General features: G+C 35.0%; 1 protein-coding gene across 1 annotated transcript; it reads left to right on the top strand.

Moving 5' to 3' along the window:
• Positions 1 to 14,922: 14,922 nt before the first annotated feature.
• TNFRSF11B (TNF receptor superfamily member 11b) lies at positions 14,923 to 60,751 on the top strand. Its single transcript, XM_012541791.2, has 5 exons — positions 14,923 to 15,141; positions 48,382 to 48,751; positions 54,191 to 54,382; positions 56,034 to 56,258; positions 59,548 to 60,751. Exons 1-5 carry the CDS (start codon positions 15,112 to 15,114, stop codon positions 59,934 to 59,936), a joined length of 1,206 nt encoding a protein of 401 aa, XP_012397245.1. The 5' UTR covers positions 14,923 to 15,111; the 3' UTR covers positions 59,937 to 60,751.
• Positions 60,752 to 72,089: the final 11,338 nt, after the last annotated feature.

Genomic DNA, 72,089 nt, shown 5'->3' with positions numbered 1-72,089 from the left:
TCACCTCATCAATTCCACTGAGTTAACACTTTGTTGTTAGGATATACTGTATATACTGTTGATGTATATACTGTCGATGGCATGCTCATATGCAATTAGGTTGGCAAATCAGTGAGGTAGCTTGTCTTTGATGTATATTAAAAGAGGCAACAAGTGGGGTACAGATATATGTAAAAAGAAGAAAAGGGCTTATGTATTTCATTTGTATAATTGTGTAGCACTTTCACTTTTTTTTTTTTCTGAGGCAATGGGGGTTAAGCAACTTGCCCAGTGTCACACAGTTAGGAAGTGTTTTAAACTCAGGTCCTCCTGACTTCAGGGCTGATGCTCTATCCACTGAACCACCTAGCTGCCCCCTGTGCAACATTTTCAATAATTCCAAATTTATCCCTTTCATAAAAGCTTATAGTTTTTATTCTGATGTTGTTTTTATTCTGATATTTTCCTGGTGATAGTACATGGCTGATATCGATAGGAACCAATAATTTCCAAAGAATAAAACAATTGTGAGTGATCTAAGAAGCAAATGCTAAATTACATAATTGTTATAAGTAGGTTGCACTTATTATCAAGGTGAGAATCAATTGAGGTAATAGATATAAAGTGCTTTGGAAATCTTAAGGTGTTATATAAACATAAACCACAATTATTAAGAAACAGAGTGATATAATAGATGGGGAAGTGACTTCTATACTAGGAAGACCAGGGTTCAAATAGTCACTGATACATATTGTGTGACCTTGGACAAACCTTCAATATCCTAGGATTATGTCATAGAAAAGGTATTAACCTATAATGGTACAATTTTCCTATAATGGGTTCCCTTTATGCTTATGAAATCACAAGTCCAGTCTGATAATTATTCATAATATAATATTTAGTATTATCAGGATCAGATATCACATTATGATATTTATTTATATCGTTGACAATTATTAATTAGAGATATTTCAAAATAAGAACTTATTTTAAAGATATCATCTATGGCAAGAATGACTAGACAAAGGAAATGGGCTAATCAGGTTGTGAGGGCTAACAGAGGGATAGCTTGAATGCTACAGTAGTATGCATAAAATGATAAGCAAAGGAAGGAACAAATTGTGCCAACAATAGTAATTAGTATTTACATAACACTATAAAGTTTGCAAAATGCTTTACAAATATTTTCCCATTTTATCTTCAATAACCCAGTGGGATAATTGCTATGATTCCAATTTTCCAGATAAGGAAACTGAGACAGAGTGGTTAAGCAAGTGAATAGTGTATAGTCACGCAATTATTAAATATCTGAGGCAGAATTAGAACTCAGTTATGTTCCTGACCCCTAGTGCACTGATTCTATTCCACTGTTCCACCTAGAGTCTATGTGAAATATTTCTGGGATCACAACAAAAGTTCTGATAAATGTTTAATTTAACAACAAGTTCAGGGGAAAATGTAAGCAGAGAGCTTTTAAGTTTAGTCTGTATTGTTAATATCTCCTCCTGCCCCTATCACTTTCTTAAATCTAAACCATTATATGAACAGATACTTTTCAGATGAAGAAATTGAAACCATTTCTAGTCATATGAAAATGTGCTCTAAATTACTAATGATCACAGAAATGCAAGTTAAGACAACTCTAAAGTACCTCTACACACCTCTCAGATTGACTAAGATGATAGGAAAATGTAATGTCATCAATTGTTGGTGGGGATGTGGGAAAACTGGGACCAAATTGTTGGTGGAACTATGAACTGATTCTAGAGATCATTTTGGAACTATGGTCAAAGGGCTATCAACTGTACATACCCTTTGATCCAGCAGTGTTTCTACTGGACTTATATCCCAAGTAGACCTTAAAGGAGAGAAAGGGACTCACATGTGCAAAAATGTTTGTGGCAGCCCTTTTTTGTAGTGGTAAAAAACTGGAAACTGAGTGAATGCCCATCAGTTGGGGAATGGCTGAATAAGTTGTGGTATATAAATATATGGAAGATTATTGTTCTATAAGAAAAATCAGCAGAATGATTTCAGAGAGGTCTGGAGAGACTTACAAGAACTGATGCTAAGTGAAGTGAGCAGAACTAGATAACTGTATATGGCAACATCAAAATTATACAATGATCAATTCTGATGATGGTTCTTCTCAACAATAAGATTATTCAGGCCTGTTCCAATGATCTTGTGATGATAAGAGCCATCTATTTTCAGAGAGAGGACTGTGGGAACTGACTGTGGATCACAGCATAGCATTTTCACTTCTTTTATTGTTGTTTGATTGAATTTTATTTTCTTTCTCATTTTTCTTCCCTTTTGATCAGATTTTTCTTGTGCAGCAAGATAACTGTATAAATATTATGCCTATATTCAATTTACATAATTTTTACCATGTTTAACATATATTGGATTACTTGACATATGGGAGATGGGGAGGGGAAGGAGAGAAAAATTGGAACACATGATTTTGCAAGGGTCAATGTTGGAAAATTATCCTTGCATATGTTTTGAAAATAAAAAGCTTCAATAAAAAAAAACACAAAAGAAAAAATCTAAACCATAAACAAAATCATAAATCAACTCACAATTTGACCATCTCCCAATTTCCCAGATACAAATGTTCATTCTAAAATTTAATAATTACTTCTCACAAGCTAGTCCAAGCTAGCCCCAGTACCATCCTGGCTTGGGAGATGAACAAGAGCACAGAATGCAAAAGTTTGGATAAGCTGTGTTGTTTTCTGGTAGAGGAATTCATCACAAATTAAGCAGATATCTTGGTTTGAACCGGTTCAAATACCTGTTGACACTGATCATAATAACTGGAAGATGGCTCATTCTTCACTTCACCCTGGGCTACGTGAAGGAATTTTTTATTACTGGAGAACTATTTATAAATCACATTAAAATATAGAGTTTATGCCTTTGACCCAGAAGTGCCACTACTGGGTCTATATCCCAAAAAAGGAGGGATAACAGCTCTTTTTGTGTAAAAAAAAGAATTGCAGAATGAGTAGATACCCATCAATTGAGGAACGGCTAATAAGTTGTGATATATGAAGGAAATGGAATGTTATTGTTCTATAAAAAATGATGAGCAAGCTGATTTTAGAAAGACCTGGAAAGATTTACACAAACTGATGCTGAGTGAAACAAACAGAACCAGGAAAATATTGTACACAATAATCAAAAATGTGCAATGATCAGTTATGAAAGACTTGGTTCTTGTCAGTGGTTCAGTGATCCAAGGCAATCCCAATAGGTATTGGATAGAAAATGCCATCTGCATTCCTGAAAAAGATCACATGCTATGTTCATTTCTTTTTTCTGTTTTTTTTCTCTCCCATGGTTTTTCCCTTTTCTTCTGATTTTTCTCTTCCAATATGATTCATAAAGCAATATGTATTAAAATAAATTAATTTTTAAAAAAATATAGAGTTTATGATAGAAGAGAGAAGATGGATCATGTCTCCTTTCCACCAGTGTCAGTGACTATATCTACCTGTTGAATCAAGAGGAGGGAAGCTGAAAAGAGTTTTCTTTAGTTGCAGTTTGTCAGGACGCTGATTGACATCTCATTCAGTCAGTGAGAGTACAATATTCTCTTACTCCTTTCTTCTGATTGAACTTAAGAAGAAGGTTCCAAGCAACAGGAGGATACAAAGTGTCCATACAGTTACCCTGGAAATACTGGAGTGTTAATAATAGCAGAAATGAATCAGTTTAGGATCTTTCCTCATCACTACATAAATAACTGAATGGAAGAACCAGGGAATTAGAACCATTGATGTAGAGCTAAAAAGATTCCAACTGAGGCCCAGGTTAATTGAAATGGAGAAATGTCCCCAAATTCCCCATGGTTCTTATAGTTCTTTCCCATAAAGACTTAATATTTTAACAGAATAACACAAAATCCCCTTTGTAACATTTCCCACAGTGTCTCATCCCCTTCCTTCCCTCTGTGAGACTTCTGCTTTTCCAATGGTTGTGATAACAGCCTCCCTTTGAACTGGGCTTTCTTCAAATAAAAACAGCAATACAATAGAGTCCACATAGCCAAGGAGATGAATTAATGCTGCCACTTTTTGCTGTTTTCACTTATAAATATAATTCAGAAGTAATTAATACTTACTTCCCTTCTGGACTATCTGACCACTATCAAGCAGAGTTTGAGGCCATGGAAAATAATACTAAAGATTAAGGAATCAGGCAGAGCTTGAGATAACACTGACCGATTCACTTCAGGGTAGGACTGATATAAAACAATTAAGTGGCTTTCACCAGAAATCTGACCTCATTTCTTGGAGATCATCCAGTGTATGACCAATGAGCCTGAACTACATTTACTGTGTAATATTTGGTAGTATCTTCAGCATCTTGTTCAATAAAAGAATGAATTTAAGAACTTGCTTCTTGTGAGATACTGTATTAAGCAGAAGGCCTTAAAGGAATTTACTTTTTAATGGAGAAAGAAAGTTGAATCCCTAAGCATATATTAAACTCCAATCAAGTGCTAGGTATTCTGTGAAGACAATAAATAAAGGAAAGGGGGGAGGAAAGGGAGGAAGAGATACAGACAAAGACGTGCATTGTTTGGGAATGGGTAGGATGTGGTATAATGCCCTGGTTTTAGGCCAAACAAAGCACAAGTCTTCCTATCATAGCCCAAGATCCTAGGGACAGAGTCCAAGTTCTGGTGGTGATACATGAAGATGACTAAAATGCAACTAGTATGGCTCAAAAATGGCCAACACATAATAGATTCTTAATAAATACTTTTTTACAGTTTGATTGAAAGGACCATAGGACCATCTTAGAATGTAAGGATGAATTATTTAGCCATATATTATCTAATATTGCTTTTTAAATGGTTTGTGCATTTTCTCCTAGTACTAGTAGAATGAAGTCATCTCTGATACAATTCCTCATCTCCTCTTCTCTATACCTCAAAAATTTCTATAACTTCACATATTCTTTTTCTTAGCTCCAATCTCATAGGATGTGGTCCTTTTCAGAACAAATTCTCAAGGAATCTGCCCCCATTAATCATCCCCTAACTCTTTCATCAGGTACCTAAATATTATAGTGGATAGAATAGTGGGTCTCGAGTCAGGAAAACTTATTTTCCTGAGTTCAAATCTGGCTAAACAAAAGTTAAATGACTTGCTCAGATCACAAAACTGCTAAGTGCCTGAGATAGTTATGAATTCAGGCCTTCTTGACTCCAGGCTCAGGGCTCTATTGACTGTCCCACCAGCTGCTTCCATTTGGAACAAAGAAAGAAGAATGAAGTTCTTGATTATAATTATGTATTCAAACACTGAAGAGAGTTCCAAAAGAGCTTCTCTGTGCCTGTCCTGTAACAAGCACTCCTATAATCCTTTCATTTCTTTTATTTTGTGTAACAGAGTTTTGGAGCATACTTTGATAACCTAACATGAAAGCAGTCATGTTGGAGACACCAAAGCCCAGCTTCTGAGAGAAGGCATTTTCTGATCCTCTAACACATGGATAGGAATGGTCCCTTTCTATTGGCCACATATTCTGAACAGGCTGCATCTATAAAAACTACTAGCCTAGAATGCTCTTCTCTCTCTCTCTCTCTCTCTCTCTCTCTCTCTCTCTCTCTCTCTCCTTTTTCTTCTTTCTCTCCCCCTTCTTATTCTTTCTCTCTTTCTTGGTATCTATAAAGATGGAAGGTCCTGTTTAACCACAGCCTGGAAAGCATGAATTTAACTCTCCTCCTCTTTTCCCCTTTAGACCCTGTAGTTCTGAAAATCAAACTTGGGATTTGAATTTGTTTTATTTGTCCACTTCAATTCTACATCCAGGTAAAATCATTCCTAGATATGGAATCAGTACATGGTAAGCTTGGAAGCACAATTCCAAGGCCAGATGTTGCAGCTAGTATAGAAAGGAAACTGTAATAAGTCAGAGAACCTGGGACTAGAGAGAGACATGGGTTGAACTTAGAACATGTCTGGTGGAACTAAAGGGTAAACCCAATCCCCTCTGATCTCCAGTGACTGAGGTGAATAATATGCCCCCAGGTGTTGGGAGAGGAGTTTGTGAGTTTCTATGCATTATCACTTCTATGCCTATCACTAATGTGTGTATTTGTGTGTCCTTAATATTTTCTTGAATTCTGAGACACATTTTCAACTACCTAATAGATATTGCCACCTGGATATTTGACTATCAGCTCAAATCACACATGTCCAAAACTGAACTTCCCCTCCAGTCTTTCTCCTTTTTAACTTATCTGTGTTCTTTCAATGTACCAACATTCTCCCAGTCACCTAAGTTTAAAATATCCATTTCATCTTTTATACTTCTCTATTTTTCACTTCCCCCATTTCTCACCAGTGGCCAAGTCCAATCTTTTAAGGAAATACATAATTACTACACCTTCCTAAATTCTAATTCTCCTTTATAGGTTGTTTTATCCAATTAATATATAAGCCCCTGGCTGCTTGTATTTATATACTCAGCATGAAGCACAATGCCTGGCACAGACTACACTAAATGTTTGCTCTTTTTGGTCTATCTATTTCCTTAGTGTCAAATTCTCAATTTCTCTCTCCATTCAGACTACCAGCTTAATTATCATGCCTTAATCACTATATGTATACAACTATTGTAATTGTTTCCTAATATATCTCCCTAACTTTGTTCTTTCCTACCAAAAGTCATAGCTTCATACAAATAATCTTTCTAAAGCAAAGTTTTCAGCATGTCTTTCCTCTTCTCAAAAATGTTCTAGGGTTTTGTTTTAGTATAAAGTATAAAATCCTTAATCAACTATAAAAATATGGAAAATTGGACTCCAAACTCTCTTTCCAGACTTATTGCATACTAGCTTTCAGGTACTATGCTCAACTGAATTTTGCTGCCAATTGTTCCTTGAATTCAATAACCCATATTCTATTCTGCTCATATCTATAAGCCATTCCATCTTCAGAAAGACACTTCTTTTCCATCTCTGCCTTTCACAATCCTGTCATTTATTCAAAATGAAGTTTATGATCTACTGTGATATTTTGCTTGATCCTGACAAATGTTCCATCCTTCCTCAAATTTTCCAAAAATACTTTGTGACCAATAAAACTCAGTTTACATTATAGCTATCTGTGTACAAGTTTATAATCCACAAGGAAAATGCTAGGAACTATGACTTTATCTTTGTATTTCTGGCATGAATAGTATCTGGAATACAGCCTTAATAAATGTGTGATGAATGAATTTTCTCATGGGCTTCAATGGTCTATGTGCATGAGCAGGGGTGGAGATCTTTAGGTGACTATCCCATGTGAGTGAATTGAAGTCAGCAGTCTGTGATGACTCTTAGCTCATAGACTTGTCTCTGAGACATCACAATATGAGACATTCTGTCTTTACTAGAGAAGAAGTGGGAGTAGGACATTGAAAGCAGGCAAGAGTGACAAAATCATATTGACCTATTGGGATGATTCAGTAATAGAAACTCCACCTGCCAAACCAGAGTCATCTGCCTAGAGTTTTGAGCTGTTCTGTCAAGGAGACAGACTTTTAAAGAGCAAACCCATTTATAGATTTGGTTAGTATAATGATGCATGGAAAGGAAAAACAGACTTGTCCCAGTTTTTTATTACATAACATTGTAAAATACAGACTAGAAATCCTGAATGAGAATGAGGAAAAGATGAAATCTGAAAAATGACTATTACTAACCAAGTAAACAATTCACTAAAGTTGAGTAAGAAAAAAATCCAGATTATCCTACGTCACTTTTTGCATACTTCACTTTGTAAAGATATTCTGTAAGCTAGGTGACTTTAATGTACCATACTAATGGGGGTTATGTTTTAGAAGGCATCTTTTCTAACCTGCCCTGAGGTCCAGTTTCCTGACTGGTAAGTCCCTAGCCTGGACAACATTTCATGAAAGGTATTAACCATATTCACCTTCTCTCTAGGTTGAACTCAGTCTTTGGAATTTACCTCCTCATGAGTGGCCTTGCTCCCTCCCCCAAATGTATTCTGATCTCCCTTTCTTCTCCCATTCTAGCTTATCTTTATGTGACATGTGTCTTCTGCATCAGAGTGAGATCTTGTTGAGGTTTTATTTGCTTGTATTTGTATCCCCAGAAGTTAGCATAGTGACCGACACATAATTAATGCTTAATAACACTCCAAGATTCTATCTATTTCTATCCCTTTATCTATGTTGTTAGTTTCAGTTATATTGTTATGTTCAATTAGTTCATTTAGTTTCTAATTGTCATTTCACTTATGTCCAATTCTTTATGACCCCATTTCGGGTTTTCTTGGCAAAGATATTAAAGTGGTTTGCTATTTCCTTCTCTAACTCCTTTTATAGATGAAGAAACTGAAGCAAACAGAATTAATTGACTTGCCCAGGATCACATAGCCAGTAAATGTCTGATTTCAGGCCTGGTACTCTCTGTACTGCACCACCTAGCTTCCTCTATCTATTTATATTATCATCTAACTATTCATCCATGAGTCAATCTACTCTGTGGTATGCCCCCAATCCCCAAAATTACCATGGTTTTAAAAAGATATGAATATTCTTTTGTTTCCCCTGGAATTATTCTTAACTGGAGTTGAACACATAAAACTAATTTCTAAATGAAAAAGCCACAACATATATAAATGACCTACCCACAAGATTAGATTAATACTAGGTTTGAAAGGGGGTTAACCATTTTACTATATATCCTCCTCCTCTTCTTCCTCCTCTTCCTCCTCCTCCTCCTCCTTCTCTTCCTCTTCCTCTTCTTCCTCCTCCTCCTCTTCCTCCTCTTCCTCCTCCTCCTCTTCTTCCTCCTACCACTGGTTACATAACTAATTTGATCTTCATTATAACCTCATGACTAGGGACTATTATTATCCCCATTTTGTGGATGAGGATAATAATAATTATTCCCCATTTTACTGATGAGACAACTAGAGCTCAAAGGTAATGTGACTTGCTAAGGGTCACATATCTAGTAAGTATCTGAAGTAAGTATCTAGTAAGTATCTCCTTCAATTGAACACATTCTTGTGCCATATAGTTTCTACAGCATTCATTACTGAAACACCAAACACATCAGAATTCCCAAAAAGAGAGGCTCTATTTTTTCAATTTAGAAGTTGTTTGAATTATGAAGACAAGCCCTAGAGTCTAGAATGGGAGAGAACTAGAGCATTAGATGCCATGCTGTAATAAGCAGCAATTCAAAAGTACATTAATTCAAATGATTGTGCAAAACCAAATTGCAACAATTCTTGTTCAAGCCATAATCTCACTCTGGATCTCATGTGTGACCCTTGTATAAAGTCCACAGTTCTTTATGTTTCTTATGTTAGTCAGCCTTAATTACATTGTAGACAATTGACTATTTTAAAGATATATCTTATTGGTAAAGTTTGTTTTTATATTAGCTAGATTAACCATCTTTACCCTTTCCTCATTTCCTCCCAGAGAGCCATCCCTTAAAGCAAAGAATTTATTTAAAAAGAAAAAAAGGAAAAGAGAAAAAATTGAATAAAATTGATTAATACTTTAAAAATATCCAAAATTGAAGCGATGGAGCAAACATGGCTACCCCAAACTCCTCCAAATACCTTTAAATTATAACTCTAAACAAATTTTAGAGTTTTAGAACCATTTCCAAAAGACATAGTGAAACAATTTTCCAGCCAAGAACAAATGAGAAGGTTAGCAGTAAAGGTCTGTTGCATCCAGGAGAGAGTGGAGTACAGTCTAGTCCTCCAGTATAGTCCTTGCTCCAGAAAACCAGGAACCAGTCTTGAGAGCCAACGAATCAGCAGCTTTGATGGTGTTTTGAGACCTTTAAGCCCACAGACTTCAAAGATGATTTAGAAAGTCAACAAGAAAGATTTGTTGCACCTGGTGAGAGTGGAGCACAGTACTACACAGGCCACATAAGCACAGCCCCAGCAAACCAGAAGCAGGCCCTGGTAGCCATTGAATCAACAGCAAGAGCAGCTGCAGCTTCCAGAGCTCTCAGCCCACGGATAGTAAGGGGATTAAACAACTAGTCAGAAGGAGATTACAGGGGTTTCTTTGCTACCACTGAACAGGACTCTGCTGCTCAGCAAATATTTTTTTCTGAGGCAACTGAGATTAATTGACTTGCCCAGGGTCACACAACTAGGAAATGTTAAGTGTTTGAGATCACATTTGAACTCATGTCCTACTGATTTCAGGACTGGTGCTCTATGCACTGCACCACCTAGCTTCCCCCCACTCTGCAAATATTGAAACTTATTGTAACTGGGAAAAAATAAAATACTAAATTAAAAAACATTAAATATACATATAGTAACCCACAATCATTGGACCCAGCCTCTCTGCAAAGAGTGTCATATATCTTTTTTCTGTGGCAGGTTTGCTTTTTATAATTTGCAAAATTCAGATTTAATTGTTTTGTGGTTAGTGGGCTTTGGATTTGGGGTTTTTTGTTTGTTTGTTTTTTTATTGTAGTATTGCATATATTGTTTTCCTAACTTTTCTTATTTCATTTTGCATCAGGTTATGGAGATTTTCCCCCCATGCTCATTGCTTCTTCGAGCATGTAGTATCCAATTGCATATTGTATCACAATTTGTATAGCCTTTCCCCAAATGATAGATAGACATCTACTTTGTTTCCAATATTTTACAACCACAAAAAGTATTGCTACAAATATTTTGGTATGTATGGAGCTTTTCAGGGCTACTAGGTGATGCAATGAATAGAACCTCAGGACTGGAGTCAGGAAGACTAATCTTCCAGTTAAATCTGGTCTTAGACACTTACTATGTGATGCTGGGCAAATCAGTTAGCCTTGCTTTCCTCAGTTTCCCCATCTGTAAATGAGCTGAAGTAAATGGCAAATCACTCGATTATCTTTACTAAGAAAACTCTAAATGTGGTCATAAAGAGTCCAAAATGACTATACAGCAATGGAGGCTTTCTTTTTGTTAAAAACATCTTACAGAATATAGTATCCAATAGCATATTGTCTATTCCTAGCAGTGGGACCTCTGGGTCAAAGGCTTATGAATATTTTAATCAATTTGATTTAAATCATTCCAAATTGCTTCCAGAATAATTGTATCAATCCATGCTTGTACACAATAATTCAATAATATGTCTGCTTATAATTTAACCTAACCTCCAACACTGACTATTCCTGTTTGTTATCTTTGCCAAATTTCTGATTTTGAAATGAAATTTCAGAGTAGTTTTGAGTTGAATTTCTCTTATACTTAGTGATGTGTAGCATTTCACAACTCATTATGCTAATAGTTTGAAATTCTTCTTTTGACAAGTTTATTCATGTCCTTTAACCATTTCGCTATTGGTGGTCTGACAATCAACAATTAATTCCTAGGCAAAATCTTCTTCTTCTTGTGTTTAATAATGAAGCATAATTAAATGACCTAAATGATTTCAGGGTTTATGAAGTATTTTCTTCTCAAGAACTCTCTAAGTTAGGCAATAAAAATATGTTTATCTTCCTTTTTCAGCTAAAAATAAGTCCTCAGAATAATTTATTTTATTTTTCTTTGTAAATATACCAGACCAGATTTGAATTCAGAACTGTTGACTCCAAGTCCAGTACCAGAGCCACATTTGTATCAAGTTTTGTTTTGGTGAGACAATTGGAGTTGTGACTTGCCCAGTATCACATATTTAGGACTTCTTAAATGTCTGAAGCTGGATCTGAGCCCAGGTCCTCCCAACTCCAGAGCTAGTGCTCTATCCATGATTCCATCTAGTTGCCCCATTTCTATTAAGTTTTGACATCATAAAACTATCACATATAGGAGAATTGAACTTTTGACATTAAAAAAAAGTATTCTTTTTTTTTAAAACAAAAGTAAATTTTAAAAAATAATGAACACCACCAACTTATCCCTTGTGACACCAGAACTGGGATATCCTTTAAGATAATGGTGTCAAACCCATATGGACAATATATCCCTGTGGACAATATATTGACTTAGAAAAACCATAAATTAACATTATTTATGTTGTATTGTATTTTTATGTATTTTCTTAAACATTTCCAATTATACTATAGTCTGCTTCCTGCCTATACTGAGTTTTGCAAGACTTTTGGGTATTGTGGGCCCCAAGTTTAATACCTTTGTTTCAAGGTCACCTTAGTACAATGAGGTACCAGATGGGAAGATAACTTTTCTCAATATAAAATAATTCCCTGATCTCTGAATGTTTTCAATGAATCATAAAAGATTTTTTCTGTGCCAAGCATTGGACTACATTCTGATTGCCTTTGAATTTTTAAAAAGTCTACCATACAAGGACAGAAAAAAAGGCAGAAAAGATGAGTGTCGAAGCAGTGGATATTGCATTAGAGTCTGGGTTTGTCACTGAATCCTGGGATGGCCACATACCATCTGAGCAAACAGATGTCTCCTGGGTAAGTCACTTAATTGCTCTAAGTTTTGGTTTACTCATCTGTAAAATTAAGGGTTAGACTAAATGGCCTCCAAAGTCAGTTCTGCTTCTAAATCTATGATCCTTTAATCCCAATGAAAGGATAGGGGAGACATGGCTATACAATGGTTCATGTGAATAACACTTAGATGTTTTAATGGATTATAAACTTAATGAGTCATCTCCTGCATGCTGTATCTCCATGCAGTGGGGTAGCACAAGATTTTAAGTCATAGGACACATTTGAATCGTAACTCTGTCACTTGCTATTAATTTCTCTGGACCTTTGTGTTGTCATCTCTAAAATGAAAGGTCTCTAAGGTTCTTCCCAGCTGAAACCCCCCCCCCCCAAGCAAAAGATTAGAATTGCAGGCATTGTGGTATATTGAGAAATGCATCAGCTTTAGCATCAGAAAGACTGAATTCTATCCAGTCTTAGTCACCTGAGGCTGGAGAAGTCCCTCTACTTCATAGGGCCCCATTTCTCCCTTTTGTAAAATGAATTTGAACTAAATGATGTCTGTGGATCATTAACACTCTGAAATACTATGAAATTTTTGGCCTGACTATCCAGGCATTCTCAATGCCCATATTCCAGGAATTTTAGTATAGAAAAAGGAGATTGATCAGAATTCTTGGTTGCTTACATGTATAAGCTATTTTTTCCCCTCTCAAAGCATCCAGGTGAATAGCTACTTAAAATATCCCAGGAATGTTGACTTGGCAGTATAATTGTTATTAAAAAGCACCAACTGGAATAAAGATACAGATCTCAGCTTCAGGACAAAATAAATTTGAAACAACCATAATAAGTGACAAGATTAATACATACAAACAAGGAATTATTTTTATTCCTCAGACTCATCCCCTCTATTATGGTCTGTTTTCTCTTTTCCAGATTTCTTATATAAAGTTACCAGAAGCAAATATTAAGTACAAAGCTTTTCAGACACTTCATGTGTGCAGCAGGCTTTAAGGATGCTTTTCTTTTCTCTAGTGGCCAGTATCTATTTTATTTAATATAATTGAACTCTTATACTTAGGAATATTGCTTCCCAAATGCACAGGCTTCCCGTTTTCCTGTTAGCTCTATCAAACAACCTCACCCAGTCAGAAGATATAGAATGTACAGATCTACACTGCTTGGGAAGAACAATGGAAACCAGTCTTTTGAGACTTCTTTTACACCTTTGTTTGGGTGCTGTGTCAGCAGCAGAGAGAAAACAAACTATATAACTTAGATGATAAAAATTAGTCCCATGGACTTTTTTGAAATCTGACTTTGAGAGGCAATATTGATATAGTGGAAGTTTCAGAACAACCTCAGTTAAAACTTGCTTCACATACTTATCAGCAATGTGACCCTTGCCAAATCAACCTTAGTTTCCTTATCTGTAAAATGGGAGAGATGAATAACTTCAGAGACCAGCTACTCCAATCTCAACATTTTGCAAATGAGGAAGCTTGATTCCAAAGAGGTCAAAACATCTTGGTCAAGTAATAGAAATAGCAAACATTATGGGGAGGATAGGAATATGAGTCCCTGGTTCTAGGTCAGATTCTGTGTGACCTAGGACAAACAGTTAACTTTTCTCTGGGCCCAGTTTCCTCATTTGTAAAATGAGAAGGTTCGATTAGATGGGGGCTTTTTAACCTGAACCTTTTCTGAAGTCAGGTGAATCCTATTGAGTTCTTTTCACAATGTTGTTGAATGCATAAAATAAAATATACGGGATAACAAAGTTATCAGTTTGTCCACTTTTCATCAGTTTAATTCATTACACCAAGGTTATAATTATATATACTTTTCACTATACCTGGCTGACGCCTGGAACCTCACTTTCCTTATCTGTAAAAGTAGAAGTGTTGGACTAGATCATCTTTTGAATCCCTTCTAGCTCCGAGTCTACGAACTGTATCATGCAGTAAGCTGAAAAAGGTGATGGGGAGTAAAAACGGGCTGGGGAGAGAACCTTGCTACTTTCCCTCCACAGTTCCCATCTAGGACTTTACGACTAACCCAAGTCAGCAGCAGTTCAGCGCTCCATCAGCGCTCCGCGTCTTTGTTGAATTCCCGGGCCTCAGAGGTAGAAATTAAATCTGGAGGGGATTGGAGGAACCCAAAGCGAATCGCGGGGTGGGTGGGATCTCTGTGAAGCGCATGCAATAGGAAAACACTCTGGGCGCGCCCGCCTTTAAGTCCAGCTGCCAGACTTGCTCCGGAAAAGGACTGGGACGGCTCAGCTTGTCCCCAGACAGCTGCCGCCCCATGTGTACAGCCCAGGCAGTGGCTTTATTTCTTTTTCTCCCCCCCCCCCCTTCTCCCCACTGGCCCCCGCCCCTGTGCAGACTTTCTTTCCACACCCTTCTAGGTCACTCTCTGAGCTTTGGCATTGAAAGAGTTAACCACTTCCCCCTTCCCCCAAACTTTCCTTTCCCTTCCCCCCTTACCCCTCCCTCCCAGGTTCCTAAAAAAAGAAAGGCTCAAAGTTTGGTCACGGGCAGGGAGTGAGAGATCAAAGCCGAGGCAATACTTCCTGTTGTAGGAGGCTCTGTATATAAGTGCCTGGGTAATGTTGGGGAGATGTCAGCCCAGTCTAGGAGACGCTAGCGAGCTAGCGCTCCCTCCCTCCTCTGTCTGCCTTCCCAGCTCCCGGGGTTTCCCTAGAGACCACAATGAACAAGTTCCTCTGCTGCACGCTTGTGGTAAGTCCGGCAAGTGAGGGAGATCCAGGCTTTAGCAGCCTGCTATTCAGGAGACTGCGTGTCCCCTTCCCTGCACTAGCCTTTCCGGGCCTTTGGGCAGAGGGGCTTGGGTCAGTCTTGTACATTGAATTTGCAGGTTCACAGAGCCAGAATCATGGGACCGTCGATTTCCTTCTCATATTCTCCATGACACCGAACTGGGAAATACATAAAATGAAAAAGTTGCTTCCCCAGGGATCTTTAATCTGGGAGCTCATAAATTTATTCTTTAATAGTTTGATAATTGCATTTCAATATATTGGTTTTCTATGTAATCTTACATATTTTATCAAATGCATTTGAAATCTTGATTCTAAGGAATCCACAGGTGTCATCAGATTGCCGTGACACAAAATAGTTTAAGAACCTTGGTAAGAGGACAAGAGAAAGACATCAAAGACTTTTAAAGTGGTTTTCACATGTTAGTTTTTTAACCCCAAATCTTCCTTTCTCTTGTCTTTCTTTTGGGCAATCAGGTTCTTATGGGCTTCTTATGTTACAGTCGTACCTATACCTTTCCCCTCATGAATATGATTAAAAAGGACTTGGGTATCTTCTATTAATCTTTACCTACACCTGCTATAGCTTTTTTTGTGCCATGGTAAGATTCAAGAGAGGTAGCAAGAAGTTGAAGGTAAGATTTTGTAGTGGAAAACTGGCTTCTCGAAGCCTTGAAAACTGCCTTTGAATCACATCTTATGTAAGGCACTTCATCTTAATTTTCCTATCTGTGTAATGAGGATATCAAACTTGTGCTGGCTAACCTGCTGAGTTATTCTAAGCAATTAAAAAAATACAAACGCATTCCATAAATGTCTGTATTAGAACAATTATTTTTAGAGATTATTATTAGACAATAGCTTGAATGTTTGCATCAATAAATGTACTATTCATCCATTTTATTCAAACTGTTTCATATATTGTACCACAAGGAAGATTGTGCAAACAGACTGGTATACAGTGGGGGAGCTGTTAAGTCTCAACTCTGCCTTACTACTTTTGGATTCTAGGGGCAAATCTCTAGCCCTCAGTTACCTCAACTATAAAGTAATGGTGTTAGATTAGGTGATTCTTAGCTACCTTTTCAACTTTAAATCTATGAGCTTGTGATGATAAGATATTTAATAACTGAAATTGATCTAATAGTGAAAATTTTCATTTAAAAAAAGGGAAAAAATTAGCCATAAAATATTGAGGAAAGTATTTCATTGTGTTAAGTACACTTTGATCTATTTATTGTTAAGTGCTATATAACATTATACAGGATTCGATTTTCACTTCTAGCATGAATCCTTCTGTAGCTTTTAATAAATTTTTCCAAATCATGATAACAGCCCTCATAAATAGAGAATTATACAACCACTGGCTTGGTCTTATACTTCCCTGAAGTTTGACATCCACATAGATATGAAGTAGACCTTCACTACTACTACATAAAGCTGCAAAAACAAATATTTAAACCACAGGAGGGTTTTGGACTTGTTGGGATGGCTACATAAATTACAACCTCTAGCCCACAAAGAGTGAATGGCTGCTTATGTAGGCTTCCAGGAAGTTTCTGGGATATGAAAATATAAATAAATAATAAAATTATGAAAGAAAGTCAAATTGGTCATCAGACTGTAAATAATTATTTAATACTTATCTAGTGCCAGTTGAGTGTTATTTCTATGTATCTCAACCTAGTATAAGTACTCTAGTAGTAAAGTCCTGTCCCTTAACTCATATTACAGTCTACAGACTTTTAGGTATATAACACTAAAATAATGGGCACTATAGTAATGGGGAGGTTAAGTACAGACACAGTTATAAACATCCATACATAATATGTTGTTTTAAATGATAAATTGTGTGATCAAGATAAAAGAAATTATATCATTCTGAATGTAGATAGCATTCCAGATTGGAACATTTTTCATTTCCCTTTTATTTTTCTGAAGTTCAATTTATCATTTTGTTGAAAATAAAAACAGCAATATCTACTTTGTGCTTACACATTTCCTTTTATTCATTCCTGGGTGTAACAAATAGTTCTTAAGTGTTCTCTATGAGAAAAGCACTGGCAGGTGAAGTGAGAAGGGATACAAAGCCATATAAAATGACATTCATTCTATTAAAAACTATATAATCTAACAGAATTGACTGGCTAAGTGATTTGCCTAATTAGGATAGTTTATTGGACTTGAAGCTTGGAAGTTCAGAATTCAAATCAGGACATGTTACTTGCCAGCTAGATGACATTGGGTAAGCCACAACTTCTCTCAGCTCTAATTTCCTCATCTGTAAAATGGGGATACTAACAGTATATACCTCATATGCCTTTAGGGTTGTAACTACTAAAGAGTTAATATTTATAGATTTACTGGTCAGTTAAGTTTCACAGTGGATGGAGTGCAAGGTCGGAAGTCAGGAAGAGTCATCTTCCTGAGTTCAAATCTGGCCTCAGATACTTATTAGCTGTATAACTCTAGGCAAGTCACTTAACTCTGCCTCAGTTTCATCATCTGAGCTAGAGAAGGAAATGGTAAATCACTCCAGAAAACTCTAAATAGGGTCATGAAAAATTGTACACAAACTGAATAACAAAAATGAAATTGAGCTTTAATACCATGGATTAGTTGAGTCAGAGATTAAATTAAAAACAGTAAACATTTATTAAATGTCTACTATGTTCAAGGCACTTTGGGTACAGAAAGAAAGAAAATGAACATAACTTTGAAAAATACAATTTTGTAGGGTAACATTTTTTATTTTAGCAATGCTGAAGATCTCTATCATGATACATATATGGAAACAGAAATCACCTGATGAATTTCACAGAGATTATCATTCAAACTGCACAGAAGAGGCATAAGGTATGCTCAGGGTAGAATTTAGGCAGGGGGTGGGGAGGGGCTTGGAGCAAATGGCATGAGTAAAGGTAAGATGTGGAAAAGATACACACTTGAGAAAGACTTAAGATGCCATTGCACCCTATCCCCTCCCTCATTTTGCAGATCAGGAAACAGAAGCTCCTAGTGACTTGTCAGATCATAAACGTAATCAGTGTCACAGCTGGAAATCAAATCTAGTTCCTTTAAATCCCAGTATAGATCTTATTTTACTGAACTCTTTTGGCTTTAGTTCAGGTTGCACATAAAAGAGTGATGGCAAAGAGCTAATATGGCTTCCTTGCAGGACTAATCATTAGTAAAGATTGACTTCCCTGAATATATTACAAACAATTCCAGATCATGTCCTACCAACATGGTTGAACATGAAATGGATGGTTTAATTTGTGGTATCCTAATCCTGGCCTGAGTTTGAGCTAGTTGATGGGAGGTAAAAGACTGGACCTTAACTAGACACTAATAGCATCCATTGAATCCTCAGAATTAACCTTTGTGTTTGTCTCATAAATTTATGATCATAGGGTTTTTATTGTGAGCTGTTTTCTCTAGGTTGCCTCTTTAATATAGGTTGTAATGATGGTGTCACCCTTTGGGGATTTTTGGTTTATTTTTTATGGTTGGATTCATTTATTTGCTTATCTTTTTTTTTTTTTTTTTAGAGAGAGAAAGAACATAGAAGTGTGTGGAGAATTGTACACAAAGTACATGTAAAAACAGATTATGTACCTGCCTAGCAACCTTCTAGGCATTTGTTCATTATAGTACAGACTTTAAATTCACTAGTTCAGCTAAAACCATAGCAGCCAAATATCATTAGCTGAAGAATTAAACTTTCTTGCCAAGATGTTCAACCCAGTTAGTGCTAGCAAGCAGTTATACCAAAGACATCAGCTAATATTCTGGAAGTTGTACAGCTATTTAGCCTGCTTGGTTTTGCTTTCAGCTACTCTTAACCCCCTGCCTGCTTTGCTCCCTTGCTGAAAGCATTCTAAAGAATACATTAATTTTTTTAGCATCTCATTATCCGATAGCAATTTATCAAATCATAGAATCTCTGTTTTTGGAAGTATAGCAAAGGTCATCAAAGTCTCTTTTTTGCATTCAAAATAACCTTATATAGATAATGAGCTTAATGATATATCAGGAACTTCCCAACAGAAACTGAACAGAAAGCTAACATGTATACAGTGTTTTAATGTTTGCAAAGAAAATATATAATTTTTCATTTGATGCTCCCAACAATTCTGAGAAGAAAATGCTGTTATAATCATTCTCTTTTTACATATGGGGAAACTGAGGCTAACTTAGACTTGGCCAGGACACAGAACCATTGGGAATCAAATTTACATCTCCTTGCTCAACGACAAGCCCTCTCCACAACCCCAAATTATGTATCAATACCCAAGGTAAGGGAAAGATTCATTGAGTTAGGAATAGGTATTGATTCCTACACCAGAACTCATCATCATACTGTACTTTTCCTCAGCTAGCTAGTCAATATTTAAATAAAAAAGAAAGTGTATGTATATATGTATACAACACAAACATATACAAGCATGCACACATATATACACCTACAATATCTAGGCATATGTGTGTATGTAATTATATATTATTACATATACATGGTTATGAATATGGGTATGTATTATATCATTGAAGCATGCGTTTAAGTTTAGGTTAACCTAGGTTTCACCTGGTCATACTGGATAGCACCTTATACCTTTTCAATGCAGCCTAAATGATAAGCCTCCACACTTGTGTGAAATTTCTGCTGTTTCCATATGTACATCAGCATGATAGGCTTCTTCAGCATTGTTAAAGTGAAAATTTATGCTATAGGCCATATCTTTCAAATGTTAAGCTCAGTCTCTTTCTTTTTGCATCCGAAGTGTCTTCCACATAATTTCTGCTTCCACAGAATATACACTTAATAAACGTTTACTGTTTTTAATTTAACTTCTCTGACCCTCCAGCCCATACTATAATGTTCTATATTATAATTCCTGAGGAAAAAACTCACTGAATTTTTCTATGAGTTACAAAAGAGTGAGAATTTTCATTAATAGAGGAAGTTTTGTTAGTGGGAGCTTCCTACATGTATGAAATCAAAAGTCTGATGGGAAAGAAATTTGTACAGAGTTCTAGAGAAGACAAAGAGAAATAAGGCAAGCTCTTTAAATAGTGTTGAGGAAGGCCTAGAAACAACTGGAGAGCAGTGACTTAGTTGCCTCATCATAAGGAAAATAAATCATAACTTCCACAGTATGATGTGAGGGCTTTTTCTTTCAAATGAGAAAATAGAGAAGTGACTTATTTCAGGTCTCATAATGAGTCTTTGGCAAACTTCAAAAGAAATGATTACTAATTAGCTGTGCATCTATGAGCAAGTCACATTCCCTCCTCTCTGGGTCTCAATTTCCTCATTTGCAAAATCAGGAGGTTGGACCCAATGACCATAAGGGCCTTTTTTTTTTTTTTTTTAGCTCTAACATCCTTCAGTTCCCTACCTCAAACACCATCTCTTAGGTCTTTCTTGTCAAAAGATAGCACCAGTGATTCTGGTGACTCCTGACTTCACTCCTACTGTCAATCTAGCCCTGTTTTTAATTACCTTCCCTTTGGAAGGTCAGTTGAGAGAGGCTTCCAGGGTCACCATCTGGTCTAAGTAATACTATTTCCTTCCTCCAGGGAATAGTTCCATATGAGAAATGTCAATCTTATGGAATTAATAAAGTAAGAAATGGATTCAGTATATAGTACCTGGAGACTCAATTATGGAATTCTGTGGTACCCTTAGGTTGTGGCACTGCCAATTACAGAGTCCTTGTGTTGACAGGTCAGTCAGAAAAAAAATAGTTGCATTCCCGAAAAGTTGCCTGTTTAGGTACAGATCCAAATATTGAACTCTATTTCCCATTGACTTTCATTTTTTAAAAAAATTAGAAACATCTTCCTAAAAAAGAAATTATAATTTAACTTAAGCAGAGCATTACTCAAACATCATTGATAATGTTTTACTTCATTGGCAACTTTTCAAGAATCACTCTTGCCACATATAGAGAGAGATATAGACTTCTTTACTATAAATTTATAGCTAAAGAGAGGATGGTCCTTAATAAATGATAATGGTGATGATGATAAAGTTCATATTATATTATATTATATAGCACTTTCTTCACACCAACTTTGTAAGGGAACTTTATGACTCACATTTATGTAATTAATCATTTAAAATTTACTCAGGCTGCTTATAATAACTCTGTGAGGTAGGGTGGTAAAAGTAATGTTTTCCCCATCTAATGAGTTAAGAGTTTGAGGTTCTGAAAACTTGTGACTCACTAAGTAGTCAACAAGCATTATTTATACACCTACTATGTGCCAGACTTTATGTTAAGTGCTGAAGATAGAAAGAGATCTCTTCCCTCAAGGAGTTCACATTTTAATGGGGAAAACCTATGTAAGGTTATATACTTAGTCCCCTATACAGGACTCAAGAGTCAAGTCTTTAGTACTATAAGATCAGGGCTTACTCCTCTGTCCCACACTAGCTATTTTAATACCCAGACTAATGGATTATCAATGAGGAAACCAGTATCTTATCCCCATTTCCTCTATATATTATATACAGTCAAACAAAATCATCATATATGTATTATGTATGTGTGCTCATAAATGTGTGTATAAATATCCATACACACATATTCATGCATATACATATGCAGATATGTAGAGTTAAACTAGATAATCTATATTTATCCTGTGATCTAAACCCCATTCTTTAAACTTGCCCCTCTGGAAAGATGAAGACAATGGAAGTCTATATCTGAACAATACTCATGGTTACACCAAACCACTCTCCTCTCTGGTCCCTTGGTTTTCACCAAAAAATGAGAAATGGAGCTAATGTATTGCCGTTGCTGTTGCTGCACAATGATGTTGTAAGGATCCATTAAGGCCTTGGAAATGGCTTTCAAGGCAATATAACTCCAATGTCAGTTAGATTGGATTAAAACATAATGGCCCACAACTGTTAAGAGCTAGTTGCACTGACAATACCAGCAACATCTGTGAACTATCTATGAAAAAAAATGAAGCTAGATATGGTCAACTTGAAATAGATATGACTAGGGTATTTTTACATGACCTGTAATTAGCTTTTGGAACTGGCTAACAATATTTTTGGGGGCAAGAAGCACCAAAAACCTAAAAAAGGAGTTAGACATTTCTTTAGGAAAATAATTTCTGTACAAAGCATTAGTAAACTAATGAGCTCCTTTTATTTCATGCTTGAACTCTAAGGATTTATGTTTTAGAGTGTTAACTTATGAACAAGCATGCTCAAGTATTTTAATTTTTTTATATAACATTTTGCAAGGTTACATAACTGGTGGACTGTAGCTTCCTTCTTCCATCCTAACCTAATCAAACTCTTAGAAGCCCCTGAATTACCTGGATTATAAGTGTGTATATATAATACTAGAGGAAATGAGCCCATTATCAGAATAAGGGTATTGTCATTCGTCTAAAAAACTTCACATGCTACTGAGGTAAGCTTATCAAGTTTCTTTAAAAGAAGTTTTTTGAAATTCATTTTTCCAAAAATAATAATTGTCATGACTTTTAATGAGTTTCAAATATTCAGATGATCTTATTTTATTTTTAAAATTAAATAAATTTTATTTTTATTTTAAAAGTAAAGAAACAATTTCATTTGGATTCACATTGTACAATGGTAACATTTTCTATAAGATCTTCTCAAATATTGACATGGTGAAATTTGTATAAGATTTCCAAAGTAGGAAAACAGATGACAAGATACATTTAAAATTAAAAACAGACATTTTCCCCTTTTGCTGTCTTAATAAAGTCAATTTTGTTCTCTGGAGTCTGATCCAAAACCTCAAAATCTTTGCCATAAAATATTACTTTCTTGCTCTGAAAATGCTTTCTTTTATTCTCAAAGTCCTAGCATAACACATTCTTGAAAGAATTTTAAAGTTTTTTTATTCAATAAGAAAAAGATCTATGGAAGACTTGGATTTTAGTTCTAGTTTTGCTACCAACTAGCCATGGGTACTTGGATGATAAGTCACTTGTTCAGTTTTCTCTTTTGTAAAAGGAAGGGATTAGAATAAGTGCTTCTAATGTCGAAACAACATTTAAGATTCAATTATCTTAATTTTAAAAGGTAAAGATATATATTATGTTTACTATGAAACTTTTGGTAAAAGACCAAAGTGATGAATGAGATTTGTTTTTCTTTTAACAATCCTCTGCTAAGAGCACAGAAAATGAAATAGGTTTTGTTTCATTTGGCATTATTTCTGCCAACTGTAGAAGTCAGAGTAAAAAATTCTGATCCAACTTTTGGTGGAAAACTTTTGAAATTTTGGTCATACTTGGTATTACCCAGCATGGTTTATTATTATCACATCTTATTTGCTAAAAATCTAAAATTTGTTATTTTGAATTAAGGCCATTATTTTATGTTTTACAATAATACATTACAGAATAATACATGAATAATAGATAAGAGTAGATAAGAGTGCTAGATCTGAAGTCAGGAAGATCCTACTTCAGACTTAACGATCTGTGTGATGCTGGGTAAGTCATTTGACCTCTATCTGCCTCAGCTTCTTCATCACTAAAATAGAAATTATAATAGCATTTACCTCCTAAGGTTGTTGTGAGGATAAAACAAGACAACATCTGTAAATGCTTTGCATATTTTAAAGTGCTGTTTCTATAATTGCTATATCATGGGCCTAAATTTAGATTTGGAAGAGGTTCTTGATATTAGTTCTTGCTTAAGGTCACACAGGTAGCAAATTTAATCAGGATTTGAACCAGTTTTTTGACTCTAAATCCAATACTCTTTATGGTGGAATGCATTCTTTGTTGTTTTAGTCTTCTTGTAGTATAGAATTGAGATTTTAGCCAGTAAGGAACTCAAAATGTCAAAAGACTCTTCACTAATGAAGTTCTCCAATTCCTAGACAATGGAGCCTCATAGAGGTTCAACTGAGGCAATAGGATAAGAGAGTTGCCTTTATTCCCACAGAGAGTATCTATCTATCAGTCAATTTATTAAGTGCTTTCTATGAGCCTGACACTGTCCTAAGTGCTGGGATACAAAAGAAGCAAAGGAATTCTGTCATTTCTGTCTTTAAAGCAAATCCTCTATTCACCCTGGCACATGGGTAATATGATAATATTATATATATATATATATATGCATATATATACTCCTTTCTTGAGTGCATATATATTTAAAGTGTATATATATATATATATATATATATATATATATACTTGAACAACTTCACTTTGCTTTTTAGGCGTTATCATTAAATGTTCAGATAAGCAAGATGTTAGGACAAGTGAGCATATTGATTAGATATTCTTCAAAGGTATGTGTGATCCTGGATCAGTTTCTTTTTCTTTGATTTCTATAGGAGAAAAAAATTCAGCCAATAAAGACTAAGAGGAAGATATGAGTCTTGTTTTATGGTTACTGACAATGCTTGATAAATGATCTGTGATGGGTGTCAGAGATTACAAATTAAACAATAAGTAATTTAAACCTGCAATTTAGGTACATAAAATTAGCTTTAACCTCCTTTCCCATGAAGTATATTACCAGAGCTCATAACAAAAAATTGTGCTTCTATCCTCCTCTATTATTTACTCTCTAAGTGAGAAATGAAAAATTCCAAATCCTGAAGTCAATCCAATTTGGCAAGCATCAAGTGAAAATCTATTATTTACTATGCAATGTGCTAGGAACTGAGTTATGTAACCCAAGTCCCAAAGCCTATGGGAATCGCTCCTTATTGGAAGAAATCAATGCCCTGAACCAATATGAAGGGCAGAGTGAAGTTAAGAGCTAGAGGCAAGAGAACGCATCAGTTCTTTGAATCTCTTCAGTTTTGTGGAATCTTTTGAGACTTTTGGAGCTTTGTCAGTCCTTTTGGTGCTTCTGAATTTCACCTTCTAGAGAGACTAATAGAGAGATATAAAACTATCTAGAGAGATATAATAGAGACTATAGTTTTTCTAGTGTTGACTTCTTCCCCACTTACTGTTCTCAAAGGGACTGGAGGGTGGGAGACCTATAGAAAGATAGGAAAATACAAACTATTTGCAAAATCCATACAAAATAACTGTGTTATAAAATTCTAATGGGTTGCTACATGGTACAGTGAATAGAATATACAAGCCTAGAGTCAGGAAGACTCATCTTGTTGAATTAAAATCTGGTATCAGACACTTACTAGCTGTGTAACCCTAGAGAAATCACTTAGCCCTGTTTGTCTCAGTTTCCTCATCTGTAAAATGAGTTGGAGAAGGAAGTGGTAAATTTGTTAAGAAAAAACCCACATGGAGTCACAAAGACTTGGACATAACTGAAACAACTGGAAAATAAGAAACTGCTAACAACAACAGGGTGAGAAAAACTTCTTTTAGGAGATATTTGTGCCTTGAATGGTTCTAGGGATTGTATGAGACAGCAGTGAAGAGGCATCCCAGACATTAGAATAGTTAATGCACTAATGCATAGAGAATATTAAGCCATTTTTGCTGAAATGATGAGAACAAATGACTTGAAATAAGTCTAGAAAATTAATTTGGGGCAATATTGTAAACAGTCTTAAGTGTCAGAGGCAGGTAAGTGACATAATAGATTGAATCCTGGAGTCAGAAAAACTTGAATTCAAATCCAGCATAAGAAATTTCCTGTATAAACCTTGATGCTTTACTTAAAACTTCAGTTTACTATTAGAGTGAGCAATGATACATATTTCCCAGAGCTGTTATGAGGATAAAAAATAAATAATATTTGTATGGTACTTTCAAGCTCTTAAAATATAGATTATTATTATTTTTATTCTAGTGGCCATAAGAAGCCATTGAAGCTTCTTTACATGCTCCACCTTGTGTTTTAATAATATGAATTTGGAAATTGCATGTGTGATAAAATGGAGTAGAGTAGAATGATAGCATGTGAGAAGTTGTGAGGGCCAAACACAAGTTGGTAGGCATGGAAGTTGAGATAAGGAGATAGATGCAAGGAATTTTGGGGAAAAATCTAATCAGCAAGACTTAAGAAGTGATTGGGTATGAGTGATGTAGGAGAAGGAAATATCTAGGATACTGCTGTGAACCTAGATAATTGAAAAGGCTTTTGATAGAAAAAGGAGACAAAAAAGAAAAATTGGGGGGGCGGGGAAAGATAATGAGTTCTTTGGGGGGATATTTTAAGTTTGAAGTTTTTATGGTATATGTAGGCATTTTGTAGTATGGCACCGAAGTTCCAGAGAAATATTAGGAATGAATAGATAGATTTGGAAGTATTTCAGATAAAGATGGTAATTGAATATGTGAAATCCAATGAAATCACCAAGAAACCAGAAGAGAACCATGGGATATGCCTATGCAAGACATGAGAAAACTGGATGATACTCTAGTAATTGAAAGGAAAACAGAGAATTGTAAAATCTACAAGCTCAACAAATAATCTGCTAAATAAATCCAGATGTATAGAATTATAATAATAATAGCTAGTATTTATATAGCATGTAATAGTTTACAAAGACTTTACATATTATTTCATTCCATATTGGGAGGAAGGTGCTGTTATTATTTCTATTTAACTGAAAGATTCATCAAACATTCTAAAACTCAATTAATGAATTAAAAAAAAGCATTCGTTAATCACCTAGTATGTGCTAGACACTGTGCTAAGCACAGAGAATACAAAGATAAAAATAAACAGCCTCTTCCCTCCTAGATAGTATAAGTAGATAGAGCACTGGTACGGGAGTCAAGAAAAACTGGATTCCAATCCATCTCAGACACTTACTAGCTGTGACCCTGGGCAAATCACTTAACCCCATTTGCCTCAGTTTTCCTATCTGGAAAATGAACTGGAGAAGGGAAATAGCAAACCATTTGTTATCTCTGACAAGAAAACGCTAAAAGGGCTCATGAAAAGTTGGGCATAACTAAAATAACAACTCCTTCAAGGAGCTTACATTCTATCAAGGGAGACTACAAAGACAGGCTCTTCTCTCTGAGTGACCTTATGGACTGGATGTTTACACTAAGCCCAGAGGTGGAAGCCACAGGAGAGGCAAAACAAATGGATGAGAGCTACTATTCATCTTTACTGTCTTGTCTCCCCTCATCAATGTGAGTTTCCAACCACAATGTGAGGATACCAGATGGAGGTAGTAATTTTCTGGCCGCATGGTCTTTAAAATAGGAACTTCACTGTTTTCCAAAAATCCACTCATGATGAGCATTCTCATGGATTCTAGTGGCCTTATTGGTTATTAAGGAACCTTTGCTTTCTCCTATAATCCCCTTTCCTTATTTCTTTTTAACTTGATATAGTAGAAAGAGAATTGCATTTGAAACTAGAAAACCAAATTTCATCTCTGCTATGCTCTTTATGGTCTTTGTGATAATCACTTGGGCAAGTCATCTCCCCTCTGTAAGCCTCAGTTTCCTCATCTGTAAAATGAGTAAAGTGGACACCTCATTTAAAGTGCTACAGGAATAGCTCTTTGTATTCCCTGTTTGGGACTCATGCCTAACCTGTTCGAATTTCTTATTTATTTTAGGATAGCTTAAATGACACCTACATGAGCCTTTCTTGGCCTCTGCTAATTGCTAGGACCTTCCCTATCAAAGTTTGTATAGTGGTTGGATAAGTGGATAAGATAGCAGCTAAACTTCCTAACAATTCTCAAATTCACTTGTTATTTGATGGAAGTCTGCTTGTATCTACTCTCTCTCTCTCTCTCTCTCTCTCTCTCTCTCTCTCTCTCTCTCCTCTCACTCTCTGTAGCTTTCTCTCTCTCTCTCTCTCTCTCTCTCTCTCTCTCTCTGTAGCTTTCTCTCTCTTTCTAGATATAGATAGGTTGATGTACATATATCTATATCTGTCATCTATCTATGTATCTATATATCTATGTATCTGTGTATCTACCTATGTATCTATCTATCCGAATGTATGTATCTGTTGTTTCAGAATGTGTGTTTCCTAAAGAAAAGGACTATTTCAATTTCTGGAGTCTAGTAGGCACTTAGGAAATATTAGTGGGTTAATAGATCACCCTTGATATCCCATGAGTCATTTTGATAACTTCTGTTTGTTCTTCCCAACCTGGTTACATGGACAGATATTCTTTTATCCAATTCCCTCTTCTTCACTGGAGCTAACGTGTCCAGTGTTGGGATCCATTGAGTAAAAGAAAGTTCACTGAATTTTTGTCAAATTTGTCCTTTTATTTTCATCAGCTAGAAATGGAAAATGAGAAATATAGTTATTCTTCTGACTCAGTTGATCAATATCAACTGTCATTTGTACTTTCAGATGTTACTGATGGCATGGTCATCCAAGACATATAAGTCCCAGCTGCATTTGTATGAAAATATCAATCAAAGGTCTATACCATTTTATCTACATGGCCAAATGGTAAAGTGCTAAGGTTAATATGACAAGGCTTCTTTTAGGCTTATTTTAAATACAGTGACCAGTTCTATTTATGAGTCCTTCATAGTATAAATGCTTAATATATATTTCCATCCCTCTTTACTCAGTCCCAAACACATTCCACTTATCTTCTTTCATCTGGCATACAATGCTTATCTCTTTGGGAAGAAACTTAAAAACTTTTATGTTCAAACCTAATTCACCTTAGCCTGATAAATGAGGTATTACAGAACAGCTAAAAGTAGGTCAAGCTGTATTTCCTCCAAGATGCTCTAAGGCTGAAGCAGGCAGCAGTTAAAGGAAGGAAACACCCTTGCAGCATTTTATTAGGATATGAGACATTATCATCATGGCCTGATATCCTTATCCCTATTCTTGACAATCTTGAAAAGCTGGATAAGTTGTGCCATTAATAAAATAAAAAAGAAGAGGAAGAGAAGGAGAAGAAAAAAGAGGAGAGAGAAGAGGGAAAAGAAGCTATGCTTTACAGCTACAAGGTTTTTTCTCACAACAATCCCATGAGATGAATAGCTCATATATTTTATAATAATTTTATAAATAAGGAAATTAAGAATTATAGCATTTAATTGACCTACCACCAATAAGTGGCAAAGCAAACACTCAGAATCACAGAATATCTGGGTTGGGAAGAGCCATAAATGTTATCTAGTATAACACATATTGGAATAGATATTCCCCTTTATAGTATCCCTGAAAAGTAATCATCCAATTTTCTCTTGAAAACTTCCACTGATGAAGACCTAGCTTCATTCTACTTTTGCATAGATCTATCTGATAGGTTTTTATATCAATCCTAAATCTATTTCACCATGATTTTTACCCATTCCTCCTAGTTAAATGCCCAAGGATCAAGGAAAATATGTCTAATTCCTCTTCTACACAAAGCCCTTTTAATACTTGTATATTGCCATTGTCCTCCATTCCTACCTTGAATCCTCTTTTCTTGAAGACTAGACATTCCTTAGTGCAGTCATTGAATAGTCATTTATTAAATGCCTAAAATGTCCCCAGCATCATGCAAGAGGTTCCCTACCCTCAAGGAGCTTACATACTCTACGTACTTCATCACTCAAATTCCAGTATATTCTCTTCTACCATTTAGAATGCTGCTGGGCCTGTATCTATGATTATTCCTTCCTTTTATTCAGTTCAATGAAATAAGAATTGATTGTGTACCAGGTACTGAAGATACAACCTAGTACTTAGAATGCTAGACTTCGAGTCAAGAAAACCTTCATTTAAATCTCTCCTAGACACTTACTGTGTGACTCTGGGCAAGTCACTTGATCTCTTTCTGCCTCAGATTCCTCATCTAAAATGGAAAAAAAAAATTGGAGATATAAAAATTATAGAAGATAACCTTACTGACCAGAATAATTTTAAAGTTCAAATGAGATAATATTCAAAAAGTATTTGGAAAAGATTAAAGTAAGTGCCAATTATCATATCATTAACATCATTAATAGAATTAGTATTATATTGGAGTCAATGGGTGGAACTAAAAAATAGCAATAATAATATATTTGGGAGACAACAGAGAGAGAGGCAGAATTGGTATCAGAATTTATAGCTTCAGTTTCTTGTTATATCTTTAACCAGACCTTTCCCTCCTTTATTCTCTTTATTGTCATCTGCTTTTTTAAGCCATGGAATGAGTATATACATTAATAGGAAAAGTGGTTAATCAAGTAAAGTTTAATCAGTGGTGTTGCTAAAGAAGATAGCAAATGGAGCTATATAATGCTAAAGTCATGGGGACCAAGGCCAAGTTTTCCAATGGATTTACTCAAAATGAGCTATAATTACCAAAACTGTATTGAGGCTAACTGAGCTCCATGTATTTAGCTTTGGAAATCTGCAATATATTCTGCAGAACAGCAAAAATTGATAAGGAGACATATCAAGAAACAAGAGCCAAAATAACAAGTGACGGTTTCAAGTTGGGCCCTTTGATAAGCTGGGGCTTTCTTATTGAATAAGAAACTTGCGTGCGTGTGTGTGTGTGTGTGTGTGTGTGTGCACATATAAACAAAAGTGTGTGTATATATATGCAGATATAATATATACATGTATGTCTATATGTACGTATGCACATGTATATGTATATTTACATTTGTCATTTAGAAATATACTCATTGGAATATAACATTTAGAAATGTCTTTCATATAAGGAATTATGTGCAAATACATTTATATACATATAGATAGATACATACATAGACAGACAGGCAGACACAAAATATGTATAGACATCTAGGTAGCATAGTGAATAAAGCAGGTCCTGGAGTCAGGAAAATTAATTTTTTTTTGAGTTCTAAGCTGTGTGATACTGAGCAAATCATTTAACTCTGTTTGCCTCAGTTTTTCCCAAATGTAAAGTGAGATGGAGAACAAAATGGCAAAGCACTTCAGTACCTTTGCCAAGAAAACCCCGGATGAGATCACAAAGAGTTATAATTGACTGGACAACAACAGTAGTAGTTACCAACTCTCTGTATGAATATATGTAAGAACATACACATAGGTATATATATATATATATATATATATATATATATATATAAACACAGACACATATATATATACACAGACACACACTTATTTGTGATGTTTCCAAGTGCTGTTTTCCATTCTATCATTCCTAATTCATACACACACACACATATACTATTCCAAAACTTTTAGTGTTTAAAGCATAAAATAGTGCTAAAACATTTAGGACACTTTGTATTTTCACATATAAATATTTACAATATAGATATACTTGTGTGCATTCTTGTGTATAAAATATTTCTAAGTGATTTTTCCTTAATATTTACACAATTTATAAAAATTATCTGAAATAATACATCCAAAGATTTGTATATACAGTATGACTTTTTATTACCAAAAACATTAATTGGAAAAGCTATGTATTAATGGAAGAAACTTTTGAAAGGAAAAGCACACATTCAGAACATTTTTTTTAACTTTAAGGCCATTTCTCAGCCTCACTGCAACTTTATGTGTACAAAATAGGGCAGTAATTCACATAATAAATCATAGTGCTTGCATTTCTTTCCCCCTATTGACCTTGTGAAAACTGTTTCCATGAGAACAGTTCCTTTATAGATGAACAGATTTAATTTATTTGCCCCTCCATTATCACTTAATGCTCTGGGGTTGGTAGGGGGGGAGGAGTGCAGAACAGTGTTGATTTTTTTTTTTTGAAAAATGATTAAGAAGGAGGAACTAAAGAGTGATTATAGAATTGACAGAAATTAATAACAATATTATTTAATAATTCCCATTTAAATCTGAGTGGCCATGTGGGGCAATGGGCAGCAAGCCAGCTTCAGAAAGAAGAATCTGGGCTCACTCTCAATTTTAATAAATACTGCCTTTATAAAAAGAAACCAGGTGAGTCAGCCTCTCTAGGTTAGAATTGATTACAAGTTGCACAAAAAGTGCTAATCTACTTTGGTAGAGGGAGGTACTTTAGCTAGAAATTCCCCAAATAAATTAAATCACCAGTCCATTCCCTATCTCCTATTTGTATTTAGGGGTTTTGTTTTTCATAGTAGCTCTATAAGAGAGATATCATAAATAGTATTTTATAAAAGAGAAAATTGAGATGCAACGTTTTGCCCACAATCATATACTTTTAATCATTGCGTTAGGAGTGAAAGGGACTTGGATGCCATATGATCCAACTATGCCTGAATGAGAATCCCCATGTAGAATAGTACCCCCAACAAATAGTATCCCGCCTTTGCTTAAAAATCTCTAGTGAAGGGAAACAGGAAGCAACAAAGAGGTCTTGACAGTAACAATACCAATCGTATATCAAGCTGTGTTGAGACCTTTAGAATTATGTTCTCACTTAATCCTCACATCTACCCTGGTGGTAGGTATTATTTTATCCCCATTTTACAGATGAGGAAACTGAAACAAAAAGATGATAAATGACTCACCGCAGATCATACAACTAGGATGTGCATGAGGCCAGATTTAATCCAAGTCCTCTTGACCCCAGGCCCAGTTCTCTATCCATCATGCTACCGACCTGCTCCATGGAGGTAGTGATATATAATGCCTAACAGGACAAATTGTTTGTATCTAATTCATAAGACAAACAAACCTATGGCTTTTTATACATCTTTAACAGTTCAAAAAAATTGAAAGAGATTTGGTTTTAGTGCCTTAGAAAGTTTCATGATTTTGTAGCCATGCAATTCACTTGTACCTATGGCAGGCATTTACCATTTTAAAATTAAATTATCACAACAATGAAAATGCCTTTTATAGTACACATAATGAAATAATACCCAAAACCAGATTAGAGACTCCCTTGCTTGGAGACAATTAAAGCTAGTCAATCATGGGTAGAGTTATCTTTTAGATATATTTCTTTTTAAAGGAAAGGGACCTTTAGAGAATCCTTCCAGGGCTATTCACTTGCCTCTAAGCACAAAAATTGTTATTATTTCTGACTTGGTGTCTAGGATATATGTCACATACCGTAGGAACTTACTAAATGCACATCAAATAGAACTGAAGTGAATTGATTAATTAGTATTATTTAATTAATCATTAATTATTAAATTTAATCTACCCCTTAAAAAAAACCCTAAAAAATATAGCAATACTATATATCTCTGGAAAATCTCATGCTTTAACAAATGTTTTCACATATATAATCTCATTTGATACTGTAAAGTAGGGAGAATACTGAGTACAATGACCATTTTGGACCATGTTGAGAATTGAAGGAGTCATGGACTCATGATTTCATTTGTGTGGAGAACTTCTGCAATGGTAACTCTCTACTCCAATGTAGATCTTATGCCAGAGGTTCTTGAACTGAGGTATAGACTTGGTTTTTTTTTTAATATTGATGACTATATTTCAATATAACTAACTTCTTTTGTCATTCTATGTATTTTGTTTTATGCATTTAAAGACATTATTTTGAGAAGGCATCCACAGACTTCACTGGACTAACAAAGGGTTCATGGAAAAAAAATAGGAATCTACCTTAGAGAGATAACTGGGAGAACTGAGAGATTTGGTAGTTTTTCAAGAACTCAAATGGAATATCAAAGGGAAGAGCTTGAGTCCGGGTCTTCATGATGCCTAAGAGTTTGGAGATGGATGAAACAGCAAAAGCTAAACTTGTGTAGTCCTCTTGTTGTAGTGGAGGAAATAGGGGCCCAGTGAGATTAAGTAACTAATCCAAGGGCATAGAGTGAGTGACAGTGATAAGATTTGAATCTGCATTCTTGGACTCCAGAGCTAGTTTCTTTCCATTGTACCATGTTGATTATAAAGCTATATCTCTAAACATTCTGCCACCATGCTGCCTCTGAATACCATTTTACAGATGGGAAAACTAGGAGGAGGAGCAACTTAAAACTCTCCAAGGTTCTTTTTTGTTTTTAAAATATTAGTTCTTTGGATATCTTTTTAATTTAGTTTTTTCAATTAATAAAATTTTATTTTCTCTTCCTCATACCTCCACCACCACACTCCACTGGAAGAAAAAAAGAAAAGCAAAATCCTTGCAACAAATCCACTCAATTAAACAAAAATCTTTTATTAGACAAATCCCAAAATGAATGCCTCATTTAGCCTCCCTAGTACATCACACCTCTCTCTAGAGGTAAAAGGAGTGGTTGGCCTTTTCAAGGGTCAGAGTTGGTAAGTCTTTCAAAGGAAAAACTTTTCCATTGTCACAGGCACACACATTTCTGACAAATGGAACTTTCAGCAATGCACCACAGTGAATAGCCTTAGTATATTCTGTTTTGGCTTCAATGAGTTTCAGCTATACATATCCTCACAGACTGACCAGAAAGATAGTTAACTCTGGATCATCCTCAAGAATTTCCCTGTGGCAGAGATCATGACGAAGGAACACCAAAGGAACTCCCAAACACAGTAGTTATTTCAGGAGTTGTGTGGGCTCCTTTTAATGAACTTTCTAAAAGTAGAAACCCACTAGCCCATTCATGACTTCACATCCTGGAGTAAAAGCCCTAGAGCAGAGGACTTGTATTTCTTAAGACAAAAATATTCTCAATGGAAGGTGATGTTTCTTTTTCTTGTTCTTCAGGACAAAATTCCATTTCTTCAGGAGAAGCCATCTTATGTTTTTCTATTTTCCTATTTGTTAGAAAACTGTTATCTTGATAACGTTTAACAGAAATTGTTGTCAAAGTAGATAAAAATATTTTGACCACTGTTTCTTACCATTTAGAGATTTAGAAAAGCTTCTGACATTGTATTTTGGGGGATCTTGACAATTCCGTAAAGGACACTCTTGTCCTTCAGTAGTTAGAGTAAACTTGCTGTAATTTAAACTCCCTACTACTAAGGGGCAGAGGTTGGTATGAAACCAATTAGGTTTCAATATAAATATGGTGAACCAGAGGATGGAACAAGCAACAAATAGCAAAAAATAATGTATTAGGTGCTTTCAATATCTGCTTATATGGCAAGCATTATCAAAATACTAGAGATGCAAATATAAGCAAAAAGAAAAGCAATTCTAGTCCTTAGGGAATTTATATTCTAATGGAGATGATGACATATAAAGGAATGAAAAAAGATCCAGAGGAATTAGAGAAACTACACTCACTGAGGCTTGAAGTAAAGTCCAGAGAGTCAGAAGTATAGCTGGAAAGGGAAGGAACCATTGATGCATTGTTGGTGGAATTGTGAACAAATCCAACCATTCTGGAGAGCAGTTTGGAATTATGCTCAAAAAGTTATCAAACTGTGCATACCCTTTGATCCAGCAGTGCTACTACTGGGCTTATATCCCAAAGAGATCATAAAGAAGGGAAAGGGACCAGTATGTGCACGAATGTTTGTGGCAGCCCTCTTTGTAGTGGCTAGAAACTGGAAACTGAGTAGATGCCCATCAGTTGGAGAATGGCTGAATAAATTGTGGTATATGAATATTATGGAATATTATTGTTCTGTAAGAAATGACCAACAGGATGATTTCAGAAAGGCCTGGAGAGACTTACACAAACTGATGCTGAGTGAAATGAGCAGGACCAGGAGATCATTATATACTTCAACAACAATACTATATGATGACCAGTTCTGATGGACCTGGCCATCCTCAGCAATGAGATCAACCAAATCATTTCCAATGGAGCAGTAATGAACTGAACCAGCTACGCCCAGCGAAAGAACTCTGGTTGATGACTAAAAACCATTACATTGAATTCCCAATCCCTATATTTTTGCCCACCTGCATTTTTGATTCCTTCATAAGCTAATTGTACAATATTTCAGAGTCTGATTCTTTTTGGACAGCAAAATAACAGTTTGGTCATGTATACTTATTGTGTATCTAATTTATATTCTAATATATTTAACATCTACTGGTCATCCTGCCATCTGGGGGAGGGGGTGGGGGTTAAGAGGTGAAAAATTGGAACAAGAGGTTTGGCAATTGTTAATGCTGTAAAGTTACCCATAAATATAACCTGTAAATAAAAGGCTATTAAATTTAAAAAAAATGGAGCTCATCAAAAGGAAATTGTCAATGGGAAGTAAGAGTGTTGCTCTCAGGTGCAAGTTAGAAAAATGTTCTAAATCAAAACTTTTGTGTTCATCAGTATTGGGATAGCTCCATGCATGGCCTTTGCATTTGCATCCTAGATGAAATAGAATTTATTCAATATTTACAATAAGTAAATGAAGTAAAGGAAAGATGATGATAGATAAATGAAAATTTTAAACAAGAAGTTGCAATAAATTTTCTAGTGGGTTTGGCAATAACTCCAATGTAAAATGCTTTGAAATGTTTCCCTAGGATTTGAGTCCTAATAGCATATTTATCTAATGCCATGACAATTTTTCTAAGCTGTTTTCAAAATATCATTTTATCTTCGAAGTATCTTATAAGGTAGTTAATGCAGGTCTCAATAAAATCTTTTACAGAGATATTAAATGACTTAATTATGCTCATGTAGTAAATGAATATCCAAACTGCAGCTGGAACCCAATCCCTTTAACTCTCAGTGACTTTTTCATTGTACCATGTAGACTGGTAAAAATATAGCCTAGTATGTAGCCCTACTGCTTGAGTATTGTCAGAAGTCAACTAACATCTGAAAGGTCCACTATGACTTTGCCCAAAAGCCTTTTTTTCTACAAGTCTCAGAATAAGCCTTTACACTAAAATTTGGAAATGGTACCAGAATTTTGTGCTATAATCTGAGACATCCCTGTTCTCTCACTGGGATAAAGTGGCCTTATTCATTCTATATTTGTCATGGCATCATAGATTTAAAGCTTGGTTGCTCACTCATTTCAGTTATACCCAACTCTTTATGATCCTATTTGGAGTTTTCTTGGCAAAGACATTGGAATGGTTTGCTATGTCCTTTTTGGACATTAGTACATTTTACACGTGAATTAACTGAAGCAAATAGGCTTAAGTGAGTTGCCCATATCTATAGATACAGAATTCTTAACCTTCTCCTTCCCCCTTTTCTCTGCATAAAATGGATCCCTTTGGCAATCTGGTAAAACCTATGGACTTCTTCGCAGATTAATATTTTAAATGTATAAAATATATAGGATTGCAAAAATAAGCTAATTATATTGAAATACAGATATTAAAAAAGTTCATGGACCTCAGGATAGAAGTCCCTACACTAAATGGTCACTAAGGTCCCTTCCAGTTTTTATTCTATGATTTTTTGATTGAGTGATCAATCATTGTCTACTCAATCAGCAAATACCTTAAGGATTTAAAATAATTGATCAATAAATAACTGTCAGGGATCCAAATGGCAGGATATTGCAATAATTCAAGCATTTGAAATGAACGCTATCACTAGGATGGTAACAGTGTCAAGGGGAAAGAAGGATATATATATATATATATATATATATATATATATATATATATTTGAGAGAAGTTATGAAGATAAAATAGACATAACCTGGCAACACATTAGATGTATGGGGAAGAGGTAAATGAAAATGAGGAGAGCTAGTTGCAACTCTGGGGTACTGAGAGCATGGTGATGCCTTTGACAAGAAGAGTGGGGATTTGGGAAAACTTAATGACTTTAGTTTTGGACTTTTTTGAATTTAAGATGCCTACAGGATATCCAGTTGAGGTCTTAACCATCCTTTTAACTAAGAATAAATATAGCCTTTAGTTAAATTCAACAAGTAAGGAACTGTGCTAGGTATGAGAATACAGAGATAAAGATGAAATAGTCCCTGTCCTGAAGGAGCTTACATTCTTCTACATAAAAAAGTACTTATCTTCTAGATAAGTACAAAACATATACAAGCCATATGTATTCAAAGAAATTTCATAGTATAAGAGTATTAATATTTGCAAGGAAGGGTATCAGCAAACACTGTGTGTAGCAGGTAGCCCCTGAACTAAGTCTTGAAGGGAACCAGCTATTCTGAAAGGTAAAAGTGAAGAGCTAGACCATTTCAATCATGGAAGACACCTCAGCACTAGACCACCTTGACTGAAACATGGGCCTGTGTGAGGGAGAATGATATTAGAAACATCTGGAAAAAATAAGTAGAAGCCATTTGAAGGGTTTTAAATGCCAATTAGAGGAGTTTGGCTTATTTTGGATTTTTTTTTTTGTCTTTTGGTTTGGTTTGGTTTGGTTTTGCTGTGGGCTGTAGAGAGTTGCTGAAGTTTATTGAGTTGAAGAATGACAATGTCCATTGTGCACTTTCAGATTTTTTTAAAAAGAATTAGTAATGATATAATAAGGTAAAGAGTTAAGAAACATATTCTTCAGCAGTTAGAAATAATGAAAAGGCAGAAAAGATAGATTGTTCCAGGTATTCAGAGGTTATTCCTTTTAATTTGACAAACAATAATCAAGTATATGCTACATGTAAAATATTCTGTGCTACATAGTAGGCTGGGGTAGGAGAGATGTAGATAAAAACAAATAAAATATGGTTTCTGCCATTTTGGAATTTACAAAATTGAAGGCAGTATGTTATAGTTATAGTAGAAAAAGCACTGGTTGGTTCATAGGATCTTTATCCAGATCTCATTTCTGGTACCTACTGCCTGTGTTCCTCAGGATATGTCAATAAAATTCCCTCAACCTCAATTTCCTCAACTGAAAATTGAGGTAGATCTGACTATATAGCCTCTTAAATCCCTTCCATTATGAAATTGCGGTCCTATGATCTCATCTAATTAGGAGGATTTCTGGGAACATATTTGATACTAATATTCTCATTTAAGCCTCAAATCTGGTTTTAAAAGCAATGTATAAATGAAAAGTACACAGATTATCTGTTTCATAGCATCATTTTAATTGCATTTCTAGGGAAGCCATTAAATCATCTTGTGTCAATTTCCAATGTATAAATTGTATTAGAACAAAAGTGACTTCAGTGTTTGAGCTTAGTGCTTCTGTGAAGAGGAAGAGAAAAATCCTAGAAGGGGACTTGAAAGAGAGCAATAGAAAATTGAGATAAAAGGCTGTATTAATCTTTTTTTCCATCATGTTTTAGACTCTCACTGGTTCTATTCATCAGAAATTTTGTGTGGTTATCTCAGCTAACCAGAGATAGAGACTCAAATGTGTAATTTCAACCACACAATGTTCTGTCTTTTTACTAAAGTGGAAATTTTTAAAATCAAGGACAGAAACTCAATTTATAATATATCTAACACTAACTGATATTTTTAAAACATGTAGGTGTATCCTGACCAACAACACTAATTGGTGACAAATAAACATTAGGTAGGTTGAATTGGGCCTGTGAAAACATGGCATTAAATACAGAAAAAGAATACAGGGGGGCAGCTTATTTCATTCAGGTAGTTAAATTATTTTATATTATCTGTGCCCAATTCCTCCTTAATGTTGCTCTCTGCTGGTACATTGAAATATGGAAGTAGCCATTGATGTTCAAAAGCTAGACTAGCACTGTATGAGCAATATTTGTGTGTGTGAGTGTGTGTGTGTGTGTGTGTGTGTGTGTGTGTATTCATGTAAATAGATAGATAGACCCATGTCTCACAGGTCTATCCATCCTTTTATCTATCTATCATCTGTTGTTATCACTATATCTATAATTATAATGACCTCAGCTCCATGCAGATCCACTTCTAATTCTGCAGCCATGTAGCAGGGTAGAAGAAAAAAAGGAGACACCTTCTTTTTTTATATCACCTCATTAAGACACAGGGAAGCAAGGAACAGCAAAAATCTTGAAGTTTGAAGATTTATCAGCAAGAAACTTAACCAAGCAAAGTCATCCAGAGGACATTTAAAGATTAAACTAGAAGGACAATACAGAAATGAAAAAAGATAGAAAAGATCTGCAAATATTTTTATAATGAAATAAAATATATCTATTCATGATTAAGAACAGTGGAACCATCACATTTGGACTCTAACAATACAGTACTGTATGTGCTTATTGAGGAGATAGAAATGAAATTGAAATGAACAAAGAAAGGAAAAGCATCTGATACACAGAGGAGGCCTGTGCCAAATGTGATATAATTTCTGGGGTATATTGAGGAATGACTTTTCAAGATAGAAAAAGGAAATGAAGATATCAAAAATGATAAGTTTGGGAGCTTATTACTAGGTTCTACCTCCCTGCTAAAAGAGCAATTGAAAAAACATCACCAATCAGCAATCTCTGTACTTTTCTAATATGTATAATTTTTAGTAGAATAAGCTACATATGCATCAAAAACATTTCCAACAAGAATATTAGAAGAGAAAACAAAGCTTTTCACTTATGTAAGACAGCCTAAGTCTTTCACATTTCAACATTAGGAGTACAATGTAGGAGTACTCCTAATTAGAAAATATATAAAAAAAAGACGTCATTGTGCTTACCATTTGTTGACTTGACAAATTGTTGTCCAGTCTTGAAAAATTATTTTACCATAAATTATAAACTGATTAAATACATGGAAGAGATCAAAGTAGTCTAATAAATGACTTCAATTAGGAACAATTTCATAGTGAAAATTCGAGTTATCTGGGTATTGAAGATGAGTGAAAATATCAACTGTTAAAGATGATCTAATAAAAGGCACCAGAAGTTATGAGAGAAGCTACCTGTGGAGATATAAATTTGGGAATCATCTGAATAGAGGTTGTAATTGAAGTCATGGGAAAGGATGAGTGAATGAGCTTCCCAAGGCAAAGAGAGAAACAAAGATAGTATAGAACAAGAGTCCATACTTAGGTGGGAGAAGAAAGGGAAACTACTAAAGGAGAACAAAATCAGTCAAGACAAGGAAATGAAGGTAGAAGTTTATCAAGGAAGGCAAAAGAAGAAAGCATCAAGAAGAAAGACCTAGTCAATAGTCTTAAAGAGTATTAAATGGAAAAAGACCAAGGAAAATTAGTCTGAAAAGAGGACAACAGACTTGGTAAATAGATTCTCATTCCCTTAGAGAGAGAAGTTATAATTGAGTAGTGAGCATGGAAACCAGATCAAAAGAGAGTAGGTAAGAAGTGGGTAGTGAGAAATGGAAGAAGTGAGTATAGACTGCTTTTTCTAAGAGCTTAACAGTGAATGGGGAAGAGAGAAATGTTATCTTATGCTGGGCAAATTAACAAACAGTAAGTGGGATTGTGGTACTTTGGTACATTATAGCAAAATTTGGATAGATTATATTAATGGCAAGATTGTAAAGTGGTATCAGCCAGTGGAGTAATTTGCAGATTATCCTTTATAGGTAATTCCATATAACTGTCTTAAAAAAACTGTTCTCTAATATGATTTCAAACTAACAAAGTTATAATCATTTTACTATAATCATGGACTTTTCTCAACTTTTCAGTAGAAGAGGTTGATTGACACCTAACTTCCCTATATGGTTTCAGGAGTAACCAGTCCTTAACAATGTTGAATTACATAGGATAAATCCTTGTAATAACAAGTTTTATAGAACCTACAGTCAATGACAGATTGTACTTAAATAATACCATATGGTGAAGACCACAGAGATATCCAGCAGTATCTGGTAATTGTTAGGAAGGGTAAGGACAACAAAAAATAAGGCCCCATCTGCTTTCAACCCCTTCTTCTTTAAAGGAAAAAGAAATGGGGAAAGTATAACTTCTAACTACTTTCAGCTTCCAATGTAATAGAAAGGCAGTAGGATAAAAAATACTTCATATCCATTTTGTGTTTTGAGATTTCCTTAGCTCTCTTTCTTTCTTTTTTTTAATAGCTTTTTATTTACAAGTTATATGCATGGGTAACTTTACAGCATTGACAATTGCCAAACCTCTTGTTCCAATCTTAGCTCTCTTTCAATGGAGTCAAGTAAGTTATTTCAGAGAAGTGGAAGTGAAGTGTTAGGAAGAAGCAATGAGAATTCTGGTTTGGTCAAAAAATCTAATAACTAATTCCAGACTTTAGGAAGTCCTTATAATTGTCTCCATTATTAATTTTTTTCTGTGATGGACTGTCTTAAACTCAGAATAGCACTTAGAGGCAGCTAGGTTGTCCCATGGTGCAAATAGCACTGGGCCTGGAGTCAGAAAGACCCGAGTTCAAATTTTGTCTCAAATACTTGTTAACTCTCTGACACTTGGCAAATCATTTAAATTCTCTCTGTTTCAGTTTTATCAACTGTAAAAGGGGACAACATCACCTGCCATCTAGGATTGTGGTGATAATTGTAAAGTGCTTAGTATGGTGCCTGGCACGTGGTAAGCACTTAATTAAGTGCTCTTTCCTTCCCTCTGTATTCAGCTGCAAGTTTTTAAGTTGCAACCAGAATTGACTGATTTTGGCACCCTCTGTGTCTAGACTGCCTTTTTTAGGAGGCTTAGAATGCATTTAAAAGTCACAAAAGGGTCACTAAAATGTCTAATACATGTCTAATTGACCAATTATCAAATTGTTATTTGTATGCCCAGGACTCAATCATTTTGCTAAACAAAGGGCCCTTAAACTTTTTTTTAAGCTGATCTCAATTGGGATCACTGGATTATTTATAAAAGAATCTTTGGGAGTAACAGAGAAAAAGAGGGTACAGCCCTCTATTCCCATGTGGGGTAGGGCAGTATGGGAGAGAAGGAAAGGAAGGAGCTGGTGAAGAATGGATCCTACTGTACAGAAGATACCTGCTGTAGAGTATTTTAGAATTATAAAGTAGCTTCAAGGGACTTTAGATTTTAAAATGGAATAATTTAATAAAGAGAATAGTTTAATTTAATAAAATAGAATAAAGATAGAATAAATTTTTTAACTTTCCCAACTTCAGTGAGCCCAAAAGAACTACTCCGAGTAAAGGCAACCCTTAGAATCAGAAAGGGTAGTTGTGAGTAGCTCATAAAGCCTTTCCAAAGATTACAGTTGGTTCTAAAAGATCCTGATCAAGTCAGAATTTTAGTTGCTTCCTCTTCACCCTTCACTTTTAATGCTTTGAATTATCTTCTCCTGAATCAATTGAAAATTCTAAGACAATCCCAGAACTCTCCTTTCTTCTACCCTTTCTCTCCTCTTTCTTCCTTCCTCCTTGCTTCTCTTGCTCCCTTGCTCCCTTCTTCTCTCCCTTCTTCCTTTCCTTTTTGTCTTTCTTCCTCTCTCCCTCCTCCTTTCCTTTCTTTCTTTCTTTTTATTTTTTCCTTCCTTCCTTCCTTCCTTCCTTCCTTCCTTCCTTCCTTCCTTCCTTCCTTCCTTCCTTCCTTCCTTCCTTCCTTCCTTCCTTCTTTCCTGTCTTACTTTCTTCCTTTTACTTGCTAGCCTTTAAATTAGATAGGAAACCCATTTTGGAAAAAAAAATGCAAAAACAGAAAAACCTAGGCTATTCCAATTGCTGTTTTACTAACCACATGCCACATTCCTGGTCACACTTCACTTTCACATTGATACATAATGTTTAGAGTTGGGTAGGGATTATGTTACAGTGACACCTTGACATGGTACTTTTTTTCCTTTCCTCTAGTTTAACAACTTAAACAAGGTTCACTTGTGATTTACAAATCACTCCACAGAAATGAGAATTATTATTATTTTCTTTTGCTTCTTTGCTAAATTTTTAACTGACTTACCCCAAAATCAATTAGAACTGGGAATGTCAATCTTTCAAACCTAGTTTTAGTACTCTGACCCAAGTTAGAGAGTATAGATAATTCTTTATATAATACTATTCCTTAATGAAATGGCAATAGTTTTTCAAAAATGAATTCTCTAATGGCCAAGGTTATTTATGTTCAAGAAGAGAGAATGCAATTAAGATACAGAAGGAAATTATGTTGTATCAGAGGTCATGTTACAAGATTTAAGTAATGCCTGAGGGATGATCAAGTTCTCTTTAGGTCAGTCCCCTGTTTTATCAATTAGTTTATGTTGTCCTTTCCTCAACTTTCAATATTCAAATAATATAGATCATAACTTCCCAGACTTAGTGATTAATAGTCACTGTACCAACAAGCATTTGTTAAAGATCTACTATATAACAATGACTATAAAAAACCCTACTCACAAGGAACTTACATTATAAAGATGTTACCTACATAAGAAATGTCAACAGGTAACACAGCGTCACAAAACTTATGTGAAAAGAGAGAAGTGGACATCATATGGAACCACAAGATTTCACAAGTCACACTGAAGTTTGCATTTTTAGGACAGCAGGACAAAGGAAGGAAGAGATACCAGGAAGGAGTGTGGCATGGGAGGGGACAGGTGCAGTAAAGAAAAGGACAAAAGTTCTCCCAAAGGGGAGGAGCAAGGAGGACATTCTTTTCTCTTAGGAAGAATTAAGTTATGAAGATAGAATGGTCTGCTTATCTGCAAAGGACCCCAGATATAGCACTAATATCACAGCCTGGCATAGCCTGGCTGTGCCTGTCCTTCCCAAGAAGACACAAGGCATCCAGCTTGGAGTGCAAACTACAAATTATGTCAGCTTGGGGGTGGGGAAGGGCTTTGTCCTTGACACATTCAGGGCTGCTTACATGCTCTATATCTGGTATTTCTGGAAAATATAGCAACTCAAAAAGACAAGTTCAGGGTTCTCCTTAACAGTGCAAAACTACACACACACACACACACACACACACACACACACACACACACAAATATATAAAGTAAATTTCATCCCCTTTTAGAACTTAGAGTAACCTCAACACCTTAAGGGAGGAACAGAGGCAAAGAAGGAGGGGCGGGAAAGACTATTAAACATTTTCTAGTTTACTATATATCAAGCACTTTGCTCTGAGGATACTAATAGAGGCAAGCAAGAAAATGCCTGTCTGAAGAAGCTTATATTCTAATGTGGGAAAGAAACTCATAGAGAGAAACTGGAAAGGGGTGAGAATAATAATATGTGGGGTAGGATGGCATATAAATAGACTGAAAGTGTGATGAAGGAAAAAATCTAGGCAAGAATGGGCAGAGCCTTTCCAAGTATGACAACTTTTCATCTTTTTGGAATTTTGAAGTTTGTGGTCTTCTAGAAAGATGAGAATGAAGTTGGAAACATCTGCATGTCAAATGTTTATGAGCATGCTTATAATTTCGTCCCATACTGAAGGCAGTACATCTTCTCTCTTTTTGGATAGATGTCACATTGTAATGTCAGTGAGATTTTGAGATTCAGCAAACCAGTATATGAGGCTGGAAAAAATAATGATATATTCTTGCCTTTTGCTTCCCTGAAATTTAAAAGCAGTTAATGTCTGTATCCTTTAACCAAAACATCTTCTATCATTTAAATAAATAACAATACCAGTGCTTCCTTGAAGATCTTTTAAAATTTATTAAGGAAAAAATGTTGCCTGATTAAAAACTGGGTTTTCAGTTTATTTTTTTATATACACTGTCATAACCATAAGGCTGACTGGTTTGAATTGTAGTTGTTATTCACAGGAAGTTGCACATAAACCTATCATCATCTTCCTCCCACCCCACTCCCGCCCAACTTATGTCAGACAGTCCCCAACTCCTGAGCAAACTCATTCTCTCCCAGCTCAACAGTTTCCATTAATGTCATCATTAAGTTATGCACTGCTACTACTTGCAGTCATTAGACTGTGAGCAACTTGAGAAAAGGAACTGTGTTTTGTTTTTCTTGGGAGCACCAGCCTTTAGCTCATTCTCTGGAACATAGCAGGTGCTTAATAAATACTTGTTGACTTGAATCAGTTATGAGACATTCCATCTCTCACCTCCATGTCTTTAAAAATGGTCACTCCCTCTCTACAACTGACTCTTAAAATCCCTAGCTTCTGTCAAACAATCTGGGTCTTTTATAGGAAACCTTTGCAAGTCCATCAGTTGTTAATGCTTTCTCTTCTTGAATTTATTTTGTATATGCTTGAAATTTACTTATCTGTGCAGACATTACTCTTCCCCTGTCTCTGTCTCCATATCTCCGTCCCTGCCTTTCTTTCTTTGTTCCTCTCTGTGTCTCTCTATCTCTCTCTGTTTCTGTGTCTTTGTCTCTCTCTCTCTTTGTGTGTGGGTCTGTTTCTCTGTATTTCTCTGTTATCTCTCCATCATCTTTTCTTCCTCTTCCAATTCTCTCCACCCTGGTAGAAAGTAGAAAGTAAGCCTCATGAGATCATAACTCATTTTTTTTGTCTTTATATCTCCATTGTCTAGTATAATGTCTAGTGCACATACTTGGCTCTTAACAAATATCTTCTGATTGTTGTAGAGTCTCATCTCCTCCTCCCCATCGTTGGAGATGATGATTTTGTGCATGGTTCTGACTGCATAAACATACATTTCTTCCCTGACTCTAACTTTCTTCCCCATTCCTAAATTCACCTGCCACATTGTTTGTACAAACTGCAAATACTAATTTACTTATTTGCTTTAGTTGCAGTCACAGAGCTGTTGGCCATAGGAATTAGAAGGAGCCTTAAACAATCATCTAAGTCAAACCCCTTATTTTGTAGATAAGAAAATGAAGAACTAAAAGAACAATTGACCTGTCCAAGGCAAATCCAGACTAGAAGCAAGTTTCCATCATAATGTTCTAAATTCTGCTGTTTTCTCCATGTTCATTACATGTTGGGTAAAGTCAATGTTTGGCATGCTACATGGTAATCTCTTGAGGCAGGAGTTCTCTACCAGCTTTATGTCATAATCCTCTTTGGAAGCTTGCTGAAACCTATGGACTCCTCAAAATAATGTCTTTAAATACATAAAACAAAATGCATGGGGGTTAAAAAAAGTCATCTACATTTAAATACTATATCATGTATATATATATATATATATATATATATATATATATATATATATGACCTAAGTCCACAGACCCCAAAACTTTTCTGAAGGATAGGTATATTTACAGTATTTGGTTGGCTGATTCTTCTATCAGAGTGCTACTCTGATTTTTTCCTAACCCTTATGACACATAAGTTGCATATCAAGCACTTCAAGATTTGTAACATGCTTTGTAATTGTTAAATTGTCTAATCTTCATAATAACCCTATAAGGTAGATGTTGTTACTAACTCCATTTTATGGATGAGAAAATTGATGCTGAGGAAAGTTAAATGGCTTTTCCAACACTGGTTGGTAGGTAGTATTCAAAGCAGAATTTAAACAAAAATTTCTGATTTCCTAGTTCAGTATGCAGTTACTTAGTTACCTCATCATGCTATGGAGGTGATCTTTGGTTATCAAAAATGCTAGTTTAGAAAAAGGCTTTGGAAGGCTGGATGAGTTCTAAGTACAAGCCTAGCAATGAAATAATATCTCTTGTTGGAGAACAAACATCCCACTTTGGAAAAGCCCATCAATAAATGATTGGTCACCAAGTGATCAAACTGTAAAGGCACAGAAACTCATAGAGACCATCAAGTAAGGAAATGCAACATTATAGTCATGAAGAAGTAATGTGGTGGTGTGGGGAAAAGCATTGGTTTTGGAGCCAGATAACTTGGGTTTAAATTTATTAATCTTATTTTATGTGAGCCACTTAATCTCTGTGAGCCTGTGATATATAAAAAGTGCAAGAGATATAGTTTCTGAGTAAATAATTATATTATTAATCATGCTAGTATATAATTAACAAAAGAGTCAGTGACATTCTTGAGGGCCAAAGACCCCTTTAGAACTCACTCAGCACTTATATGCCCTTGGAAAAGCTTTCTCCTGAGCAATCAGCTCTGATTGGTTAGAAAGTCACGAGAGTATGAATATTTTGAGAGATGAGCTTATTCTAATGAGGATCTGGGGAATGTGTCTCTGATTACTCACTCTTGATCAAAGAGAATTATTGATATCAATATCAGTCCATGTAGGGTAATCTAGACATAGAAGGGAATCTGCTTCTACCCATACCAGTGTGAATAGAACACAATAGGGAAGAATCCATTAATTTACCTAAACTAAAATTTCTTTACCTTTTCAACAGATCTGAGTTTTCCAATTAGGTCAGTTTTGCTCAAGATTTCATCTCATTATGAACCCTTTACTTTAAAGACTGCCTTAATAATCTACAGGGACTGATTTCTACATGAGGAAAGGAAGGGAAAAATAACCTCCATCATAATTCAGTAATTGACTATTAATATAGGAGAGAAATGATCATTTCTTTAAACCTCACTTCCTTATCTGAAAAATGAAAGGATTGTCTTCTGAACTCCCTATTCATATATACAGGTCATAGTCATACATAAGGTCACATATATGACCTTAAGGAGATTTCAGATCCTTGAAGTATGGAGCTAAGCACTAGGCTGAGGTGGGGAAATTTGAGCCAAAATGGTATTGACCCAGAAGAAAAATCAAACTTTGATGCTTAACTACATTTATTTCCTTCCCTTACGCTAGTTCTTGGACATCTCAGTTAAGTGGACCACACAGGAAACCTTTCCTCCAAAATACCTTCATTATGACCCTGAAACATCTCGTCAGCTGCTGTGTGACCAATGTCCCCCAGGCACTTACCTGAAACAACATTGTACAACAAGAAGAAAGACCCAGTGTGAACCCTGTCCCCATCACTACTATACCAATAGCTGGCATTTTAACGAGGAGTGTCTATACTGCAGTGGAATGTGCAAAGAGTTGCAATATGTGAAACAGGAGTGTAACAGCACTCACAACCGTGTATGCGAATGTGTGGAAGGACGGTATCTGGATCTGGAGTTTTGTCTACGACATACCAGCTGTCCCCCAGGATTTGGTGTAGTACAAGCAGGTAGGTGGCTGATTTCCATCCCCAGCAAAATTAATTAATGTTGTACATAGTATGGGAGAATCACCAGTGAAAGATAAAGAAACAAACTTGTTCTGATGACATTACAGCATAGCAAACTGCAAAAACAATGGATGGCAGGAGCTTCTTGGGCTATACCTCTGCCATGGATTGTTGCCAAAAGAGCAGTTCTCTAAGGAATCCTGTGGTACTAAAATGCAATTTAGTGACAAGTCTCAAATGTAGCAAATTGCCCTCTAATGAGAAACATGATGAATTGCCCTTTTTTCAAAGGAGCCCACTCTGGGTTACACTGTTTATACCTGATAAATACTCCGTTTTTTATTTGAAAGCTGGCTGCTTCAAGCTACAGTGCTTTTTGACAAACATCAGAAATGTTAATTGATACCAAGAGAGTAATTATACCAATATTAATGAGGCACTAGAGCTGTAACAATGCACAGTTATAATAAATTATGTCAAAAAAATGAGAGCCGTTTGGGAGTGCATATTTTTATTATTAAAAAGAAAGCTGGTTCTTCCTTTGGCAGGGAATTCAAACATGTAGTGTGTGTCTGAAAAGGATAAAGGCTAGAGCAATGTATCTTCAATACTTTTATTTTTCTTTTTAGATGAAACAATTTGTTAAACTCAAGCATAAATGCTTATCTATAAACAAAGTATTTCTTTTCTTTGAAAAATCAAATCAATCTGAAAAACAATGTGGTGTAATGGTTAGAGAAGTGCCCTTACAGACATAAAGAGCTAGCTTCATCTGACACACTTTGGCTAGATTCCCCAGGCAAGTTATGGAACTTTTCAGTGCTCTAGACCAGTGGCATCAACCTCAAGTAGAAATGGAGACTACTCAATTGTATGTAAGGATCCTTGCAGGCCACATAATTGACTTAGAAAGCCACATATTAACATTATCCATGTTTTATCATATTTTAATTTATTTTGTTAATTTATCTACCCCTTCACACATCCCTCCCACCTCTGTTCTCCACCTACTCAGTACTTAGGAGTGTTGCTGATGGCATGATCTACTGAACAATGTTTGATACCTCTGCTATATGCATTTCTGTAAGATTAAAAATTACAAAGATATCCACTTGTATTGGTAGAGGGGATTTCCTCACCTTGGAATTTTCTACATTAATTAAAGCACAGGTTCTAACCCTATTTCTTTTATCCTTCATTTCGAGAACATCTGTTTGGAACAGATACCATGGAATCCTTGAACAAGTTAATTTTTTGCTTACTACATTTATGAAATTCCAACATAGCTCATACATACTTGAAAATTTGGAATATTTCAGAGAATCATAGTATTTTAGAATTAAGTTTAGCCTTCAGAAATTATCTAGTCCAACTAAGATCAATAAAATTTAATGGAGATATGCCTAAGATCACATCACTAGTAAGTGAAAATGAGAGACAGATGATATTCAACCAAGTAGCTCCAATGTATAGAGTGCTGGACCTGGAATCAGTAAGTTTTTTAGTTGTTTTTTTAATCACATCTGACTCTCTGTGACCCCTTTTCGAGTTTCCTTGGCAGAGACTGAAATGGTTTGTCATTTCCATCTCCAGTTTAACATACTGATGAGAAAACTGAGGCAAACAGGATTAAGTAACTTGTTTAGGGTCAGACAGCTAGTAAATAAATATCTGAAGCTGAAACTGAACTCATGAAAATGGGTCTTCCTAACTCTAGGCTTGGTACTCTTGTCATTCTATCACCTAGCTGCTATAAGGAACACCTGAATTCAAGTTCAGCCTAGGGGTAGGTGTTATTATTATTCCTATTTTGTAGATGATTAAACTGAGTTCTTCTTGATTCTAGTGCCCTATCCACTACACCATTTATCTTCTGTGCCACTTCTGTCCCTGTAGAATCAGTCTACCACAATCACAGAATTTTTTTTGGACGGTTTTATTTTTTTTTCTCTATAGTCATTTTATTTTTCCAATTTAATGTAAAGATAGTTTTCAGCATTCATTCTTGTGAGATTTTGAATTCCAGATTTTTTTCTTCCTGCCTTCCTTTCCTCTCCTGTACTTCTGTATATGGCTTATTCATGTACAGTCATTTTAAAAATATTTCTATATTTGTCATGTTGTGAAAGAAAACTGAGAACAAAAAGGGAAAAACATGAAAAAGAAAAAGCAAAGAAAAAAGGTGAAAATAGTATGCTTCAATCCTCATTAAATCTCTATAAGTCTCTCTCTGGATATGGATTGTATTTTCCATCCTAAATCTATTGAAATTGTCTTGGATCACTGTATTGCTGAGAAGAGCCAAGTTTATCATAGTTGATCATCACATAATCTTGCTGTTACTGTGTAAATGTTTTCCTTTTCACTTCACTCAGCATTAATTCACACAAGTCTTTCCAGGCTTTTGTGAAGTCAGTTTACTCATAATTTCTGATAGCACAATAACATTTCATTATATTCATACACCCTAATTATTCAGCCATTCCTCAAGTGATGGGGAATTCCTTGCCATCACAAAAATAGCTGCTAAAAACATTTTATTTTATCTTATTATTTTACTTTCAAAACATATGCATGAATAACTTTTCAATATTAACCCTTGCAAAACCTTGTGTTCCAATGCCCCCACCCATCCCCTAAATGGAAAGTATTCCAGTATATGTTAAACATGGAGAATTATGTTAAATCTGATATGTGTACATATTTATTTATACAGTGTTTATTTATTTATACATATTTATACAGTTATCTTTCTGCACAAGAAAAATCAAATCAAATAAGAAACAATGAAAAGGAGAATAAAATCCAAGCAAATAACAACAAAAAGTGAAAATGCTGTGATGTGAACCACATTCAAGTCCCACAGTCCTCTCTCTAGGTGTAGATACTACAAACATTATTGCATATGTGAATCCTTTTCCCTCTTTTATGATCTTTTTTGGGATAGGGATCCTATGACTATGAGATTAAAAGGTATGCACATTTTTATAAATTGCTTTGCAGAATGACTTGATCAGGTCATAATTCCACCAACAATGCAACAGTGTCCCAGTTTTTTCACATTCTCTTCAACATTTAGCATTATATTTTCCTGCCATCTTGATTGTTGTGAGATGGTACTTCAGAGTTATTTCAATTTGTATTTCTGTGATCAATAGTGATTTAGAAAATTTTTTCATATGATTATAAATGTCTTTAATTACCTTATCTGAAAATTGTCAATTCATGTGTTTTGACCATTTATCAATTGGGGAATGGCTTGCACAGAATCACAGAATTTCAAAGGTGGAAGGTACCACCTCATTGATTACATACTTCAATGCATCCCTGAAAAAGAATCTTCTTTTTTTTTTTCAGCATACATGATACTACTTCATCACCATCATCCCATCATCATTATCATCATCTCTTCCTTTCCCTTCATCCCTCTTAGTCTCTCTATCTCTGTCTCTCTGTTATTCCTCTCTCTCTCTCTCTCTCTCTCTCTCTCCCTCTCCCCCCCTCTTTCTGTTTCTCTCTCTCTCCCTCCCCCTCTTTCTCTCTCTCTTCCTCCCCATCTTTCTGTTTCTCTCTCTGTCTCTCTCTTTCTCTCTCTTTCTGTCTGTCTGTCTGTCTTTCTCTCTCTCCTCTCTCTCTTTCTGTCTCTGTCACTTTCTCTGACTCTATCTTTGGTTCTCTATCTCTCTTTCTGTCTTTCTGCTTCTCTCTCTCTCTAATGAGGGCTCTAAAATGAGTTTTTTGGGGCCCCTTGATGGAGGAATTATATTGACCCAACGTTCTCCATCTTGTATTGAACATAGAAGTACTACAAATAACTTAATCTAGATTGGTTGACATGGACATTTTAAATTTCAATGAAGAAATTTGCAGAAAATGAAGTTTGTGCACTTGAAGGAAGCATGAAACCATGTTTTCAAAGAGAATGTCAGGTCAGAATTCTCAGGACAAAGGCAGTCATTCTACTTGGTCCCACCACAGAAGGCCTCATTTACTTCTGTCTCCCTCCCCATCCCACCCCTTTTTCCTGAACACACAGGCTATCCCCTCAACTGGAAAATGTGTTCCAAAATAAGTAGAAGGAAGGATATGGGATGCCAGTTTCCAAAACATTAATTCCCCCCAAATCCTACCCCCTTTTCAATGAAATGCTTTTGCACCTTGTTTTCTTCTCCTGACCCTACTACACTTCTAAGCCACATGGAATTTCTTATGCCAGAATTGTGGTCTCCTCCAAATGTATTGCAAGCCTATTTCTGTACATTCTGGTGATGCTAAGTATTATGCTTTGTAATTCTGCTTAAAATGAGGTAGGAAAAAGTGTTAATTACTTATATTTATGTACAAATAGTAGGAAAATGATGTACTTCCTCTGTGGAGGCTCTTTCTACCCACACTAATCCCACCAATGACTCTTTGAACCAACTCTCTATAACTCGGTAGTTTTTTCCTAGAGAGTTATCTGAAGACCACAGATAACTTAAGTCGCTTTCCCAAAAATCACAAAGCTGATAGGTATCACAGTCAATATTGACTATTCCAGACACCTCTGTCATCTCTCTATACAGTGTCATCTAGTTGTCTCTAACTGCGAAGACAATCACACAATTCTCCCCATTCACATATTTCTAGAAGTCATCATTGTATAGCATGTTGCTGTTGATGTATTTCAATTATCTGTTATTGCAAAATATAGTTTATATACTGCTAATCCACACTAGATGGAGATATTTTCATATGCAGATATATTATGCAATGTGTAACATATCCATGCAAAAAAGAGAGTATTGGCATTATTTATTTTAATAGCATCTTTATTTGTTGGTTGTTTCAAGTCCTTCCTATTAATGTTTTCTCTAAACATATCAAATCTTCCCACAGTGCAGTGAAATGCACATATAATCATACTTCCTCTAAGTTATAATGACTGTTGTCATGAACACAACAGCTAAAGCAAAATAGGATATCATTGAACATCTATTTTGTTGTTCAATGGCAGGTTTGCATTTTGGAAGAAACTCCATTTCCCTTCCTTTGTTCAGCACTTTATTATAGTGTAAAATTTTACTTCCTGAGGTTAACACATTTATTAGCCAGTGTATATGCTGATGTTCCAGGCAAAAGAAAACATCACTAGGGTCTGGGAAGAATTTAAAGACATGACATTTAGATTACACTAATTCTTAGGAATGGTAGAACATGTCCATGATTTTTCAAGAACACTAGTTTAAAGAATTCAGTTGACATCTATTCTTTCCTGATCATTCTATTCGTGGTATAAGTGAACATAGGAAGTCAATCTAAAGGATAATGTGATATACAGCAGTGGGAAGGATTTACCAGAGGACTTTTTAGGGGGTTTTTCAGAACTGTACTAATGCTATGCCTGCTGTGAGAGTTTTTGATTTTGAAGTGCTAAAATGGCTGTTATCTTTCCTGAAGGAACCCCAGAGCGAAATACCATTTGCAAAAGGTGCCCAGATGGATTTTTCTCAAATGAGACTTCCTCTAAAGCAGCATGCAGGAAACACACAAATTGCAGTGCCCTTGGTCTCCAAATGGCATCAAAAGGAAATGCAACTCATGACAATCTCTGTATTGGAAACACAGAAGCAACTCCAAAATGTGGAATAGGTAATTATGTTCCAAAAACCTTTTCTGGTAGAATGGCAGTATCTTGAATGATAACGCTTGCTCTAAAATCTCTTCATCTCTACCTATTGAGTCATTTGTCTTCATCTACTATGGTTTTCCATGATTCATTCAATATCATTTAGAACCTCCCTGCCTCAGGTTATTCAATAGTCATTCCTCAATATTGTTTTTATGGTTCTGATCTTTCATGTCCACATCACCAATTTAAGAAGAAAACTTCAAAAATCACTATTGTCTCATGCATTCCTGTGGCCTAAGTGACAAATTTTTTTCCATCTTCATTTGCTCTTATGTTATATTCTTCTACCATTTGTGCCTTATTATCAAGTATCATTCATTCGATGGTAGGGAGGAAAGGAAATATGTTGAGAAGAAAGGAAGTAAGAAAAATATAGAATGGGTAGTTCAACAAAGGAAAAAAATGAAAACAATGGAATATTTTTAAAGATAGTTGATATCACAATTAATATGCATATTATTGATAAATTAGATGCTAACAGATAAAATGAGGTCAGCTAATAAAAAATTATAATTCACAATAGTTTGTCATAGCCTAAAGAGACTCACATATCCTTAATACTTAAATCCTAAGATCTTCTATTTTTTCCAAATATTTTACTCAATTTTTGATGGTTATGTTATCTCATTCATGATGGGGGGGGGCATACCATGATGCATCAACACTTTCTCATTCTGTTCAAATCAGGCTCATGTAGTCCCCAAAATTCTGCATACCAGTCCACTCAGTATGCTGGGAGACTTGTTCTTCATCCCTTAACATTGCATTCATATCAATAGAATACTTGGGTAATTGGTTATTCCTTGATCTTACTCCATATGTGAATTAATTTTGAATTTATGAATTTTATGTTCCTACTTGAATCACATTCTAGACCTTTAGCTGATTCTCACATAATTTTTTTTCCCAAGGATTACCTCAGGCCCTTGGCACCACACTTAGGAAGATCATAACCGTGATCTGTCAGATGTTATCACATGTTCCCTCTAAAACTCAGCTCTTTCAGAAAAGTAAAGATGAGTAGTTTACAGAGAAATAGAATGTGGAATCTTATTCAGAGCAATAGATCCTTCTACTTGTCCTCTATATGACATGTATTTCTGCATATAGATCACGTAGGACCTTGATATGCTTGTTCTGTCTAAGTCACATTGCAACTGTGTATGTATTTTGTGCCCTGTGGATACTAGATAAGCATTAATTGAATTTAGTTATTTAAATTAAATTAGAAAAATAGTTTGAGGCAAAGATTTAGTCATGTTGATTTTATCATTATTCTTCAAAATTAACTAAGAAAAATATTAAGTGTCCTGGGAAACTTGGAAATTTAATTTACCTCACCAAACAATTAAGTGCCCACTCTGTTCAAGGACACAAGTGAAACAGAATGTTCTCTCAAGGAGCTTTTATGTTCTACTACTTCTACTGGTCCTTCTAACCAGTGTGACATTAAATAAGGAATTTCAGCTAAAATAATGATTTCAGCTAAAATAACTGAATTTTGACACAATTCTTCATAGGAAACTATAGTTTCTAGAATTCAATTGTTTCTCAAGAACCAAAGAGTTTAAGAACATTGTTATACTAATTTTCCTCTTTTATTCCACTTAGATGTTACCCTATGTGAAGAGGCATTCTTCAGGTTTGCTGTTCCCACAAAGTTTACCCCTAATTGGCTCAGTGTCCTGGTGGACAGTTTACCTGGTACCAAGGTAAATGCAGAAACCATAGAAAGGATAAAACGACGACACAGCTCTCAAGAGCAAACCTTCCAGCTGCTCAAGTTATGGAAACATCAAAACAAAGATCAAGATATGGTCAAGAAAATTATTCAAGGTATGGTATTCCAAATCAACACCTAGGCAGGTATCCAAGATAAATACTTTCATTGAGAAATGAGAAATAATCAGCTTCCCTGTTGAGTAGTAAAGAAATAATGATCCTTCATCTTAAATCCTTTCTCAATTCCAAATAATGTGGTCAATATGTAATATTGTAATAATGTAATATAAGATACTATTTCTCCCCAAAGTAAGCAGATCAACTCATTTTCCTGTTGTTTCTTTTAGAAGTCAAATACAATATACAAAAAAACCATATCCAACTCTCAGAGTCTGGTAAGGCCCAAATAGATTTCAGGGCCTGCCTCCCAAACTCTGGAATGTGACTTATTACTAGCTTTTTTATTTGACTAGCAAAGAAAAGTCATGTAATCACTATGAGCCTCCATTTCTACTTTACTTGAGGACAAATGTTGAATTTATTTGTTAAAGTATCTCACATTTATTAGGCAAAGTTTACAGGAATATCTCAGTAATCCTCATAATGAAATCTGTTTTTGAAGTCAGAATTTTAAGAATTTATGTTGTAAGAATTAAGAGGACAACATCTGAAATTATGATTTCTTCAGTTTAAATTCAGAATTCGATAAAACCATTCTATTATCTGGCACTCATAGCCTAGTGCCATGGTTGGAATTTGTTGGAATTGAAAGCAAGGACTGTTGGAGCCAATATGATATAGTGGAATATATGGTAATGATATTACATAACGATCGTTTAGATTGAAGTCCCTTGGCATATACACAGTGTCTGTATGATCCTAGACAAGTCACTTAGTATCTCTGGACCTCAGTTTTTTTTTAATCTGTAAAATAAATGGATATAATTGATGATTCTTTTTATTGGTGTTGTTGCTGAAGAGTTTGCTTTCTTTATTTATTTTCTGATCATACATGTACATTCATTTTTTAAAAAACATTTCCTTATGAATCATGTTATTAAAGAAAAAGCAGAACAAAAGGGAAAAATCACAAGGGAAAAAAGAAAAAGAAAAAGAAAAAAGTGAACACTACATGTGCTGATTTACATTCAGTCTCCATAGTCTTCTCTCTGAATGCAGATGGCATTTTCCATTCAAGGTTTATTGGTATTGCCTTGCATAACTGAACAGCTGAGAAGAACCATATCTTTGATAGTTGATCATGGCACAATTTTGCTGTCATTATGTACCATATATTCCTGGTTCTGCTTGTTTCACTCAACATCAGTTCATGTAAATCTTTCCAGGCCTTTCTAAAATCAGATTGTTCATCATTTTTTATAGAACGATAATATTCCATTACTTTCATATATCATGACTTATTCAGCCATTTCTTAATTGATAGGCATCTATTCATTTTTCAATTCTTTGCTACCTCAAAAAGAACTGCTACAAATATTTTTGCACATGTAGGTTCTTTTCCCTCTTTTATGATTTCCTTGAGATAAAGACCCAATAGAATCATTCCTAGATCAAAGGATTTGTACAGTTTGATAGCTCTTTGGGTGTAATTACAAATTGCTCTCCAAAATGTTTGGATTTCACAACTCCACCAACTATGCATAATTGTCTCAGTTTTCCCACATCCCCTCCAAAATTTATCATTATCTTTTCCTGTCATCTTAGCCAATGAGAGTGGTGTGAAGTGGTACTTCAGAGTTGTTGTTATTTGCATTTTTCTAATCAATATTGATTTAGATAATTTTTCATGTGATTTTAGATGGCTTTAATTTCTTCATCTGAAAATTGTTCATATTCTTTGACTATCAACTGATGATTCTATGAATGATGTTCTTTTGAAATTAGGTATTCATGAACAGCATAAGGGATTTAAAAATATAGAGAGTAATTTTTTTTCCTTTTGCTCATGCTAGGAAAACCCCAATACAATCCTCCAAAAAGGGAGAAGTCAAATTGCATCCAAAGTGAGTTCTATACCTTTGGAAATATAGATAAAAAAGGAGCTCAGAGTTTCTGGGCCAACAGATATTGAGTGTCCATTCTGAAATAACCTTTTATTTTTGCTGAGGCAATTGGAGTTAAGTGATTTGCCTAGGTTCACACAGCTAGGAAGTATTAAGTGTCTGAAACCAGATTTGAACTCAAATTCCTCCTGACTTCAGGGCTGGTACTCTAAACACGACATCACTTAGCTGTCCCCAAGAGCATCCATTCTGAAAAGGAAAATTCAGAAAAAAGTTTCCTAAATATATATTTGTATACAGACAAGTTATTAGTAACAAATGACTTAAAGATCATTTCTTTTTTATAGCCTCAAACAACACAACAGTGGGTTGTTTTCATTTGATGCAAATGGCAGATTTCTTGTGAAGATAGAGGAGGAAGACTAAAAATTCTTTTCAAAAGAATAATTGCCTCCCCAAAAGTGAAAAACCAATGTCCTATTTAAATAGGACAGCTTCTCTACCCCATTGTTATATCATCTCTAAAGTCTTCTCTTTTACTTGTTTATTTCTCTGTATGTTTTCAGGGATTATTCTCACTAGGGAGTTCTCATGAGATTTATTAAAGACTGATGATACCACAGAAATTAATTTTTGTTTGAACAGATTAAATATCAAGAAGACTAGGAAAGTGTTACTTGACTACTCCTGAGCATTAAAACTACTCACTGATCGATATTGTCATTGTTTTTTGCCTTGGCTAAATTCATCAAATTTATACCCGGTGATGATGGCACTCCTGTATTTGGGTCCTATTGGTTTTCAGAACTGTTTTATTTTTCATAATTATGTTCTATAGATTGTGATATTATTAAATTATTGATGATGTTATAAAAATAATATCTCTGTCCTTCCTACCTCCTACCCCAAACAACACAACATTCCAATAATCTTGAATAATATAAATAACTATTGTTTAGACTATCAGACAATTCCACTGTGTTTTTATTGTTCTTTTCAGACTAAAATACTGACTTCTCTCAGTTACTATTATTTTTGTATTTATATTTATGATATTTTATATTTGAATCATCTCATTATTTCATTTTATCTGTTATTCATTAATTACAACTATTATGTATCATATATTTTAATTTTATACTTTTATATTTTATTTTTATACTTTATATTTTAAATTTTTATACTTTATATTACATTAGTGTAATATAAATAATTAACATAATATATTATTATGTTTATAATATTGTATTATATTTACTTATGGCAGGAAAAGAAAGGTTATCCTTAGAACAAAGCCATCACATATTGTCTTAAGAGATGAATAAGGGAATGTAAATCACAATAGCATCTCTTTTTGATTTCTAATTTCTAATTCACAGATATCGACCTCTGTGAAAACAGTGTGGTGAAACATATTGGGCGCTGGAACCTCACCTTGGAGCATCTCAGTAGTCTGATGGAAAGCTTACCAGGGAAGAAAGTAGCAATGGAAGATGTTGAAAAAACTATGAAGTTATGCAAATCGACTGATCAGATCCTAAAATTGCTTAGTTTGTGGAGAATAAAAAATGGTGATCAAGATACTCTGAAGGGTTTGGCACATGGACTGAAACACTTAAAAACGTACCATTTCCCCAAAGCAATCCTTCAGAGTCTAAGGAAGACAGTCAAATTTCTGCACAGTTTTACGATGTACAGATTATACCAAAAGTTATTTCTAGAAATGATAGGGAACCAAGTCCAGTCAGGTAAAATAAGCTGCTTATAACCAGCCTTGATCTTCGGAGTAGAGTTCATGTATACAATGAGATGATGGAACATGTGGGTAAAACTTTTCCTCTCTCTTCAATGAGGCACATCTGGATGGGTGCTTGGGGATGCATTCTCTTGTGTTGGGCCAAGATGTGACCAAATGATGAATAGATGACTACCCTGATAATGTGCAAGAGACAGTATACCCCCTAAGTTCAATGCACCCCAACTTACCAATTCTATTTTCCCCTTTACTGCTAGAAGTAACTCAACTGGAAACAATAACACAGAAAGAAAGTGTTTTTACTTCATCATGCCTTACTATGTATGGGAATGTCTAACTGGGAGAACTTGGAGTTTTCAGCAGTCTTGGATGCTTTTATCCAAAGGCCATTATATATAAAAGATCCAAATGTGCTGATAACACTAATGCAGTATTTGCTATTTATATTCATTCAGATAGAAGGTTTGTACATATTTATCATCTTAAATGGGAATTGTATAAGACTTAATTTTAGAAAGAGAAATGTATATTCTGTTTATTATTATGACAAATGAAAGTGATAAAGTATATATTTTTTTCGATGGAGACTATGTAGCATTTTCTAATAGGTCCTGCCATTCTCATTCAATGGAGTGTTGTTTATAATGTAATTTTCACTGTATAAGCTATAATATCTATGTGTAGGCAAAATGTATAATTTAGCTGAGTTTTAATGTGGAAAAATGTGTGATATGTAAATTATCTGCTCTGAGAAAGTGAATGTATCTTATTTAAAAGATTTTATGATTTTTCTTTACAAATCTTACATTAAATTTTTTTCAGTGGACTTTTCAATGTTTCACTTTATTTGTTTCTGCCTAGAAAGGACAATTTGGGATTTGTGCTCCCCCTACTTTCGCTATCCACTGTATCTCATCTTCCACTGTTTAGGAGCCCAGCATCCAGACTGATCAAAGTACTTATAACAATCTATAATTTCAACAAGTTATAAAAGATACAGCTATTTCAAGGGATCCACAAATATTGGGAGAAAGCTAACAATTTTACTCACAAAACAAGCAAAGATGAGATCAAAATGCTCAGAGCTTGGAAGGCAAGAGGAGCAGACATATTAGTACTTGATATAGAAGCCAGGATGGAAATTAAATTCTGAGGTTCATGAGCAGATGGAGAAGGTCTCAACTAGCACACTATTCTTTCCTTGCTTATTTTTCTCTTTCTTCTTTGAACTTTTATTACATCAAAATAAATGACAAAATAATCAACCAGAAGGAACCTTACAGAACATTAGATGAAAATTCCCTTTTTCTCCCGATGCAAACCACACACGTACACGGACAGACAGACACACACACACATACACACACACACACACACACACACAGACACACACACATACACAACATGAAACTAAGTTTCCAAAAAGAAGTCCCTAAAGGTTGAATAACCAACAAATGATAAACTTACAAATCAAACCTATATCCAATTACACAATGATATTTTTACTATATCACATTGCATTAGATTTACCATGCTTAATTAAATTGGAAAGGGTTGTGTCAGTTCTCAATTTCTGGAGCTGATTAGGCTAATCTCCTTAATATTCCTTCTTGAGCAACTCTATCAAGGGAAATAAGAAGATTGGAAAAAAATCAATCCAATAAACTTTTTAAAAAATTATTTATCCAGCAACTCTAGCAAAAAGATTTAGTTTCACCTGAGCAAATGTCCAAGTTCTACTCTTCCATCTCACTTATTTTATATTCCATTTGGTCAATAAGTGATTTTCCTAATATGAATGTCCAATCATGTTGCTGCCTTATTCAATAAACTCCAGTGACTTCCTATTGCTTCCAAGAACAAATACAAAATGCTCTATTTGTCATTTAAAGTCTTTTATAAACTAGGTTCCTTTTACCTCTCTAGTTTTCTTACACCTTCCTCTCTAGAATATTCTAGTGTTGCTGATCAATATCAGCTGAAAGAATCAAGAAAGGTTTTATGCAAAAGATAGAACTTAAACTGAATCTTAAAGGAAATCACAGATTTCAAGAGATGGAAGTAAAGAAAGTTGGTAAATTTTTTAATAAAATAATTGACAATCATTATTTCTTCCTAATGAACAAAACACAGTGATACCTCTATTTACATTAATTATACTTTGGCTCTCACTGAGACACTTAATTTCCATTTTCCAAGTTCTTAAAATTAACACTATTTTTCTTTCAGAAACTGCTGGTAAATATTTCCAAATGTATGTTGAAAAACCAACCCTGAGAAGCAAACTAAAAGTGCCAGTAAAATGAAGTACTTTTCTTCTTCAGTGATGCTTCAGTATTCTGCAGCCAAGACATTGATGACAGGTGGATAGCAAAGATTGAGTACCCCACTTGAAACCTCATAATTGCAGGAAGTAGAAACAGTTTCCACCTCATTTGGGAGGGGAGATCTTCTGTGGCCAATTTTGGGAAAAACATGGACAAGTCTCACAGGATGGGCAAACACATATTGATTTCAGTCTGTATTACTGGAGGGAACTCCCAAATTCATGAGATCACAGATCCAATTAAATATTAGAGGAAAAAACTACTGTAACATAGATTAGAGCTATAATTATCTGTTGCCTCACTCTCCATTATCCTATTGGTTTCTCACAATACATACGTTTACAATGACTTGTATTCAGTATTTAAAGCATTTTTAAAAAGGTAAAAAAAAAATGACTTTTGTGGTCACATTCTCTAAATTTTACTTAGAGCATGAATCTTCTCTATAACATTACAGACAACTAGTCATCCCACCTCTGCTCCAAAAACACAGAGAGAGCACAACCTCTCCTGCCAGCCAATTACATTTTTGACATCTTTAATTGTTATAAAGATTCTTTCTCATATCAAGGTAATTTCTTTTCCTCCTATAATACTTACCTTTTGGCTTTAGTTCTGGCTACTGGAACAAAGGATAACCAGACTATTCCCTCCTTCATCTGATGATTTCTCCAATATATAGACATGACTTATGTTTCTCCTAAACCAAGGGCTCTTAATCTGTTAATTTTAGTTTTTACATTTTAATAACTTTATTTCATCATATTTGGTTTTTTTTTACTCTAATGCATTTTATTTTTTGCATTTAAAAGCATTGTTCTGAGAAGAGCTCCATAGATTCACCAGAGTGAATCAAAGGATCCATGATTCAGAAATGGTTAAGAATTCCTGTTCTAAATAGATACTCTCTTCCATAAGATAAGGAACTTTGGTACCTTCCAATAACCTCTCATCTTCTTTGTCATCTTGTAGAGGTGCTGCAGCTTCTCAATGTCCTTTCTTCAAATGTGATGCTCAGACCCCATACTCTTTCTACTTATCTAAATAGAACATTCAAGAGTACTGTAGAGCTATCATTATCTCTCTAAGGTAGGAGAAAAATCAAACAATCCTTAATTTCAAGATGCTTAGAGTTTAAAGGGGAAGAAAACAACCTGGCTCAGACAATTAGTAACTAGTAAGCGGATCAAGTCACTTAACCTGCTTGCCTCAGTTTCCTCATCTGTAAAATGAGCTAGAGAAAAAAAATGGCAAATTACTACACTATCTTTAACAAGAAAATCCTAAATAGGGCCATGAAGAATGAGACATAACTGAAAGAACTGAACAAAAACATATAAACTGGATTCATACAGGATAATAATCTCAGAAGGAAGAAACTAATGTTATGGAGGACCAGGGAGGCTTATTGCAAAATATTCAGTGTTAGGTTACATTTAAAGAAAGCCAAGGAAATTTATGAGGGAAAAAGATTTTAGTGTAACTTTTGTGTTTTTGTTGTTTTAATTTTATTTTTATTGATGTCTCTTGTTTTTATATCATAATCTTTTTTATTTTTAAAATAATTATAACTTTTTTATTGACAGTAGATATGTATGGGTAATTTTTTACAAATTTATCCCTTGCACTCACTTCTGTTCCGATTTTTCCCTTCCCTTCCTCCACCCCCTCCCCTAGATGGCAAGGAGTCTTATACATGTTAAATGTATTATAGTATATCCTAAATACAATATATGTGTGCAGAACAGAACAGTTTTCTTGTGGCACAAGAAGAATTGGATTCAGAAGGTAAAAATAACCTGGGAAGAAAAACAAAAATGCAAACAGTTTACACTCATTTCCCGGTGTTCCTTCTCTGGGTGTAGCTGATTCTGTCCATCATTGATCAGTTGGAAGTGAATTAAATCTTCTCTTTGTCAAAGAAATCCATTTCCATCAGAACACATCCTCATACAGTATTGTTGTTGAAATGTATAATGATCTCCTGGTTCTGCTCATTTCACTTAGCATCAGTTCATGTAAGTCTCTCCAAGCCTGTCTGTTTTCATCCTGCTGGTCATTTCTTACAGAACAATAATATTCCATAACATTCATATACCACAATTTACCCAACCATTCTCCAATTGATGGGCATTCATTTATTTTCCAGTTTCTAGCCACTACAAAAAGGGCTGCCACAAACATTTTAGCACATACAGGTCCCTTTCCCTTCTTTAGTATCTCTTTGGGGTATAAGCCCAGTAGTAGCACTGCTGGATCAAAGGGTATGCACAGTTTTATAACTTTTGGGGCATAATTCCGGATTGCTCTCCAGAATGGATGGATTCATTCACAACTCCACCAACAAGCATCAGTGTCCCAGTTTTCCTGCATCCCCTCCAACATTCATTATTTTTTTTCCTGTCATCTTAGCCAATCTGACAGATGTGTAATGGTATCTCAGAGTTGTCTTGATTTGCATTTCTCTGATCAATAATGATTTGGAACACTCTTTCATGTGAGTGGAAATAGTTTCAATTTCATCATCTCAGAATTGTCTGTTTATATCCTTTGAACATTTATCAATTGGAGAATGGCTTGATTTCCATTTCCAATTCTCTATATATTTTGGAAATGAGGCCTTTATCAGAACCTTTAACTGTAAAAATGTTTTCCCAGTTTGTTGTTTCCCTTCTAATTTTGTTTGCATTAGTTTTGTTTGTACAAAGGCTTTTTAATTTGATGTAATCAAAATTTTCTACTTTGTGATCAGTAAGGATCTCTAGTTCTTCTTTGGTCACAAATTCCTTCCTCCTCCACAAGTCTGAGAGGTAAACTATCCTATATTCCTTTAATTTACATAATAATTTTAAAATATAACAATAACTTTCATCTCCTGAAACTTTGTAAAAATATTTTAGAAGGGAAAAAGCAACATTAAAAGTCAGAATACATAGTCTTGTTAATAAAAATAACTCACATTAAAAGTCCCCTAGAAAGTCAATTTTGACTGTCTTAGCATGCTTCCAGAGTTATAGACTAATGACATGGAGTTGATCTGAATAAACTCTGGGCACACTCATTGATCCAGTGACGCTCCTATGAGGTCTATTCCTGAAAGAAATAATAAATAAATAAATAAACAAAAACTACATAAATAAAAAGTTCTCTTTGTACATCTCTTTTGAACTGGCAATTAACTAAAAACAAAGAATATGCCCATCTATTAGGGAATGGCTGTATAAACTATGATACATGACTGAAAAGGAATATTTTTGTCCCATAAGAAATTATCAAAGAGAGAATCAAATCTGGTAAGATTTATACAAGTTGATGCAGGGTGAAAATTTTATACAATGTTGAAAAACTGCAGCTAGATGGCACAATGCTGGACCTGGAGTTAGGAAGTGCTGAGTTCTAATATTTGCTTCAGTTTCCCCATCAGTAACATGGGGATAATAATAACTTCTGTCTTCCAGGGTTGCTGTGAGGAAAAAGTGTCTGGTATAGAGTATTTTATACATGTTACTTTTTAAAATTACTTTAAAACTCTGCTCAATATAATGACTAATTTTGATTGCAAAGGACCAGTGATTAAGAATTTTACCTCATTTTAGTTCTAAAAAGTGCTGATGGACTAAATACCCCAAATGAGACGTACATTTGTCAAATGAGACATACATTTACTTGATATACTCATTTGTAAAATTCATCTGGAGCAACAAAAGGTCAAGAATATCAAGAGAATACTTTTTTGTAAAATGGAAAAGACATTTTGCTACATTTGCTACATAAATATTGCTACGATGCTCTTTTGTTTTTCTTTTTTCATAGAGGGAGGAAAAAATAAAGGTTTGGTAATTGAAAAAATATTTTTTAAAGTTAAAATCATCAATATTTGGACATGGCCCTCTTCAACAATGAGATGAACTAAATCAGTTCCAATAAAGAGTAATGAACTGAACCAGCTACACCCAGTGAAAGAACTCTGAGAGATGACTATGAACCATTACATAGAATTCCCAATCCCTATATTTTTGTCCGCCTGCATTTTTGATTTCCTTCACAGGCTAATAGTACACTATTTCAAAGTCTGATTCTTTCTGTACAGCAAAATAACTGTTAAGACACATATACTTACATTGTATTTAATTTATACTTTAACATATTTAACATGTATTGGTCAACCTGTCATTGGGGGGAAGGAATGGGGGGAAGGAGGGGAAAAAGTGGAACAAAAGGTTTGGCAATTGTCAATGCTGTAAAATTACCCATGCATATAACTTGTAAATAAAAAGCTATAAAATAAAAAATAATAATAACAACAACAATGAAAACAAGATAGCTTAAAATAAAATAAAATAAAAATCATCAAAATTAAGAGTAAGTGATATCAAAGACTGACAGTCTAATTTATGAATTTCTTTTCATTATTTCTACTCAATGAATTCAGAAAATTGTTTATTTAGTGATCATGATGTTCAAGGCAATGTAATTCTCCAAGCTCAACAAAGGAAAAAGGATTTTACTATGAACAGCAGCCACACTCAACTCAGGACCTAAAAATGTGTGCTAAACTAAAGTTTCACAGTCAATTATTTGTCAGAAGATGCTAACACTTTATCCTGAGTCATTTTGCTCGAGGGTTGACTTCATAGTTTGGCTCTTATTGGTAGTTTATCCTTTTGGAATAAAATATAAAAACATTTTAGGATCCAATAATTAGAGAAAATGGAGTCATTTACATTAGTATTTCTGATGAGATCACTAAAGAAAAATGTTAAGCCTGAGAAAATTAATGTCTCTGCATTATATGCAATCATAATACATTCAGTGCCCCACCTAGGCACTCTACACATGGGCATTGTCAATCAAGAAAAAAAAGCCTGGAAACCTTAGTCATTAACAGGGGAAATTGTTGAGTAACTTTTATTGAGTGTGAGATGTTTTTCCTATAGCTGAGTGACTATTATCTGTGTTGTAAGTAGAGACACTGATTTTTGTCCAACCAAAAGTTAAAGGAATCAAATAACTGCTTTTAATACTCCAAGTTGTTAAGAAGGATGAAGACTTCCTAAAGGAAAAGAAGGGAGAAAAAAACCCAGAAGTCTGAGGTAAAGAAGAAGAAATGTTCTCTGTGAAGATAGTGAGCAAGAAAAAAATTTACATGGAGGAGAAAAGCAAGAAAAAAGTAGATATATACAATTAGAGTTTTAAGGAAATTTAAAACTTTTTTGTAAAGAAAATGATAATCTGAAGAAGATTGTCCTCTTAAGACTATTGTAATGAAGCTAGAGAACCAATTCATGAGAGTTCATTCATTAAGAGATAGTTGGAATCTCTGGTGATTTCCTGTTCAAGCATACTGAGGCAGCCATTTATCAACCTGATAAAAACAATAAAAATTTCTATTATCCTCTTTGGACTTATATGCCTCCAAGTTTTTTCTCCTTTTGTAGTTGAAAAAATCTCCATCAATCTGTGGGGAAGAGACATCTTACAACAGTTAGGATTCCAATTGAGTACTTCGCTTTTTAGGCAGGGCTGCTGTTGAAGGCCTGCCAGCACTCTCACCTGTTCCCATTCAATGGAAAACTGATAATCAGTGTGGATAGAACAGTGGCCCTTAGAGAATGATAGAATTCAGGCCTTATTAGATATAGTATAGGAGCAACTTGACCAAGAACTCTTACAACCTTTTCTAAGTCCTTGGAATTCCCCTGTATTTTTTGTAAAAAAAAAAAAAAAAAAAAGAAATCTGGAAAATGGAGGATGTTGACTGGTTTAAGAAAAGTAAATGAATAGATGGAAACTATGGGAACTCTTCAGCCTGGACTTCCATCTCCTACTCAATTGCCTAGAGAATGGCCTCGTTGGGTTATGGACATTAAGGATTGTTTCTATTCTATCCCTCTAAATAAGGAGGATATGAAAAGATTTGCTTTTTCAGTACAGCATTAATTTAGCTGAGCCTTATAAAATATATGAATGGACTGCTTTTGCCACAGGGAATGAAAAATAGCCCTACTATGTGTCAAATGTATTATTTCTCTGTGCTTATTCCAGTAAGAAAAGCATTTCCAAAAGTAATGTTTTTACATTATATGGATGATATCTTGGGGTGTGACACCTGAAATTCAAAGAAGTCAAAACCAAAGCAACATTTGTAAAACCCAGGACCTCAAGTGTCAGTATATAAGTATTCAAATTTTAGCTAAGAAAAAAGAGAAACAAAAAGGTTTTGCCACAAAGAGATGGGATATGAGAGAAAATTTTACATCACAGATATTATTGAAACTTGATAGGATAGAACAGATGATTAGACCATGGCTTTTGATAGATATATCTTATTCAAAATAAACAGGACAGGTAAAGTTGGTCAGGATGAGGTTGACAAATATTCATGGAATATTAACAAGGTATAATTATATGAGGAAATCTAGGAAACAAGAGTAGGGAAAGAATGATGAAGAATATTTGTGTGGAGGTCAAAAGAAGCTTTGAACTCCTCAAGCAAACCTTGTGTAATTTATAGGTTTTCTGAGAGATGGCCTAATCTGTAAAGGGCTGAAACTCTGAATAGGTACACTTGAATCAGACAACCGAGCACTTAAAGCTAATTACCTATTGGACAACAACTCTATTAGCATGTTTGGAATTTCTCTTCTCACAGTTGACGCTAGCTCAATGCTTGGGGTTAAGAGAATTGTAGGGAAGGATTGGGGGTGGAGTGAGAGAGGCGAGAGAACTTCACTTGGTCTCAGGAGGAGGAGAAGAAAAGTGTGGAGATTCATGGAGACTCTGAACTTTAGAATCAAGGAAGGATCCTTGGCAAAACTCTTGGCAGTTTTGTCCATCTCCTTCACTTCTCTCCCTAAAGACCAAGGACTTTTGCTTATCCTGACTCTGGCTGATTCTGAGGCCTCCAGGGAGCTAGTCCAGACTTCACCCTAGTCAGTTAAAAAGCATTTATTAGTCACCTATTATGTACAAAGTAGTGGGGATACAAAGAAAGGCAAAAACATAGTTCTTGTCCTGAAGAAGTCCATATTCTATTGTGGAAGGACAACATGCAAATAACTATGAACATGCAAGATATAGTTCGTGTAAAAGGGAGGTGACCTCAGAAGAAAGGCATTGGAAAAACAGTGAACAAGAAGCAAAGCTGAAGAGGAGAATTATTATATGGAGGAGGAACAACTAATCATATAGATGGAGGTTTCAAGTAGCATTGAGAAGTCCAGCTTAACTGGATAATGCAGAGGAATAAAGTGTAAAAAGGCTGGACAGGTAGGAAAGGACTCATTTGGGAAGGGATTTAAATGGCAAACAAAGGGTTTTTATTTAATCCTGGAGGCAATAGGGAGCCAGTGGAATTTAATAAGTATGTTGTTTACATGGTTACTTCTGAAATTTCCAAAGCCACTTTGAAAACTAAGTGGTGGATGGATTGGAATGAAGAGAGACAATTGCAATGATAACAATCCTTCAATACAACTACTCAGTCTTAGTATTCTTTTTAAAATAAAGTGCTAGTTACTTAGCCAAGGAAAGTACATATTTTCCCTTTACCAGGAACTATTAAATGAAAGCATATTTTTCACTTAAATGCCTATTTTTGGCTTTCTTTGACCTGGCATAATCCTGGCTATTGTAGAAGATGGAATTTGTCCTATTTTTCAAGAGCCTCTGTGAAACACAATTGAGTTTGTTTCCCTCTTTTCAGGAGTAGGGGTACAAGAGAGGGCCCAGGTTTTTCCAGCAGTCATAAGAGAGCCTCTTCATTCAAAAAAAAAGACTCCTTCAAATAGGCAAATCTATGAATATTTGTATCACGTATAAAATGCTTCAGGTAGCCAATGGTTTTCCCTCTAATGCCATCTTTTTCCCCCTATTTTCCTTCAATTCTGATTACACCAAAGACAGAAATGACTCTCAGTGGAAAACTTTACCTGCTACTTGTGGGGCCTGTATAAGGTATAAGACCTTCCTCTAATCAAGAGGAAATCAGTTCTGTCATGCCCAATAAAGCTTGATATTGCTTTGCCATTAGGCATGCCCAACCCAGAGAGAGGCCAGTAAGTTGTAGGACTTAATGTAGACCACAAGTGAAGCAAATTCAGCTAAAGCTAGCAGGATGTCTTTCTTCCTAAAACCCCAGATTTGCATCTGAGGCCAGGGATAGGAAAGTGAAGTCATTTGAAACTGAGAAGAAGAGGGTGTGACAGACCACTATATTCTTTCTCAATATGTGGAAAATATTCTGTGATGATCAAGCCCACATTTTTGGAGGTAGAAATGTCATTCTGCAGAAAATGAAAGCTGACATATCCAGGAAAGAACGAGGAGAGAAAGAAAGAAGAATCACTCTGGAAACACATTCTGGGATATTATACATATTCCACTGTTTGCAAGTCTTTTTTTTTGGAAGATCCCACAGGCTAATATGGGAGGGAGTCAAAGAAAGATCAGACAAAAATACAAATATGCAATGCAGTTGCATTGGTGAAGATGTGAAATAACAGCCTTCTATATTTCTCACTTCACCAGATTTAATTAAGTACAGTACAACTGTATTTCATGTGCAACATGTGAGTATTCTCAGAGAGCAAATGGCATACACTTTCTCAGGTATATTTTCAGCATCTAAGGTAAATATTTGATTCAATGCCATAGCCTCTGCTTTCTCAAAAGGTGACCTGTTGTGAAAGCAGAGACTATAATAACTCCCTGGAGAAGCCAAGAGAGAATTAGTAGAGCTAGTAGAATGAATTTTGTTCCTAGCTCAGTCCTTAACTTTCTGTCACCTTGGGCAAGTTTAAGTCACTCGACCTTACTATAAGCTGGAGACCCCATTCAAAGAAAATATTATATGCATATATGTATGTAACAGTTCACTTGAAAGCCCATCACTGAGGAAGGGAGAAGATTTGAAAAGCTTGTCATTATTTGTGTGTATTGAACTTGGTGACAATTAAGGTGTCTTCCATGAGGGATGGAAACACAATTTGGAATTTTTACCAACCATCATTTATCATTACTCTTTTTGCTTTGGAAAAAAAATTATTGGTTTGGTGGACAGAACCATACATCTGAAAAAGCAAAATACTCATTTTCTGATGAAAAGAAATTTCTCTTTTTCTCCAGTGTCCTCTTTCACAAATAAAAGTTTTGAAGTGAAAAAAAAAAAGAAAAAGAAAAGGTTGTCATTTCAAAAGTTGGTAGAAATAGCTGAAAAAGTTTTATTAGTAACAAAATAGTGATACTACTCTCTCCAGTGAGTCAACTCCAAGTAAGCTTTTATTTATTTATTTATTTATTTATTTTTATTTTTTATTATTATAGTAACTTTTTATTGACAGAATCCATGCCAGGGTAATTTTTTTACAACATTATCCCTTGCACTCACTTCTGTTCCGATTTTTCTCTCCTACCCTCCACTCCCTCCCCTAGATGGCAAGCAGTCCTATATATGTTGAATATGTCCTAGTATATCCTAGATACAATGTATGTGTGCAGATCCAAACAGTTTTCTTGTTGCACAGGGAGAATTGGATTCAGAAGATAGAAATAACGCAAAAAGAAAAACAAAAATGCAAACAGTTTACATTCATTTCCCAGTGTTTTTCCTTTGGATGTAGCTGCTTCTGTCCATCATTGATCAATTGAAACTGAATTAGGTCTCTTTGTCAAAGAAATCCACTTCCATCAGATTACATCTTCATACAGTATCGTTGTTGATGTATATAATGATCTCTTGGTTCTGCTCATTTCACTTAGCATCAGTTCATGTAATTCTCTCCAAGCTTCTCTGTATGCATCATGCTGGTCATTTCTTACAGAACAATAATATTCCATA

The sequence above is a fragment of the Sarcophilus harrisii genome, chromosome 1 (assembly GCF_902635505.1).
Source record: "Sarcophilus harrisii chromosome 1, mSarHar1.11, whole genome shotgun sequence".
In the NCBI taxonomy this organism is placed as follows: Eukaryota; Metazoa; Chordata; class Mammalia; order Dasyuromorphia; family Dasyuridae; genus Sarcophilus; species Sarcophilus harrisii.
This window is presented reverse-complemented; position numbering and strand designations above follow the sequence as displayed.

Coding starts and splice junctions, on each gene's coding strand:
- TNFRSF11B (XM_012541791.2), top strand. CDS start 15,112: ATGAACAAGTTCCTCTGCTGCACGCTTGTG. Junction 15,142..48,381: donor TCCTCTGCTGCACGCTTGTG/GTAAGTCCGGCA, acceptor CCCTTACGCTAG/TTCTTGGACATCTCAGTTAA. Junction 48,752..54,190: donor ATTTGGTGTAGTACAAGCAG/GTAGGTGGCTGA, acceptor TCTTTCCTGAAG/GAACCCCAGAGCGAAATACC.